This window comes from Nelumbo lutea, chromosome 4 (assembly GCF_056320005.1).
Source record: "Nelumbo lutea isolate HS-2025 chromosome 4, American lotus-T2T, whole genome shotgun sequence".
Lineage (NCBI taxonomy): Eukaryota > Viridiplantae > Streptophyta > Magnoliopsida > Proteales > Nelumbonaceae > Nelumbo > Nelumbo lutea.
Genome location: NC_142687.1, coordinates 31902269 through 31974357, shown reverse-complemented (window position 1 = coordinate 31974357; position 72089 = coordinate 31902269). Strand labels below are relative to the sequence as shown.

The following is a 72089-nucleotide window of genomic DNA, read 5'->3' as shown; positions in this document are numbered from 1 at the left end:
CCCAAATGCATAAACAATTTGAACAATTTGTGTGTTGTCAACATATGGAGAAAGCTCATGTTATTTTATGATGTTAATTAGCGGCTTTATTTCAAGTCCGAATATATTTTTCTTTGTGTTTGGTTCGAAGGAAAAGGTAAAACCAAACACAGCCTTAGGTTTCACAGTTGCTAGGAAAATGAAGTAAAAATCGTTTCCTAAAAATCACTATTATCTTACAGTCCTTGATTAACCTTAAGATGGATATGGAAAACAAACATTTTCCCAAAGGGAAAGGCAACACCAGAAAATTAGAAATATGTATTTATCTCGTATATAAATTTTCAATTAAATCATTAATACCCCTTTATCGTGTCTTATATGTAACCACTACAATCATATAGAGAGTTCAATCCTGTGAAAAAAAGTCAAAGAAAGGATGAATAAATGGAAATGCCAACCTTGTCCCTTTGGTTTGGGTAGGTGGAGGAGGCTGCAGAGTATTTTCATTATATGTTCTCTTTGTATTTTTCTTCTCTTTTCTATATTCCATCAATGACACTATGACAGTAAGGTCATATTTGATTTGAATGGAAAAAATAAGTGAAGGAAGGGAATGATAGAGAAACCTATTCGAACCAAACACGACATTAAAGGAACTGGATGATCCGGGTGTGGCAATGGGCCAATGGCCCAACAGATCGGGAGGGCTGCACCTGGAATTAATCTTATGTCCATCTGGGCCCAGCCAACTACTGTAGTAGATCCCAGTTGTAGGCCTAACCTAGGACTTCATTGCACCCCTTGGCTGGGCGTGGGCCCCGAGTGGACACTAATGGTTACTAATTACTATACAAGGTTTGTATAGTAAGGAAGTTTCATTGGAAAGTCATTTTCTTGATTAAAAAGATACTCTAAAGTTGATCCCCTCGAAGTTGTTGTGACCGGTTGTTGGCCGGCCGGTCCCCATATAAACCCAGCTTCAGCTGGTTCTTCTCGGAGTCTATTCATTAATATTCAAGCAGCTGTAACTGTAAGGTTTTGACCGATCGATTTGATCACAATAGCAAGTGATCCTTTCGATGCTTGTATTAAAGTAATGCCTTTGAAGCTTGTATTATTTTCTTGGACTTTCAATTGTGATCGAGGCGGAGTTCTGGGGTGATAACTGATAAGCAGAAAGCGATCTGTTGCGTTCAAATGATGCCAAAATATGGAGTAAATAGTAAAAGCAAATGACATATCATCCAATATTGGAGAGGCCAGATCGTACGTAGAATCAAGACGTACACCTGCGAAATCTTCAAATCTTAGGATGTCTTGGGGGGTGGAGGCGGAGTAGTTTCCTTTCTTCCACGATTTCGTGGGTTTTCTTGATGCACTGGTGGACGTGGTCTGGGCGGTGGTGGCGGAGACAAGCTCTGCCTTAGGATTTGGAACCGGTCTTCTTTGATGCCAGAGACATTATCATGACTTTTACATGCAACTTCACCTTTGTTGCCTGGAACCGGCAATAACTTTCTGGGATTATCTACACAGCGAGAAGACCACCATGTTACCCCTTCATCACCTTTCAAGGAAATAGCAAATTAACCAAACTCAAGAAAAAGTTAATTGATATAAATATGATCGAGTGATTTGTTAACTGAGAATTTAAATGTTTAGAAGCTTAATAGCATTTATTTATGTATCAATTAATGGTCAATCAACGCCATGAGCCTTCTATACATATAAATGGAGAAGAATTTAGAAGCATAACATATGGAATTGAAGTGAAGGTCGCCAAAGAGTTGCTTAGAAGGAGGAGAGTCATTGCTGCTAGTACGGTGAATAATGACCTTGGCCGGAGACTGCCCATGCTGAAACCTGATGCATTCCTTAAAAAATTCTACAATATTGGACTAATATATTGTGGTGAGAACTTATATATAATATGCCCTAGGCCGAGAAACCAAACCAATTAAGCAATCATGTTGACTTTGACTTTGAAATTTTAAGAATTAATGTTAAAATATTTAGTCTTGGTTGGCATGGCAGATTTTGAGAGACATCTCATATATATATATATATAAATTTAGACACATGACATTTTTTCAGAAGCTATTGTTAAATCCCATAGCCCATTATCACCATTTAGACAAGTGGCCTTCTCATTTTTTAGAAAGATAGGTGGTAATTTCTACTAAAATCCATAACGTACAACTAGACTACAACTCCCCACTATTTATACACATAGCCTTTTATTTTTTTCTAGAAAACTAGACAAGTGGCATTTTCTGAGAAGCTGTTAAAACCCACAACCAACTACCACCATCTTCAACATTCTTAAATAAATGCAGAAAATGCAAAAATGGTTATCCACAACCACTTCTGCCTAGGTTCTATCAATCTCACTTAATCATTAACCCTCTACCTATCATAACAAAAGAAGATTATACACATTCTAATAATTATTGAAAAGCTATTTTTTGAAATAAATATTTCTTAAAATATTAATAATTATTTAAGATATTAATAAATATAAATTTAACAGTATCGATTCCCCATACTTAGTATGGGGTCATTCACTAATATATATATTAAAGGAAAGTTTTTAAGCTACAACCCGCACCATTTAGACACGTGGCCTTTTTATTTTTTTGGAAATCTAAACACGACATATTTTGAGAAGTTGCTGTTAAAACTCACAACCCACTACCACCATTTAGATAAGTGGCATTCTCATTTTTTTGGAAAGCTAGACACATGGCAATTTCTGAGAAATTTCTGCTAAAGCTCACAACCCACTACCAGGCTACAACCCCTTACCATTCAAACATGTGGCCTTCTCATATTTTTAGAAAGCTAGACACATGGCATTTTCTGAGAAGCTAGGGATTTTCTATCTTTATTATGATGTCAAATTCACTTTATTTTTTATTTCATTGCATTAATTTCAAAGAATTAAAATAAAATAGTTATAATTTACAATCTTATTGAAATATATGCATATATATATTTAAATATAATCAAATATGTTTGACCATATTTTAAAAATATTAACACAAATTCATTAACTAATTCATAATAAAATCACAAATACTCAATATAAATATCAAGTTTTGGGCCTCAAGTCCTTAAACTTGTTTATAAAAAGCCTAAGTATCTATGGTTTGAACTTATATATATTCTCACTCCATTTAGGGCATATTTTTGTGGGGATTAGGAAAATGAGGAAAATTGCTATCCCTAAATGTGAATCACAAAATCCAAATAACAACTTTTAATAATCTATACTATATATAAAAGTGGGAATGCAATATGAAACTTTTTTTTGAACTAAAATTACCCTCTATTTCTTTGTTTAAGAAAGTGTATAAAAGTCATTTTATTACAACTTTAGCGTCAGCTTTTATGGCTACTAAAATGCCCATAATTGTGTATTTATTCCATTTTTAATGGTAAGGGTTGAAAATATAGTTTCAATTATTACTTTCCACCTCATTTAATCCCCTCTCATCAAGTCTTATACTTAAATTATTAACTCTCATTTTCTCTTATTAAATCCTATATTTAAGTTATTTTTTACTAATATATGCTACTAATTAGATCTGTGCCAATATTTTTAACAACATAAACCCATATATTTTAAAACTAACTCAAAAACAAAACCATTCTTTATCCAAGTGGTGGTTATGAAATTCAACCATTTGAATCAAATTGATCTAACCTATGAAATCATAGTCAGATAATAAAATTTTTAAAATAGGAATAAATATTGGAAATTACAAAAATGTAGAAAAAGCCAGACACATTTATGATATTTTTATTAACAAAATTAAAACAATAAGTGTAATAAACAAATATTATAATGAAAATGGAATACATAATTTAGAATTGACCAAAAAATGAAATTATTTTACTATTTGAAAAAATCAATAATTCAACTTTTGAGTAAAATTTGTTAACATTTAATGTTACAAATAAATAATAAAATATAAAAATACAAAAATGAAAAAAAAATACATAAACTTTGCAAAAGGAAAAAACATTTAGGCACATGTATAATATCATATAATTATTATGTTAAACAAAAAGTAAGTGTGACATGTCAAAATTATTTCTACACATAGAAATGCAATATTATATATATATATATATATATATATATATATATATATATATATAAAATATAAAATTAACACATCTATAATTATATATCTACACTACAATTAAAAATATGAAAATACTCATTTTTGGATTCAGTCTCTATTTAATTGTGATATTTAAATTGTAAATTGAACTATTACTATTCACATCATTCCCTTCTATTTCAATCTTATTTTTTTTTGATAAATGAACAAAAAAAAAAAAACAAGATACACCAAAAAGATAAAACATTACAAAAAGAAGAATCTAGCAAAACAGGTAAGTCTATCAATGATACTTAAAACTTCACAACTCGATTCAATTATTACATGTTTATGTAATTAGATTTAGATTTTGTAATTTGCAAGTGACTAATAATAAAAAAACAAAATAAAAAATATATATTTATAAAAATTTGTGAATACATTATTACTATTATTATCACCATCTAGATAAATCGCCACGTACAAAACACATACACACTTATTAGTAATAAAAAGTGTGTCAAATGATACATACAGAAAAGACTATTAAAATAAATTTTGATGCATCCCTAAAAGTGAATGGTTTATGTTCCTTTGGCTGTATAGCAAGAGATCGCAGGGGTTAGGTGCTCAGGGTGTATTGGTATCTCATTCAGCAGCGCAACAAAATGTTGGGCAGCATGCACAAAAAAAAATTGGTGATCGACAACACGCTTCTCGTAACGTATTCCCACATCTGGCGAAAAGGAAATCTGTTGTTTGTGATAAAAATTGTTGGAAATTAATTTGTGAGCTCAAGAGCGCTTCTTCTCATCCAAGGTCGGAGGTTAGTGGATACCCGTGTCCACTGAAACGCCAAATCTTATCATTGCTCGTTTATAAGTTGTGAGCTTCTGAATATTAAACCCTCCGCAGACTTATATTTAACCGATGCGGGATTCTGCCAAGTGAGAAGCCGCAATGTATCTCATATAAAAATACTGCAGAAATTGGGATCAAGTGCGCTTATTATCGTCTAGAAATCAGGATTAGATGTGCTCAATTCTCTCAACTGGGGCTTTTCAACGGACGACCCATTTAGGGTTTACTTTGGCTGTTGGGGCCTAGCAGCATAGGGTGTTGAGACAGTTTCTGTGCTGAGCATGTTCTGGGCAGTTTACCTATTGGCGCCTATGTTTTGGGTTTTAGTCAAAATAAATTAAGATGTAATTACTAATTTATCCATTCTTATGATAACATGGCATTCCCATAAATTCTCTTAACAGTATAGTAAAGTTTTTCCACCCATTTATTATCTCTATTTGAGAATTTTATTACTTCCAGCTTGTAAAAGATAGGGATTTTTAGACTGTAATTCCCTCAGAAATCTTTTATGCAGCCCCCTCCTAGTCTACTAGTAGACACCCCCCCCCCCTTATAAACCACATGCTGCCTGTGAATTTGACATCAATCCATGGGTAAGATTCAGTCCACCCCTAGGAAATCCTAGCTCCACCTAGGGGTGGACTGAATCATAAAAGCCCCTACAAAATAATGCCACCGTAAAACTTGCACAGATGAGAATTTCTAATCTCCATCTGGGGGAAATTGTGTAACTTGCGCATAGGGGTGCAAGTTGGGCGGGTTGGGACAGGTTTATGGTCAACTTAGGCCCGACCCTAAAATTTGGGCTTAAGGCCCGAGCTCAGTCTGAGCCTGAGGTCAAGCCCGATTTTCCCAATCCAAGCTCAGCTTTGCCTTGTAATTTGATGCACTCGGGTTGGGCTTGGGCCCATGGGCTCGGGTTGGTCAATGAATCCACTCCAAAATTATACATATATAAATTTATTTATGCAAATATATATTTATATATATGTATGTAAATATGTATGCAAAATATTATACAAATGTTATATATACAAATATGTATATATGTATATAATTGAGCCGGGCTTGGATTGGGTTTGGGCTCTAAGGATTAGGCTTAAGCCCAGCCCGAAAAATAAAACACTCAACTTCTTAGGCCCGAGGACCAAAAATTTAAGTCCAATCCAAATAAAATTCCAGATTGGACCAGTTCGGACTAGAGCAGGGCCTACCCAAATTGCACCCCTACTTGCGCAACAGTATTCGAGGCCTTTTTCGTGTTTTGGGGCTGCCCAATCTAGGAGAATATGTTATTACTTTTTCTTGGTCACAAAACATCTGATTTTTCACATGCTAATTACATCACGTTAGTATTTTATGATAAATAGGGTGCCAATGGATTCAATCATAATTTGATCTGATTATTTTAATTTGTTAGATTCAGATAGTCTTATTTTGGATTTTTGGCATACTGGATCCATTCGGAATGAAAATAGTTGAAAAAGTATTTATAATTTTTATTTTTTTATTTAAATTCTTATATTTTCTTTTCATTTTAAAAATTTATTAAAAATTTTAAAATTAAATCGGATTGCATTGGATATATATCCAACATCCTCATCAAATTTATATTCAAATCAATATTTATAAAATTCGATTGAATCTTCATCACAAGAGAGAACCAAGAAAAACGTTTATTTCATTTATATTTTAAGATCCCTTGAAAAACCTAACAATCATGTTTTAATTTACAAGAAAGGTTGCTATCCAATGCATAAAAGAAAAAATCAACATATGAACAAAGCTTATATTACTTTATGTTGCTAGCTAGGGCTTTCCAGTACTCCTAAGGACGTACGTATAGAATTAACGCATTTTCTTTGCAATTGCCTTTGGATTAGGTTTCACAGCTCCTTACAAAAATGAAGTACGACGGAACCATCTTCTGAAAATTACTATTTTAACAATGTTTGGTTGCAAGGAACATGCATGCATGGCTGTGGAAAACAAACCTTTTTCAGAACTCGAAGGGAAAGGAAATGAAACACCAGAAAATTGAGGAATATGATTTTTTTTTCTCGAATACAATTTAATTTCTAATTAAAATCATTAATATCTCGAATACAATTCAACCCTGTAAAAAAGTCAAAAAAAAAAAAAAGAAATGAATATCTGGAAATAGCAACCTAGCTTATCCCTTTTAGTTGGGTAGGTGGAGGAAGCTGCAGAGTATATTTCAATTATGTATTCTCTTTAATCTTCTCTTTTTCTTTATTTTGTCAATCTATCAATTACAGTACTGAAGGCACTGGATCCACGACGACGACGATGATCCGGGTGTGGCAATGGCAGAATGGCAGAATGGCTGGATGATATATCAATTCCAGTGAAGTCATCAGATAGTGAGCAATGTTTAAAAACACGATCTAAAATTGGAATAGTTCTGACCATCAGTTTTTGGGTCAATATTTCAACTATTTAGTCTGAACAGATTATTCATTCTGATAAAAATTAAATATAAAATAGTAAAAAACTGTTAAACGAGTCATCAATTTGATCACACGGGTCAACAGTTCATTAACCAATTTAATGGTTTTTGATTAAAGGCTGGATTTGAAATAAAACAGAACTAATTGCCTGAATAATTTTTGGGTTGAATGGTACGATCATCCGAATCAACAACGATTCAAAAACCATGACTGGGAGGATTGGAACTGCAACTTTATGTCTATACCAGCGAGCCCGGCCAACCATGAACCAACTACTACTCACTATTGTTGCGCAGCACAACAGCCTCCCAGGTCTGATCTAACTTCTAAGGCTAGCTACCCTAAGACATTCAACTTGACTCAGTTTATATGGCCCGTTTTATAGAAGTTTCGTAGGAAAGTCGTCATTTTTTAACCGAACGTTGCCGGGGGCTGCCTGGATGGAGTTTACACCTTCAATTTTAAGGTCAATAGCTGCATGCGGCGTCAAAGCCCTGTATTATAAACCAGCTTCAGCTTTACGTGGATTATGGGCGGTTCAATTCTCATTTTTCTTTTTCATTCTTTTCAATAATAAAATTTTAGAATTGGCAAAAATATTAAAATTGAGAAGAATGAGAAAATGTTGCTATGAACAATATATATATATATATATATATATATATATATATATATATATATATATTTAAATAAATTGTTTTTATAACAAGAATTAGAATAAATTTTGAGCTCATTTGACTACAATTTCATTTTCATTTATTTTTTATGAAAGCAAGTAACACCTATTTAAAACTAATTAAAAAAGATATTAATTTATTGGAAATTTGTGCAAATGAATAAAAGAGATTGAAACTTCAAAATAGAAATGAAATCTAAAATTTGTAAAATAAAAATAAAAATTAATAACATGAAAAAGTAAATATAACTAAAAAGTTCATCAAATTGATAATAAAAATCATAAAAATATAAAAAATCATCATAAAATTGTGCCTCATACGGTTTATTTTCATTTTTCAAAAAAGCTTTCTGCCGACGGTCATAAACTATCAACCTATGTTTCAAAAGCCACCATTATAGACTTTTACTAGCGGATGGTTAGAGCCTAGAGGTCAATATCTGTCAACATATGTTTTTACAACAGATTGCTGGCCATCCATCAATAAGAACTATGGAGAAGTATGGACAGACCCAATCAGATTTCTGATTTTCACAGCAAAGTTATAAATATTCAAAATGTCAAAAACTCCTATTTTATACATCATTGTTTACCCATGAATTGGCATTAATTCCGAGCTGATATCTACTCCAACTGTACTTTGGGCCTAAAAATTCTGACCCTGGGCTGAACTGTGAATTGCCAGCGGGTTTTTCATTCATAAATTGGTTGTTTATGACTGCTAACATAGTGTTCTTTTAAAGAATGAAAATGACCAATATGAGGCACTATTATAATTCATGATACTATGAGTTAGTTCAATGTTATACCATAAGCCTATTTTTCATTCTAAAATGAATGAAGCCCATGGAAAAAATTTTGCAATCTAACTCTCTCATGTGATTCATTATGCAAAATAAATAAGAATCCAAAGAATGAGGTTTGCAACAACAAATTAAACATGACCCTATTATCTCTAATAGGAATGCTCCTAGGAGCATTTAAATTGAGGATGCAAACATATCATATCAGATTCAAATCAGGATATATCTGAATTTGATCCAAAGATCAGATCGAATTAGATTTTACAAATATTGATTTGAATTCAAATCCGATAAAAATGATGTACATTTAAATTTGATATGATCCAATTTAATTTAAAATGGTATAAAATTATTAAAATGTTGAAAAGCAAAAAAGGTGGGCCAGCCGGTGGCTCACCAAAATTGCAATCGGTGGCCCACCGAGATGAGCCCACCATTTTGTTCGGTGGCACACCATTTGCAAACCACCGATTATGATTTGCTTAACCATGAAAAATAATTTCTTAAATCCCCATTATAACCCTCAGCTCAAGTATAAATAGGGGTCCCGCATATGTTATTTCATCACATACTCTATTTCATTTTAGTGTATAGTGTATACAGTGTGTTGAGAGGAGTATTGAGTGTCGGGTATAAGTGTGATTCTGGTAAGACCATTTTGTATTTTCTCCTATTTATAGTAAGAAGAAAGGTTCAAGTTGCTGCCCATGGACATAGGCAATTTGGCCGAACCACGTAAATCTGGTGTTTTCTTTCTTTTTTTTATTGTTATCTGCTTTTATTTTGTTTCTGTGCACGTACAGATTACATTAATTTTGCTGTACAATTTCAACATAAAATAAAATGAAAATATAATAATTTAAATAAAGAAAAAAACAACCAGCACTTTGATTGAACCGGTATCGAAGCGGTGGTTTGGTATGAGATATAGCGATGTCTTGTGTTAAAATGATGTCAAGCGAGAGGGAGAGAGCAAATTGTAGAAACAATGAATGATGCAGAGCAGATACCATTCATCCAGGACAAAGCTCCGCCTTAGGATTTGGAACCGGTCTTCTTTGATGCCGGAGACATTAGCATGACTTTTACATGCAACTTCACCTTTCTTGTCTCGAACCAACAATAACTTTCTGGGGTTACTACCATAACAGCCGAAGACCACCATGTCACCCCTTCTTCACCTTTCAAGGAAATAGCAAATTAACCAAACTGATCAAGAAAAAGTTAATTGATATAAATAGGATCGAGTGATTTGTTAACTGAGAATTCAAATGTTTAGAAATCAACGCCATGAGCCATTTATACATATAAACGGAGAAGAATACCATATGGATTTGAAGTGAAAGTCGCCAGAGAGTTGCTTAGAAGGAGAATCAGAATAATTCTACAATATTGGATTAATATATATATATATATATATATATATATATATATATTTATATATTTGTGGTGAGAACTTAATTATATATACTATGCCCTAGGGCCGAGAGACCAAATCAATTAAGCAATCATGTTGACTTTGACTTTGAAATTTTAAGAATTAAAGTTAAAATATTTATTCTTGTTTGGCACGGCAGATTGTGTGGCTTTTACTTCGAGGGGTGGTATGATACGTTAGCTGGTTTGTTCCAGCAAAGACGTGGATTCCCACAACCACCGAATTTGGGGAGGGGTTATTAGTGTGGTGTGATTTGGGCGTACACCAAAATACCAAAACAAAAAATGAAAATGAAAAAGAAATTGGTGATATTTAGGCTGCGTTAGGTGGGGCTTTTTTTGCTTAAATGGGCTTTTTTTAGAAGCGCTTTTTTGATAAGTGCTTTTAGAAAAGCACTTAAAATCTGTTTAATAAGGTATTTTTATTGGGGTGCTTTTTCTAATGAAAAAAGCACTTATTTGACAACTTGCTTGGTTCAAAATGGGGTTTTTCAATATAAAGACAATATTACCCTCTATTGTGTATAAACATAAAAAACATGTATAAACACCATTTTCTTTGCTGCTAATAAATGTCATTTTCAATCTAAAGAATACTATTGGAGGCATTTAATTCAAAACAAACAACAATAAAAGAAAAAAATATAAAATAAAGAAGGGGTGAGGCGGAGTGGTGGGAATCAATATTTTTAGGAAAAAACAAGAAAAATGATTGAAAACCAAATTTGATTAAAAGTGAGGAAGATGAAGGCCAAGGGTTTTAGAGATGATGGGGGCATTTGGGTATTAAGAAAAGTTTACATGGGCAAATCTGAGATGAGAAATAAGAAGCACTTCTTAGAAACGCACGTAGCCAGAAGCCACCCATTAACTACTTTCTTTCTAATGTTTTTTTTTTTCGATGGGAAAAGCCCTTTATTGCTTTTTACCAAATACTTTTTGGGGGCGCTTTTGGCTTCTAAAATGCAATAAACACCACCAGCGCTTATTTTAAGCCCTATCAAACATGGCCTTAATCTCGTTATTCTTGGCTTGGGAAAATATATCTGTTATTGGATCATGAGGTTCTCTAAAACAGTTTCTTATTCTAAAGAAAATAATATGAATAAGTGTAAATTATAAATAGATACCCTGTATAGGGAATAGTGATAGATAGGTACTTTGAACTTTAAAATGCAATACTTTAGTATTTCCAGAAATTGATGCCCCAATCCATGTAAAGTCACACATGACTTCAAACATTTGTTAGACTTTTGAAAAATGACACTTGAGTACCTTCTACTCTAGGGGTAGTGATAGATAGGTACCTTAAACTTTCAAATTGACACTTAGTATCCTAAACTTTCAAATGTGGCATTTGAATACCTTGAACTCCCAACCAATTAATTACTATGTGTAGGTAGGGTGGTGGCTAGGTTAGGGAGGCGGTTTCTTTGAAAGACAGAGAAAGACTATGGGTAAGAGGACCAAGTCATAGGCTAGGGCACGAATAATGGATGATGGGGTAAGGGATCAATGGTGAGGATACTTGATAACTGAGTGAATTTCATTATGAGGAGGATCTCTATTTATGAGAGAGATCCCGATGTCCTCAAAGGAAGGAGTTAAAGGTATTTGTTTTCTATTAGGAGAGAATATTAGATTTGCCACTAATCGTTAAGGGCGTCGTTGGGATTTTGCCACGTGTCCTCATGGGAATCTCTCTGAGGATCTGCTTTCCTTTTACTCGAAGATCCCCACGGCTCATGTGTGCTACTATCCTTTGGGCGCCTTACCTTATGGACGTGGCACTAATGACGTCATTGTCTTGTGGACGACACTTTATTAGTCCTACGTGGTGCCTTGTCGTGTTCGTCCCTTCGAAATTACACGTGTAAGTGATGTCTAGGCTCAGTCTTTAATGAACCGGGATGTCGTAGCACTTGAAGGTTCATTGTGGGTGTGCGATGAATTGTGGGTTCACCACAGACCTGCAATGTACTGTGGGTTTATTGTAGACCTATGATAAGCTGCAGGTCCATTGCAGAAGGAAGATTAACTGTAGGCTAATTGCAAGCGTGCATGCTATATCAATCTGGTGTTCATTGTGCTATGAGGGACTAAGTGAGTACCATGCACCTACACTAGGTATATCACAAAAATAGTTGTCTTTAAGATAGAAATAGAGTTTTCATATAGAGCTTCTTTTTAGCCATTATTCCAAAGTGGCTCAATCAAAACCTAAACCCTCCTAAATGGGTCTTAGAGCTTGTTTGGTATTGAGCCACACTAGATGAGCACCTATCTTTTGGATAAGCTACATTTAAACTACCTAGAGTAGCTTCATAGTACAATTGCATTTCTAATGTCGACCCAATCACTGAGCCTCTTCTTGAGCTCAAGTCCTGCCCATATATAAAAGCCAGAAGCCCTTTCTGAATAGGGAGTAGAACTGCTTCGTTTAGTGTATCTATTTGTGCGGGCTGTCGGCTGTTTAGAGCCAAGCCCGCATTTTGATCTTTTTCCCTTTTGGTTGGAAAAAGACTTAATGGTCAAAATATGCCTCCTTGGAAAGATAGTAAAAGCTCATTTTAGGCTATTTTCGGAAATCTTCAAATGGAGTTTTTCAACTTTTTTTATTGCATTTTTACGTTGAAAGACGTGTCTTAATCAGACGGTCATTAGGCTGTTAAGATCTTAACGCAAAAGTTTTCATCATCTTTTGGCCGTCAGATCTACCAGAAGATCTTTCAAAAAGGACTTGCCAAACGATACCATAAATTTAAGACCCAATCAAAATTTTTTACATATTACTAATAATAGTAATATATTAGTAAATGCTAATATATATATTTTTGGTTATATATTAGTATTTACTAATATATATTTTTATTCTATATAATATTATCTAGGTGTATTTACAAATGCCCTAGCTCGGCCTGAAAAATGATCAGGCGGCCAGAGTCTGCAAAAGATTCATGAACAGGCTCGCGACTTCAATATTCTTCTATTTTTTTTTGGCAAAGAAGACTTTAACATTGAAGCTCTAAGATTTTGTCTAGTCGATTTGATGACAAACACACAATTGAAAATTCAAAATTGTATAAAGATGATTACAATCTTCATATTCACAAACATCTACATTAGAAAAAAGTATGGTGGTTGCTATAAGGTCCAACCCTAAGCTCCCCGAACCCGAAGTACTTAAACTAGCTAGTGATCTTTTCAATGCTTGAATAATCAATGACCGCTGCCTAGCTGGAGAACGATGTATGCATGGAGGAAGTGGTAGAGGCATATCACAAATACACTTTCAGTCGTACTGAATAGTGATGTTGGCGGTGCACTGGTATAAGATAGCAGCGATCTCTGCTGCGTTAAAATTAAATGATGCCAAAAGGGGGAGTAAATGATGCATTACTTACCAATTAATTGAAGTCTTCAAATTTCAGCTGGTTGTGGTGGGGGATGGAGGCGGATGGGTTTCCTTCTTTCTTGGATTCACTGGTGAATTTCTTTTGGGCGGTGGTGGCGGAGACAACCTCCCCAGCGGAGACAACCTCCCCCTTAGGATTTGAAACCGGTCGGCTTTGAATTTGATGCCGGAGACATTCTGACTTTTACATGCAATATTGCCATGGTTGCCTGCTGGAACCAACTTTCTTGGATTTTCTTTACAGCGAGAAGACCACCATGTCGCTCCTTCATCACCTTTCAAGGAAATAGCAATTCAACTCAAGAGAAGATGGAATAAAAGAAGAGGAAGAAGGAAAAGAAGATATATACCATATGAAATTGAAGTAAAGGTCGCCAGAGAAGTAGTTAGAAGGATAAACAGCACTACCGCCAGTGCGGGGAAGAATGACCTTGGCCGGAGACTGCCCATGCTGGAATCCTGATTCAATCGCTAAACTATGCAGTATTGGACTAATAAGTTGTGCTGAGAATTTATCAACTATATACCCGAGAGACCAGGACTATTCAAGCAATTATCTTGACTTTGGTTTTGATTTTGAATTTTTAAGAATTATTTATTTGTCTTGTGTGGCACGACAGACTTTTTACACATTTATAAAATGGTAATATTCCCTAGTACAAGAATTGAAATCGGTGCCTTTTCATTTTCTTATAGAGGATTATTAATTTTTTTACTTCTGGTGGAGGATTATCAAAATATTTTACCCGTCGAGTTTTCTAATGAACAACTGAATTTATATAGGTCAAAGACTTAGACCTCATTTGATGATACGCGATTTGGAAGTTCCTACCTAGAAGATGACTTGAATCTTAGTTGTGTAGCGAACTGGATCAAGTTGCAAAACAGAGGATTAGAGAATTCGGGGTGCCTAACTTGATAAGATCGTTCCGATGCTTAAGTCAGTAGTAGGTTGTACGAGCTAAAATTTGTATGCTACTAAGCTAGTGAGCAAATAATAGCTCGTACACTATGTCATTGGGGTTGGTGCCTTTATATAGACATTGTTTGGCATAGGCTTCACTAGACCTGTTCATGGGCCGGGTGGCCTGATGGTTCGGCACGGCCTGGCCCAGCTCTCGGACGGGCTTGAACAGGCTTTTTGGTCCGCGGGCTTAACCTCAGGCCAAAAAGCCTGGCCCGCATAAAATTTGAGCCGGGCTCGGGCTTTGCAAAAATAGCCCGGCCCGAGCCTGGCCCAGCCCGACCTAATATAAAACTTAAAATGAGTTATGTGATTATGTCCATTTGAATAAATTTTTTGATTTAATAATGTAAAATTGTGTTTTAAAATATAAAAGAAAGGGAAAAAATACCATCTTGTAGGCCCATTGTTCATTTAAATAGAAAAAAATACTATCTGAATTTTTAATTCTAATTTGAATAAGAAAAAATATATATATTTTTTCAATTAGGTCGGGCTTTGGGCTCGGGCTCAGGCTTCGGGCTTTTTATCAAGGCCGGGCTCAGGCCCAAGTTATGGGCTCGGGCTTGGGCCTAGTATATTTTCATTAGTGACAAGTGAAAGTTCGGTTTGAGCCCGGCCCGGCCCGGCCCATGAACAGGTCTAGGCTTCACACACTGCATCTGAGATTTCCGAGAGGTCGTGCCTTATTGGTCTAAAATCCTCGGAGGTAACTGCTATGCACGTTGACCATCCTCCGGAACATTCGGTACGCGGGCCAACTTTAGAGAAACTTGGGAGTGTCGGGGTATGCATGCCAAATTTGTCGGTGAGCACATCTCGCAGGTCACCACTTGGTCCTCAGTTAGGTCGGCAAGCCCTCGAGAGAGGTCACGCATTACGTCAAGGTCACTTCGGTTAGTGACGAGGTGCTATAAGTTGGCCCTAGACGAGGTGCTGCAAGCTAACCTAAGTTGTGGTCGAAGTCGTCAAGCCAGCGATAAAGGCAGGTTGCCAGGTCGGGGCAAAGACAAACTACGATTTGAGACTCCAAATCATCCCTTAGGTGGCACATGGGTGTTGTTCAACTGTTTCGTGATGCCATCTGTCATGAGATTTTTGGAGGGCCAAATCCGCTCTCATCATCCTAGAGGTTTCTGCTACTATATATTGAAACTTACTCCTAATTTCAAATTGGATTAAGACCTCCCTTGGACAAATAATTCGTCAAAGGTCTATTTGCACATGTTGAAATATTTTAAAACCTCAAATTTGCCCTTTTATGATCCTTTGGTTTTAAATCAGAAAACGATCCAAACCTCGGAGTACTTATTAATAAATTTGGGCTTGAGAGAAAATTTGAGATGTGTTAGATATATGTCCAAGAACTCCAACATTTTGTGATAATTTCCAGCAAGTTTGCCTATTTCAAACATTTAATTCTTAAATGCTCACTTGTCAATGGATTCCTACTGATGAAACAAGTTTGGGGTCGAATTTGAAGCAGTCAGTAGATGTATGCATCTCAGCACTCCCTTGCAACCCCTCTATATGGACAAAGTCAGCAATAGAAATAAATTGAATACACCAAGTGAACTGCTTTTTTGTTTCCATTGCCATACGTTCCTTTCGTTGGGGTGGCTGTTGCCAAGAAAGTATTATAACTAGATGTGAACTCTCATACCAGTGCATTTGATATTGGACCAACCCAAGTGACCTTTAGGAACCAACCACGCGTTTTATGGATTTATTATCGTCATGCATCGGTTATCCATCTAATTACCCCCAAACTAAGTCAATTAGTCGAAATTTTGGATCCACTAAGTGCCCATTCGGGAGGATTTTTGTCCTCTCAAATTTACTCCCCATACAGTCCTCACAACCCTTTTGGTGTATTGAGCTCAGTTTGAGAAGAATATAAATACAAATATAAGGTTTATAAATACAATATATAATATTTTTGCAGTGTATAGGGATGCAAAATGATGGATCGGGTTTAGATTAGGGTATATTCAAATCCAATCCGATGAACAGTAAGTCCAGTTCAATCTGCTTGAATCTCATAAATATTGATTTGGATTCGAATTCGATAAGAATGTTGGATATCCGAATCTGATCTAATCCAATTTAATTTTATAAAAATTAATAAATTATTAAAAAAGGAAATATAATTGTTTAAATAAAGAAAAACAAAAAATAAAAGTATTTTTATCATATATACATGTTTTTCATAAAATAAATAATACAAAAAATTTATAAAAATGCAACATAAATAACATATATAAATATATATCATATCGTACTGCATCCTTTCGGAATGGATGGGAGGGTGATTTGATTCCGATCCATTTTTTAATCAGATCCAATTTTCCAATCCGATCTGAGAATCCAAAATAAGGATATCCAAATTTGACAAAATAGGATTGGAACTTGGGATCATGATCCGGTCCATTTGCACCCCCATTAGTGTACATATTTGTATTTGTATTCTTCCTAAATTTGGAAGGAGTACAAATCCAAATATGTAGAGTACAAAACCTATTATTTTGTATGCATTTGCATTTATACTCTTTCCAAACTGAGCCTTGGGAACATCTTCCCATGAATGAAATTATGAAGTTGTTCCTAATGCGCAACTGCAAATGTTGTTATGACATTGTGGGGACCAATTTTGTGAGGACAAAATTCAATTTCGGTTTTTACATAATGCCTTCTGATTTTGTAAGGTGATCTCCACGTGCAAAACTTATAACCGTGTTGTGATGAAAAGCTTGAAAAGTTTAGAATACATTTCAGCTAGACTAATAAATCAATTCTCCAATAAAGCTAATTTAAGTAGCTTCCTCAATATAGCTCAATTCATGGACCTTAATCAAAGTTGAAGCCCTCCCAAATAACCTCTAATAATATTTTTCACTATTATATTAAAATATCTTTCTGCTACTCTCCCCATTAGGTAAGAATTAGGTTGTATAACCTCGTTGTTTACTAGAATAGTAAAATTCCATAACAAGTTAGATGCTATAAATTTGGGCTGGCCTCAAAACACTTATGGCCCAACCTAGTGAAAACTTTGAACAATCTTATAATTGGCCCACCTAGCTATTATTTTTTTATTAAAAGAGGAAATTTTTGTGACACCCGCTTGTAAATTTTCATTTTTTGTGAGTTAAGTAGTGTCACATAAGCATTCTTATTATTTTATTTATTATTTAAATGATTGTGAACAGTGTCATTAATACAGTGCGTTTTTGGACTAACGGTGGCTTTTTCAGCTTAATTTGAGGATCCCTCAAATTATAAAAGGACAAAATTGTTTTTTCCGCAAAGTTCAGAGAATTGTCAGAGCCAAAAATCTAAAAATTTTTATACACAAAAATACAAAATGTTGTAGTATAATTTTGATGTTATCATCATCATCATCCAAGCACATGCACGTTTTTCAAAAAGTAATTCTTTAAAATTTCATAAGTAATTCTTTTAATTTTCCAAAAAGTAAGTTCAGCCTTAACATTGTGCTCTTATTATTTAGCTATGCGTTCCAATCTTGTGAAATAAAAAAAAAAAATCTCTAAATGGGGGGCGGGGGGGTGTTAGTCCTCTCTCTCTCTCCCTTCATATCTTGAAAATCTCATATATTTCTTTGGGTTTGTGGATCCTGATTGGTGCAGTTGTTTAGTATTCAAATAATCTCTCCAATTGATTTTGGCAAGAATTTTTATATTATGCCATAGCCCATAGGCTAAGCTTTAGCAGTAATATATATTGACTTTGACTTTATATAGTTTATGTCGTCATTTAGACTTCCACTTAAATGGCTTTCGATTGGTTGTTAAAATAGTGTAGTATGATAGGCAGGTTTTGAGATCATTGTTGGTAAAAGGACGACATTGGTACGTACAAAGAGTGATTTCGTCGGTGATATATATTTTTCACAGCTGATATGTAAGAGCTTATATTCTCTACATCTCCTACTATTAGTCTCTGATAAAGAAAAACCATTGACAATGCATGCAAGATACGAAGAGTTAAGCATGAATCATAAGTCATAACCCAAGCCAAATGTAAGCTTCATTTCAGCTGTGATTCAAAATGATCACCAAATGAAAATGGATTATTTATTAGTTTAGGCTTGATAAAATATCAAATGTATATCCAAAATTTTGTGAGAATATATGCTGGAGATGGGTGATCACATGTTTATAGGATGTTTTTTATTTTTATTTTTTTATCTAAATTAAACTAAGAATTAATCCATACAAAACTTAATTAATAACATACAAACTCGACATAAATTTGGATTAACTGACCGGGATGGCTGTTTATCTGACAATGAAACCAATGATAACGTGATCCGACATCAGCTATAAATTTTAAGTAAGAGATTGAGTAGTTGTGAACCATATTTAATTTAATTATGACTATGTAGGGTTACCATTGGTAACGCAGCAAGGTCGTCTCATACGTATATACCATTTTATTGGGTCAATATTTCTTATAAGTATATAATATATCGGATATCATATTGGATAAGTCGGATACAAATATGAATATAGATATGTTTTGAAAATGCATGGATATTAACGAAAGATATAGAAACGCTTGGATACATTAGTGAAATGCATACATATCACATAGATACATTAATCATACTAAACCAAAAGCTAAATTATCTATGAATAAGATATAAATACACGAGAAATGCATACTTCAATAGGTTATATGAAGAGAAATATTATAATAAACAATACCGGGACTCTAGAATATTCAAACATTGTACAATAACTATCACTCTTTCAATTTTATAATTATAAATTTCAATATTTATTAAAAATTTTGAAATATTTATTAATTTAATATTTTATTTAAATAACAGCCATTTTTTAAATAATAAATATGTTTCCATTTGTAACATATAATGTTTTTATTTTACACATAATTGTAAAATAAAACAAATAAATCATTTAAGGTAGACAAAATAAATTAGATTTAATTTTTAGTTTTTATTAATTTTTTTTGGGAAAATTAAATCTTAAATTATTCATTTCAGTTTTTATAATTATAAATTTCTGTTTTGCATTAATTTTATTGGAATTTTTTATATAATAACTCTATTTTTTCAAATAATAACCATGATTTCATTTTTTAACATATAATTATGTGTAAAATAAAATATATAAATCATCTAATATAGATGAAATATATTATTTTTATAATTTTTAGTTTTTATTAGTTTTTTGGGAAAATTAAATCTTAAATTATTTATTTTAATGTTCATAATACTATTTTTAACTTGTATTAAAGAAGAAAAACAATCCAAAAGTACTCAATGTACAATTTTGTCAAATGAGACAAATACACGTCCATATTGATGTGTATCGAACTGTATCCACCGATACGGTGTGATACGACTCGATACAGAGGTGTATTGTACTGATACGCACGAACCGTAGGATATGTATCCAGTCATAGTGTATCTTGTATCCATAATCATGAATACGAATGTGATGCCCCGTATCAGGAGTACCGTATCGATACCTTAATCATTGGCCCTATGAAGTGACAAAAAAAAAATAAAAAAAGAAAAAAAAATCTTTATATGTGCTTTAACTGTTTAGTGGGTGGTGGGCCAATGATAATATTCTATATGAGTATTTAAATACATGTGGTCCATGTCTTTCACATTGGGGCCTATGAATTTACTATTGGTGTATGACCTTACCATTAGTTCCACAGCCCGCTGAACAAGTAATCTGAATTGAGTAATTCATCACCTCTTCTTTGAGATGAGGATCTTGTGTAAAAAACTAAAAATGATATGCCGAGAGAGTGAGAAGAAGGGAGAGAACAAATTAAATGGCCTAAAGATGATGAATGATAAAAAGCATTTATTTATAGTTATAGACCAATAATACACCACCCAATATATAGAGAAATTGTACAACGGAGACCAGTTCGAATTTAGAATATGTTTACTAAGGTTGGGGTAGAGGTGTAGGAGCAGGGGCCTTTTCTCCGCGCTGATGCACTGGTATTCTTCCCTGGGGCGAAGGTGGCAGAGACAACCCTCTCCGCCTTAGGATTTGTAACGACGAGCCTGCGGCTTTGATTCCGGAGACATTCTCGCTTTCACATGCAACAATGCCTTTGTCGCCTCGATTATTCAACCTTCTTGGATTTCCTTCACACCGAGAAGACGACCACCTTCTCACTCCTTCATCACCTTAATTAATTTCAAGCAAACAGTAGTAATTAGCAAAACACAAAACAGAATTTAACTACTATCAGTTTGAATGCTTACATTACAAATGTAGGTAAATAATAAACGCCATGCCCATATATGCCATATTACAGACAGAGAAGAGAGAAGAAGAGATCAATATATAATACCATTCGGAATCGCGGTGAAGCTCGCCAGAGAAGTCCTTAGTAGGAGAAACAGTACTGCCAGTATACCGGTGACGAATTACTTTGGCCGCAGGCTTCCCATTGTGAGATCTTAATTAGCCTAAAGAAACAATTAAAGTTGAAGAAGAAGAAAGAAGAAATGAAAAGAGCGCTGTGTTGTGAGGAAAAACATAGCGAGGTGTGAGGTATATATAATCATGCTTCCAGTATCTGTAAAAAGATACCAGTTTTGAAAATCTCAGTTTTCCCCTTTTTTACCTTTTTGCTTAGTTTGTTATGTCTAGATAAAAATCTTCCCTCACCCAGAAAAGATAAGCTTAAAAAGATACCAGTTGCCAGAGTCCAGTGTATAGCAAAGTGGATAATGTAGGTTCCATTCTGATGTTTTGTCTTGGACTTTATGTAGTTTGAGAGTTTGGATAGGTTCTTCGGTATCAAAGACTGCTCAAAACCACAAATATGGTAGAAAAAGTATGGACCAATAGAAAAACAATTAACATCCTAAGTTATATACAACTGAACAAGAGATGGATATATAAAAGAAAAAGACTCGCTATGCCAACAAAAAAAGGTCGGTTTAATTTGTTATGACCATGAAATCAGCCATTGATAAGAATAATCCTTGATGATGATGCTCAGATCACCCACGATCCTACTGGATACTGGATGAGAGTTCGGATAGAGAGATGTTGAGGTTGGCAGACCGATCTATAAGACAAACACAGTCAGAGTGCTTTAGTTAGCCGAGCTAACTACAAGAAAATAGGAAAATTGAGAGCAAAAGAGTAATATAATTTGCACTTAATCACACACACCTTGTAAAGGAATGAAGGAACCTTTATATAGGTTTCGGGGTCTAAGAGTCGTGTCCAAGATATCTAGGAATGATAAGCCTTATTGGCCCGTTATCTTTCGGGTCATGTTGCATAGGCGCTGGTGATGATCCTCATCCAGTCTCTCCAAAGCGTGCGGGGACCAGGGTCACCTCTGTTAGATGGACAGCGTGTCCTTGTTGGTTTCGGAACCGATAAGTATGCTAACTAGACAAGGACAACTCGCCATGTAAGTCGGTACCCCAGAGGTCGGCTGACAACTCAATTCGTTGGCTGCCTAGGTCAGGGAGGCCAAGTCGGCATTCAAAGTCATTGACTTGTTCCCTCAAGGTGATGTACTCTGCTCAATTGAGGGATGCCTTGCTATTCTTCCTTAGGTCGAGATGTAGGTTGAGTTACTCAATTTGGGCCGACCTAGCTCCGTCCAACCTGTTCCATGTGGCACCAAAGTGTTAATAAACAATCCATATTAACCACATGTCCTTTCATAATTGATTGGTCAAATCACCCTTCATCAATCTTCAAAACCAAAATAAGAGAATCATTGGTGATAATTGTCTAACAAAATTAATTCAATTATATAATTGAGCTAATAATGAAATGTTTATCTAGAGGCTTATGAGCTAAATATCGAGGGACACCAACAAAAGCATTTGTCCCATAGGTTTCTATCGGTGTTTTTAACCTGTTTTGAAAATTTAAAGAATTTTTAAGGGCAAATGAGTTCTTTTATTGATTCTATTAGATATGACATTTTGTCTCTCTAAGAGGGAAGATATAAGTCCTTGTAAAAAAAAATAAAGGGAAAATTTTAGTATTTATTATAAGAAACTTTAGGGGAGGTTTACGTTCTTTACCCTTATTTTATTGATATTTATGGTAGTTTATTATATATTTAATTATTTTATTGACATTTAAATGCATATGGGAATATATGGTTGTTTGTAGAATTAGAAGGGGGGATGAAACAATAAAACATTTACTCTAAGGAGTACAAATGCAAATATCTACTATGCAAATACGTGCAAAATATAAAGTTTTACACTCTACATATTTGCATTTGTACTGAGCCTTATGAGGGCTCGGATATGCTGTTTCAAAATCACTACCAACGAGACATTACATGCAGCTATGCATTGTAAATATTCCCTTTGTCATTCATGGGAGATGTTTCCAATACATTACTTGGGTGTATTACTCTTGCCCTCGTGGATAGGGATGTGAAAACAATTTGTGAATAACATATTGTGAATATTTATTATGTGATGCCTTAAATTCATTGCCAATATTGGCATGTTCTCATATAACCGAAGGGTCATTAAATTGTCCTGGGGCCAGGAAATGCGAGCTAACACTATCTAGTAAGGCTATGCATGGCTGCCGTGCCATTAATGAAGATCACATTTCTTACAACCACAATTGGAAGAATCCTCAGACCCCTCAAAAAAAAAAAATAAATACGCCAGTGTTTAAAAGAAAAAACAAACATCAAGTGGTGTTTGTTTTAACATCTGCATGTTCACATTTCATTGGTGGTCGCCTGTGACAACAGTCATAGGAAAACTTTTCCCTGAAAATGTGCCAATTCTTGACAACATTTTCAGCCATCATCACCTAGAGGGGTGGATTCGAGTCCAAAATGTACCAATTTGGGCATTTTCAGTTTAGGTATTTTTTTGTTTTTTTTTTCTTTTATTTTTTATCTTCTTTCTTTGTTGGGTATCATTTTGCTTCTATGGGTTCTAGAGAAGAGCCTATTTTTGTCATTGTCAAATTGAATCTGCCTCACATTTGAGCATTCTTGTTGTAACAGTTCTTGAAGAACGTGTTATCTACATCGCCACTTGAACTGTTCTTTCCAACCTATTGTTGATTGGAGGAGCTAGCTAGAGCCGCCCACACCTGCTTGGTATGTTTTTTGTTTTTCTTTTTTCTTTTTCAGTATAAATATTATTTGTACTACCTACAAAAAAATATTATTTTGCACTTGCTTCTGATAAGAAATTTCAGTATAAATAATATTTGCATGAGCTCTCGTTGCATAATCTCCCAAACACAAGCTTCTATTTTTCTTTTTGGTTTTTGTTTTTGTTTTTTTTTTTTTTTTCAGGAGCCACCCACTTGCTCCTAAAAAGAAATTTCAGTATAAATATTATTTGTACTGCTAAGTAGTGCAAAATGGTGATCTGATAAAACAACTAAAGAAACCCTAGAGCTTATGATGTCCGGAAAAAATAAAAGTATTTCTTTGGTTTTTTATTTTAGATAAATAGCCCACAAAATTGAACTAAATTAACAGGGTGTTCAAATTAATCTCTCCCAATTGCCCATTCTATGTATAGATATGATTTCAAGCCCCCATCGGGGATTTTTTTTCTTAACGAAAAATGATGTCGGAAGATAAGGCTAGACCACTTCATATGGGAAAAAGTTAGCTGCATACGAATGATAAATCAAGAACCGTTCCTTTATGGCAAGCATCAAGAGGCCTTCCTACCACATTATCTGAGTTCTAACTACGACTTGCTTATATGATTTATATACATATTAATTTCTCTCAATTATGCCACATCAGCCCACTAACAATTTTATAATTTTGTTTCTTGGTAATCGAGAGGATCCAGGTTTCTCATCCTTTTATTTACCCCCAAAATGAGCTTTTGCACATTGTTAGTTTGTAACTAAAATACAGAAGATAAAACAGTCAAACAAGTAGAACCATTGTTAGCAATGGAGCTTGTAGAGTGGAAAAGAAATACAAACATTAACACTGTAACTCTTAAGTGGAAATTATACTTGATACGCAAGGGATTAGAATATCTGAACTTCTGATTTCTGAACAGCAGAAAAGTAAAGTTTCCATCAGTACACGTGTATAGAAACCACAAGGAGGTAATATGGTCGTAACACAAGATAATCTCCTTTTCAGAATATTCTTCATCAAAATAATTCCAGTACACACTATTTTTTTTTATCAAAATATCCAAAGGATAAAAACCCTCCGAATTTGTTTATTGTAATATTGCAAGAAAATGTCATAAATAGAAATTGGGACACCACAGATTTGATTTATTTACTGCATTATATTCATTTGAATATAATGTTAATGTTGTGCAATTTATGTGAATTCTTATTTTAGTAGTTTTGATTTGCAACTTTGCAAGTGATATATTGATGGCTGATGATACTTATATAAGAAAGTATAACGATACTTTATGCAGTGATGTGATGGTTTTATTATTAGAATTTGCAAATATGAAACTTTCTAATTTTTTATAAAATTTCCTATTTTTTTGGATATTTACTTTTTTTATTTATTTTATCTTATTTTTAGTTATCTATTAATTAAAAATTCCATGCCGGGGAGGCTTATCCCTCATGCCTTAGGAAGGTAGAACATCTTACATCTTACCTCCATGTTTTAAAATAATTGATCTAAAGGACTTGTTTGAGTTTGCATCCAGTTATTGGGAAGGATTGTACTAGGTTTTACCTGAATCACTTGTATGTATGCAAAGCCTATTCAGTGTGACCAAGAACCTCTTCCAGCTTGAACCAGAGTCCATCTGATTTTGCAATTCTCAAGAACTTCTTAACTAGGTTCAAGTGTGATTTGTTATCAAGATGCATCCAAAATTAAGGTCTAGATGGTAACTACCATTTATTATCTTTCAATGATCAACATTAAAATGATATTTCCTTTAAATGATATTTCACGCATTGTCTGATATTGGCACCCATCAGTATTTTGCAATGCAGCCATCTATGGACTGCCTACATGGGTCTGCAGCTAAGCCGGCCTTAGGATGGGCCTGAGGTTGGGTCAACTGATAGGCCCAACATTTAAGCTTCTGTAAGCCCACTTCTAGCTAGCCCAGTCAATAGGACTAATGTTGCTCAAGATGTTATGTGCCCCATGAAGATCATAAAGGTTTTAATATCTTTACGAATTTGTTTGGATTTAAATATATTTTTTCAGGATCTTTACCAAATCTAGGATGTCATGTTAGCCCTAGTTTGAAAGATTTTTAGTTTTTATTGTGATTGATGATAAATTTGTTTTATATGAAAATGGTTTAATTGGTTAAATTTCATAATTATTTGATTTTTTTAATTAAATATATAATATGCATTTGATTTAAAGGGCATGATGAAATTAATATTTATTGATACAGGTCCATTTACCATTATATAATAAGCAACATCATTTTTGTTGCTTCATTTTAATATTTTTTAGCATGCATGTATGAATTTGTTTAGACATTTAGTGGCACTCGTAAATGCCACTAAATCCTAAATGAATAGAATGATTAAGACTTTTTACTGGCAATTATAAATGCCACTATACAGATAAATATTTTATGACATTTAAAAATGCCGCTATATAAAAAAATAAATGCTATTATATTGTTAGTGCCAGCTTCTATGGTAACCTTATAATTGCCACTAGCAGTTGCTCTTTAGTGGCACTACGAATTGCCGCTAAATGTGCCAATAAATGCCACTATTAAATTTAAAAATGAAATTTGAAATTGTCATTAAAGGATGAATAAAATGCCACTAAAAATAGTTTTTATGGGCATTTATATAAGTGCCACTAAAGTTTGGATAAATGCCACTGAAAGTAAGTTTTATTGACATTTATTTAAGTGCCACTAAAAATATGATAAACGCCATTAAAACTTTTACTGACTTGGATATCGTGGCATAATTTGAAAACGCCACAATAGCCTTTACTGGCATTTTTACCTATCTTTAGCTGTTGTAGTGAATCAAACCTTAATATGTAACTGGGCCTGGGCCTGGCCCCAAACTGATATCAAAGCCCAAATTTGTCAATCCAAGGTCTATAGATTCATTCTTTCACGGAGTCAAGTAGAAGTCATAATTCTCTCCCAAAATGTGCTCCAACATGCTTGTTTCAGTGACATCAACTTCATTCTTGGAATGGATAGAGGCTTCAATAGGCATACTTGTTGCTCCAACATGTCAGATTTCGTAATGCTTTATAAATAAAAAATTCAAAGCAACTTTACTGATAAGTATCATACTCTACATTCTTTTTGTCAAAACAAAATTTCATTTATTTTTATGTGTATCTATATTAAAAAGAGAAAAGAGGGAAGGTGAGGGATCCTCACACCACATAGCTCACATTCATCTTCTACCTCTCATTTTTCACACGTGATTATTTCTTTTCAAATTAAATTATAAAAATATAAGAAGTTGCAATAAAAAACCTCACAAGTATTAATTTTCTATAATAAAATCCATCATTGCCTCTAATAAAATCATTCTTAAAACTCCCCCCAAATTGTTAATGTGTGTAACATCTCCCCTCACCTATTATACCTCTTTTCCTCTTAAATGGCCCCTTTTGATTCTCTTAATAAACAGGGGTATACATTGGATGGGTTTGGGTCAGGTTAAGAGCCAACCCAACCTTAATTATGGAACCTAGCTTGGACCCAACCTTAAGGTTTCACCACAAAGTTCACATAGACAACCTTCTCTCATTTCTTACACTTGTAGTTATCTATTTTTAAATTAAATTGTTAAAAAATATAAGAAGTCACAAAAGACCCTTTTATGTCTAATTAAATTGTTAAAAAATATAAGAAGTCACAAAAGACCCTTTTACACAAAAATTCATTCTTAAAATTCCCTCTTCTCATCCTCAATAATTAATCTTTGTTACATTTCCTCTCCCCATTAAATCTATTCTTTCTGCTTAAGAGCCAATCCAAAGCAAACCCTAGACATAATCCTGATCTGGACCCAAAATGATGTCAAAACCCAAAATTCTATTCAACCCCATGCATTACATGGGTTTACTTGCTAGTTCCAATAGAAATTATGAAACACAAAAGAGAAAACACCAATATTATTCCTCAAAAGTCAAAACTCCACCACCACCACCACTACTAACACCTGGATTTCTGCAACAAGCTGCATCAAAATTTATGACTGAATCCATATGTGTTCTATTGTATTGCAAACGTAGATTAGAAAAAGCATGAATAATAAGGGATTAATTGTTCATATGCTTTTGAAGCTTGAAGCCATGACCACACAGAGTGATAGCTGGATGAAGTTGCACGGTTTTTGACAAAATACGCACTGTGGGTGGGGGAGGGGAGTATTTGGTTGATTTCACAAAAGGGGTTGTTCATATGCTCCTTCTCCTCCAAGGTTTCATGGTTCAGTTTTCCAATTTTCATATAACAAAGAGTTTGGCAAGTTCACTAGGCCTGAATTTTTTGGCCCAAACCAATCTTGAGGACTAAAAATCCAAGTCCAACCATTGTAAAATTGCTGGTTGGGTCGATTCAGGCTCAAGTTGTGATTATTATTTGTTGGACATGAAACTGGGAGATTAATTTAGGTTTTCTGATACATCCAAATCAATGCAAAGAATTAGGAGTTTCAAAGTATAAAATCAATTGTTTGTTGGACATTTTTTTTCTGTCTATTATTATTCATGGTTCTCAAATTGTTTTTGATGATGTTGAAAGTTGAATCATGGAATTGAAGAAAAATGGTGGGGATCTAACGGGTGATTGTGTTGTTGCATGAACTTGAGGTGCTGAGCAAGGCTCTTTATCTCAACAAAGACCCTTCAAAGGGTATGATTTCAGGCCCCGATGGTAGATCCACATCGGAGCCGAAACCAAGGTTCCTCAAGCAAGACTTGTCTCACAAGAACAAGACTCGTAGAAGGACAAGAGCAAGTCTCTGTGGGCCAGATTGAAAGCCCTTGAAAGCTTTATCACACACTTGGAGCCATAGATTCAACTACAGTTTCTCACTGCACAAGTACACTGAATTGAAGTATCGCCGCTAAATTTCAATTGCACATTTTTTGCTTTATGCAGCAGTTATTCTGTGGTTGGTGATCCTGACCAAGATCTAGGGAAGCATTTCTTCTCAGGCACTCGGTTCTTCATCGATGATGATACATAGTACTCAGGAAGAAGCACAAGAAAATCTTTCTTATAAACCTTTATCCCCTATTTTTATTTGATTTAAAATTAATTAAGTATAGGTTTTATGTGCAGAAAGTTGTGCAGGAAATCCGAACTCAGTATAAAATATGCCAAACGAGAGAGCAAACAATAACAACAAAGAAGTATATAAAAAATTTATTTATTAATAGTGTAGCTGTTGGGCCACCGGCCACCATGGAGGCCAGTTGGAATTGAAAATGCGCTTACAATATCTTTCAAATTAAATTTGATCAGGTTGGGGTGGAGCTGTTTTTTGAGGGCAATGGCGGAGATATCGTATCCGGCCGGTGGTGTATTTGGCTTGGGCGGTGGTGGTGGAGACAACGTCCTCCTTAGGATTTGGAACCAGTCTGCTTTGATGCCGGGGACATTCTGACTTTTATGCGCAACATCTCCTTTGTTCCCTGCAACCAGCTTTCTTGATAGCGAGGAAACCACAATGTCACCCCTTCACCATCTTTCATGCAAATAGCTTGCAAAACACACACACACACACAAAAGTTTCTTACGATTGAGTGTTTGCTTAACTGTGAAATATTCCAATGCTTAGAAAGCTAAGAGAATTACAAATATTGGTAAATAATCAACGCCATTTCCATATTACAAACAGAGGAGAGAAGAAGAAGAATACCAGAGGGAATTTGTGGTAAGGCTCGCCAGAGAAGTGCTTAGAAGGAGAGACAATATTGCCAGTATAGTGGTGACAAATAACTTTGGCCGGAGACTGCCCACGTTGAGACATCGATGCTGCTGATCAGTATTCCGAGCTCTCAGATATTGTGGTGAGAATCATATCTATATATACAGTTATACACTGCTTGCAATATTGTGCATGCTTGAAAATGCACAATATTGCAGTATCTAAACTTTTAAAAAGTGTTAAGTTGGTCCCTGCTTGCAACTTGGTTAACCGTCAGTTATCTCTTGAAAATGCCAAAACTATCATTCAAAAGAAGACTGTTCATTGTCTTCTACCTTGAGACTGAACTGGTGGAAGTGTTTTAGATTAATCTAGACTAATGAAGTCATTATCTTCTACCTTTATATCTGAAATACATTATTATCTAGTTATTTCTTTGTTTTTAGTGATTGTTTTCCTCAATCATATTTCATGTTTTTTTCTCTCTTTTTCTTTGAACATAATCGGTTCAGTCTCAAGGTAGAAGACAATGAACAATGTCTTCCTTTCTTTTGAAGAGTAGTTTTGACATCTTCAACAGATAACCGGCGGTTGGTTAACGGCAGAACCAACTTGACACTTTTTAAAAGTTTAGGTACTACAATGACATGTTTAAAAGTTTGGGTACTAAATTGGCACTATCTCCAAAGTTCAAGATACTAAATTGGAAATTTCCCTTTTTATCCTTTTTACTTTAAAAATGAATAAATTAGTTAACCAATCAGCTTGAAGAGAGAGAGATTAAAACCGTATTCACTCCTCTTCCATCATTAATGCATTGAGAGAGAATAAAATAAAAGGGTTACCCCGTTATTAGACCTATTCATGGGCCGGGCCGAGCCGGGCTTTCACTTGTCACTAATGAAAATATACTAGGCCCGAGCCCGAGCCCGGCCCGACCAGCGGGCCTATAACTTGGACCCGAGCCCAGCCCTGGTAAAAGGCTCGAAACTCGAGCCTGAGCCCGAAGCCTGACCTAATTGAAAAAAAAAACAATTTTCCCTATTCAAATTAGAATTACAAATTCAGATAGTATTTTTTTTTATTTAAATGAACAATGGGCCTATAAGATGGTATTTTTCCCTTTCTTTTATATTTTAAAACACAATTTTACATTCTTAAATTAAAAAAATATTCAAATGGACATAATCATATAACTAATTTTAAGTTTAATATTAGGTCAGGTCGGGCCGGGCTATTTTGACAAAACCCGAGCCCAACTCGAATTTATTGCGGGCCGTGCTTTTTTGCTCGAATTTAAGCCCGCGGGCCTATAAGCATGTTCAAGCCCGTCTGAGGGTTGGGCCAGGTCAACCCGTTATTACAGTTTAATATTCTTGGGCTTAGTCTTACTTTAGTATCCAAATTTTAAAACGTGCCAATCCAATATGAACTCCCAAAACATTCCAATTTTGTCCAAAATTGTTAATCGCTATTAAGTGGCATGTGAATCAAATGCTCAAATCCAAATGTCCTTCGGGTTGTTCATCATTGATTTAGTTTAATATAATCTTGATTATTAAGGAAGAAGACGATGAACAGTTATCTTATTTTGAGGGTAATTTTGATATTTTTAAAGTTTTAAGTCGCACATGTCATCATGTGATATAGATAACTAGCAGATTGTTAACAGTAAAGACTAAACTTGGACATTTTGGGAGTTTAGGTATTGGATTGACATGTTTTGAAATCCAGGTACGAAAGTGAGACTAAGCCTAATAAATTACATTTATTATGTATTGTTAACATATATATATATATATATATATATTATATTATATTTCTATTATATATTTAATATTATTGGGCCAGGCTCGGGCTTGGGCGGGCTTATTTGAAAAAGCCCGAGCTTAGCCCAAAATATAATCAAGCTAGATTTTTAGAGCCTGAACCTAATGTGGACAGAAAGACAAATTACATGCAATACCTCAAGTATACAACAATAAGCACAAGAAATACCAAGTTGAAAATAGCAAAATAAGTTGGATCTTTTGGGATTTCAGACCCGAACCTGAAACAAAACTCCTCCTGGAATAGTTCTGCTACAGTAACAATGGCAACAAGCTAGCCTCCCACTCGGACACGTAGCAATGGAGGGATTAGAAGGTCCAAAATTGGTCGACTCCTCAAAACCGAAGCTCCCAATGCTTGAAAACCCTAGCTGTGGCTGAACTACAACTCAAACAAGAGAAAAAGAACCAAAAAACCCATACAAAAATGACCCCCCTTCTCTTTTATAAGACTCATTGGCTTGCTGGACAAGCTAGTTAAAATATTTACACATAAGCCCCTAGAATGTTTCCCTCTCACCAACAACTCCTTAAGAACAAAACTAACTTCAAATGAACTCCTAAAAGATAAATTTGGTTACAAAAAGACTCAAAATACCAAAACCCGACAGAATTACACCCAATTGCCCCTGATGAAAATTTTGACTTATAAAATGATGAAAATACCCCTGGTCCCAAACTGTCAACAAAGCTACCCAAAAACATCAATTTGGGATCCCACTACAGAAAACATGCAAAACATAATACATTCACACTTTTTTTTTTGGCCTCATCATTCCTGTTGGATTAAAAAGCGCTCGACCCCATGCGAGCAACAATTTTAGTAGCCTTGCACATGTTTCCATCTAGCTTCATAAACTCCTCATCGCTAATTCAAGAGTTCTCAATTAATGATTTCCCTTTCCACTTGACCAAGAACCTAAAATAGGCCCCATTTCGAGTGTTGGTAACTCGAACATCTTCTACACCCTTTACTTGTTCCAACTCATTAGAATTACTGAACCTTTGTGCTAGTCATCGCCCATCCTTTGTTATTGGTTCTAGATCCTCATGGCAATCAAAGAGGTATGCTACATTAAAAATGGGTGAAATGGACAAATTAGCTGGTAGCTCAATTTCATATGCATTGTCACCAAACCATCTCAACACTTGACATGGACCAATCTTTTTCTGCTTAAGTTTATGGTAGGTGCCAATAGGAAACCTCTCATGCCATAAATAAACCATGACTAGATCACCCTCATGAAACTCTTTCATCCGACGATGCTTATCCTTAGCTTCTGTATACCTTTGGTTGCTTTCTTTTAGCTTCTGTCATACATTCTCTTGAATCTCTCAAACTGATTCAGCTAAAGCTTCAACATCATCACTCACTCATCGCAACCCTATTATAGGAGCTAGGTTAAACTTTTAGGTGACGGACCGTACACAACCTTAAAAGGAGTCTTCCTTGTAGATCTATTAACTAAATCGTTGAATGAAAGTTCAGCTTGTGGTAGGATAAGATCATATTCCTTTAAGTAGTCTCCAACTAAGCTCCTCAACAAGTTGCCTAAGCTTCGGTTTACCACTTAAGTTTGTCCATCTATTTATGGGTGAAATGTACTACTATATTGTAGGGTAGTATCCATACGCTTCCATAAAGTTTTCCAAAAGTGGCTAAGAAATCTTGTGTCACGACCTGATGTGATAGATCATGGCAATCTATGCAATCGAACAACTTTGAAAAACAAGTCAGCTACATGAGAAGCATCAAAAGTCTTTTGGTAACCAATAAAGTGGGTCATTTTAGAGAAATGCTCAATCACAACAAAAATAGTCATTACCCCTAGCTATTCTTAGCAACTCCAACACAAAATCCATAATAATATTAGTCTATGGTGCTTCTAGTATGGGTAAGGGAAGATACAAACTTGTATTTTGATGTTGCCCCTTAAATGTTTGGCACTTGTGACATCTATCAACATAATAGAACATATCCCTTTGTACCATTGGCCAAAAGGACATTTTGAAGACCATTTCAAGTGTCTTCTTGTGACCAAAATGTCATTTGCAATGTAAATCAGCAATGAATAATGCCCTCAATGATCCTAATGGAATGCATAACCTATTGCCCATGAATAAATAACCATCATTCCACACAAACTTGGCTCGAATATCCTTGTCAATGTTGTATAGTTTCTACAAATAGGGCCATACCGATTCTTCAAATGCATTACTAATAGAAAAATAACTAACCATTTAGAAGAAACTCTTAACCTCATTTCCTTTGTTGAAGAAAGGTACAAAGTAATTCAGTTTTTTCTTTCTTATTTTTTTCCTCTTCTTTTCCAACAATGACAATGAATGACGATAATGGTCCGAGTTAAGAATTAAGATTTCAATATAATACACCATGTATCAAGTATATCGTATTGCATCAACAAGCCCCTAACACAAGAAATAAAGGGGTTTTGGGGTTTTGAATCTTTTCGAAGGGTAGGTAGGCCTGAAACTAATTCCCTAACCAATCTAGAACAAAAAAAAAAAAAAGTTAAAGGTTATTGAAATTAGGAATAACAACAGGACAGGACTGGGTTTTACATAAGCCATGTCTTTACCAAAATGGGATTTATCACACCACTTATGGAATCACTTCATGTGAAAATTTTATAAATTAAGATGAACATCAATTCATTCAATCTAACATCTTTATTTGCCAGATGCCTCATTTTATCTATATGATACAGAACTAAATCGGTCTTAACAAATAGAATTCTTCCCAGAATTTGCAAAAGTGGTTAGGTGATGTGACAATTTTATAAATTGAAATTGAAGCCAAGAAATCAATTCCTCCAACCACTCATTCCCTAAAATAATGTTTGTCCAATGTTTTGATTTTTTTACTAGGGTGGTTCTAAATGCTTTATACCCTGTCCCACATCCCAACAGGGCTAGAAATACCAGCCCCATCTCTGTCCTGGAGGGGATCAAGCATCCCCAAATTTACCCCGCCCCGCTCCAACCATTGCTAGCCAGCATGGTTTCATTCACATTTTAGGTTGGACTTGAAACTCTCCTGTCCAATTTGATTATTTTTGGTAAGTTCTTCTAAAAATCCCAATATCTTTATATTTTAATTTTTAAAGAGTATGTCAATTGTTTCATTAATAATTGGGCCAGTTCTGATTTTGCATGTCCCAAACTGATCCAAACCCAGAACCTATTATTTTATTAAATGTTTTATATTTTCTTAATTTTTTATAATTTTTATCATAGTTTATGTTTTACATGGTAAATTTGATAAATAATAAATAAAGATGGTATTAATTAAAAATATTTAATTTATTAACATATAAATAATTTATTAAATTTCTATGATTTTTATTAATGTTATATTATCAAAATTTAAAACTTAAGTTATTGTTTAAATAAATAAGTATAGTTTTCAGCATGGTTTTTAAAACCGAACTAGTCAGGGATCCGGTTATCAGTTCGAACAGTCCGACCGTTTGACTTGAATAGCCGGCCCGTTCTGACAAAAAAATTAAAAAAACTAGAAAACGGTCAAAATTGTTCGAACAGTTAATCATCCGGTTCAACGGTTTGCTTACTAAAATCAACTGTTCTGAGGAAAAAAGTGATTTTAGGGAATAACAGAACCGGTGACCGATTTTTGGTTTTTCCGGTCTGACCGTCCCGTCTGATCCGGTTTGAAAACCATACAATTGGACGTACCTGATATATGTGGATATTAACCGGGACGGTTCTAGGTCTATATTTTGTTGTGATTAATAATCGGTTGAGAAAAATCGACCCATTGGCAGCCCTATTTTGGCATTTCTTTTTGGGTATTGATAATTGGGCTTTAGCGGTTTAGCCCCACAGGGTGGCCTATGAGTAATTAGTGGATTAATGGGTTAGTAACAGGGTGAGAGCCTACCTAATGTGATTTAAACCCACATGGTCACACCCCTATACGACGGATGCATTACGAAGGTACGACCCACGACCAACCGATTTGACATGGATTGGCATCGCCACTAAAGTTCAGTCAGATATCGAGCGAGAGATGCATCATGCATGAAGAAGGTGGCATGACAATAAGGACTTAGTTGGGATAGAATCGAATCGGTGGTCTGGATTCTGGTGTGAGATAGCGATGATCTCTTGCGTAAAAAATGATGCCCACCAACTTAAGTTGGAATTTATTTGTATTAATATATACACACCCAATAAATAGTTAAGTACATATAATAGTTGTTGGACCACCGGCCACCAAGCGGCCGGAGGAGGGGGCCGGTCTTTGTGGGCTTCGGGGGCATCACTGTGCTGGACTTCCGTTCATCTGCACTGGTGGTGTATTTGTCTTGGGCGATGGTGGCGCCGGAGGTAACCCCTCCCTTAGGATTTGAAATAACCAGTCCGCTTTGATGCCAGAGACATTCTGACGACTCCTACATGCAACACCGCTTTTGTAGCCTGGAACCAACTTTCTGGGATTTCCTTGACAGCGAGAAGACCACCGTGTCACCCCTTCATCACCTGTCAAGGAATTAATCAGGAAAACACAAAAACGAAAAGGTTTCTTACGATTGAGTGTCGTATTAGCAGTGAATTTGAATGCTTAGAAGCTAAGATCGTTACAAATACCGGTCAACAATCAAATCCACACTATAAACAATAAACAGAGGAGAAGAATACCAAGTGGAGTTGCAATAATGCTCGCCAGAGAAGTGGTTAGAAGGAGAGACAGTATTGCCAATGCACTGGTGATGACGAATAATTTTGGCCGGAGACTGCCCATGGCGAATTCCTGATGCACTAGATTACGCTAAACTCTGCAATATTTGACGACTTGATTGTGTTGAGTGTTGACACAATTTATTTATGTATTATGTCCGATACCAAAGCTAAAGCAATAATACTTCGATTTTATTTGATTTGCGTAGCTTCCCGTTTGATGTAAAAGGAGAATTCACACGGTCGCTGGAAATGAAACACGAGGACGCCGTCGACGGTAGTTGAAATTCAAAGGCTTCACTTGATACTTGAGAGTTGGAGGGTGCTTTGAACACGGTCGGAGCATTGGTAGGGTAGGACCATACTCCCTTCCCCCATACTGGCAAGGAAATTCTGGGCTTGGGCCTATTTTTGTATTCAGGCCCAGCCCGGGCAACATGCCTGTAAATTTCAAAGCTACGCTGGGCCTCAATGCTTCAGGCCCGCCTAACTCATATAATTATGTTTCAATTTAGGGAAATTTTTATTTTACCCCCACCTCACAAAATTCTGCTTCACCCTATAATTGGGAATTATGACAATGGGGAATTTGATGCTATAGGGATGGAATCAAGCCCAACCAGCTCAGCCCATGATCACCCTTGCAAACAGCCAGAGAACTTAGCAATTGAAACATCTCTCATTCAATATGGATAATACTCGGTTGGGTAAGGACAAAGTGAAGTCGGCATGATGTTTAACTTGAAAATATGGTTTCCAAATCTGCCACAAGTAGTAGTAGAATGTACAATGCGGCAGCCTGACCAAAACCAACCGCATTATAGCACGATATCAAAAGCATGTGGAGCATGTGAGGGTGATGGATGGAGATGGAGTCGTAATGGGGATTACCGACTTGTTTTGATAATAAAAGTAAGAAGAGAACCTTTTACATGTTACATACATACATGCATATATATATATATATATATATATATATATATATATATATATATATATATATATAATATATATATATATATATATATATAATGAGAGAGAGAGAATGGTCCTATATCCAATAAAATAGTTATCAAATTCAGCTAATTTTTCTTGCTTTTTCATGGGTGTTACTATATATATATATATATATATAAATGAGAGAGAGAGAGAGAGAGAATGGTCCTATATCCAATAAAATAGTTATCAAATTCAGCTAATTTTTCTTGCTTTTTCATGGGTGTTACTTTATTTGGGGAAAATGTGATGCAACCATTGTTACAGTAGATGTGATCTATATCACTGCAACATTTCCCAGTCACCTACAAAATGAAAATGTTCATACATATCTTCTTATCTTTCATGGGTTGGTGATGAGGTCAATAAGCTTGTTGGCAGACAAAGGGGCCAGAAAATATGGATCCTATTTGACAAATATGAAAGTAGCTATTTTGTTTGAATTTTGAAAGAACTTTTGGACTTAAAAGTTAGGTCCATATAGCAACTAGAACAGTTCAACCCTCCATTCATGACATTCATTTGCTGGAAGCAGAAGAAAAATTTGCATTGCAATCATGATTTTTCATTAATGGGCTTACTGTAGTAAGTACCTAAGTGGGCTGCCAAAAAAATAATAAAATATTGGATTGATGAGCCAAAAGGTCTCCACAACAATAAGCAGCCTAACTGTTGGACGGTTTGAATTGATCATTAGCCCCAAGCTCATGGAATCCCTGAATGTGCAAAGAAGAATCATGGATGACTTTACAGGCAATGTTCTATTTTTAGTTTAAGTTTTATGGTTTAAGGCATAGATACTTATGTTCTACTGGTCCCATCCAGCTTCTAGTGATTGTAGGTAAAGAGATACACAAAATCATTTGGTTAGATCTAAATCAAATCATCTATTAATTAATTATCGATGGCGTGAAAATATATTTCTCTTTGAGATGGCTTTTCTTTTCTTTTATAATTTCCATATGAAATATGTTAGGGAAATTGGAGTCTAAATACACATACAATATTGACACTGTCCTCAAGCAATATGTATATAGAAAATGTTGAGATGGTGTGAATGATCAAGACCCATCCAACTATTATTTCAATGGGTCCATGTAAGATGACATTTTCTAGCTAGAGAACCAAAGAGAACTAGCCAGATGTGTGATTTATTTGATGGATTACATAATAGCAGTGGTCACCACTCACCAGTAGATTGGTTCGGTAGTTGTGGTCACTTTCCTTAGGGAGAACATAATAGTTGTTGTCACTTTCTTCCTTCCCAGTCCAGAGACGAAGGCTGCATTTCCTTAAAAACAAGGATTTATCTCCTTTTTTGCATTTAAAAACTCAATGTTCATAGAGGTATCTTAACTTTAAAAAGGAGATAAATCATTAAAATAAGGAATGCCAAATGCAGCCTAAGTCAATGAAGGAACGTAGCAATATATGTTTCTCATAGTTTTACTACCAACTCATAATGTTAATATATGGAGTCTTCGAAGCCAATGAGGAAATCAATGCATTTCATTTGATCATACTGATGTTGTTCTGACTTCTGAAGGAGTGGGGAAATGGAAGTTAGGACGCCAAGGAAGGTTATGGTCGCCCTTGAATGCAATGAAGAGAACATCCATGTCTTGGAGTGGGCTTTGGATTATATCATTCTTCCTTCTTCATCCTCTTCACTTGTCTCAGGTCATCTTGTGATTTTATTCATTGCGCAAAAAACTCCCTGCACTGTTGCACTCAAAGGTTCTTCTTCTTCTTCTTCTTCTTCTTCTTCTTCTTCTTTTTCTTCTTCTTCTTCTTCTTCTTCTTCTTCTTTTTCTTCTTCTTCTTCTTCTTTGGATGTCTGTTATATTGAAATTGTTACACCTGCACCCTGCAGAATCCATGATCACAAGCAATTCATTTATTGATGTTGAGAAGAACGAAAATCAGACAGTCTATGGTATGGCTGAACAAGTGAGAAATATGTGTGAGAGAAATAACGTAAGTAATTGACTATACTGGTATGGATTTGTTAAAAACATAGAAAAGAAATAGTTGGAACTCTGTAATGTTAAAAAACTATGACCAGTAGTATTTTTTTTTTTTTTTTATTGTGTTCTAAACTCATGAGTTCAATCGGCATATATTCTCAGATAACGTATGAAATGAAGATCATGGTGGGAGATGCAAAGCTATTGATATGTGAGGCAGCTAACAAACTAAGGGTGAACCTCTTGATTGTAGGGAACCATGACTATGGAGGGGCTAAAAGGTATATGGCTCTTTCCTTTTCATTACTTCATTTTCACATCCTCTCTCTTTAATAGATGCCACATTTAAACAAGAAATTATAACTGATTCAAGGTAGACATGAACTCATCAACGCCCACACATCTTAGAAAAATCATCTCTCTCTCTCTCTCTCTCTCTCTCTCTCTCTCTCTCTCTCCATACTATGCATCTGAGACCTCTAAAAAGGGCTTATAATTCAAGTGTCCACTGTCCACCATGAACGCTTAGTTTGTGAAGTGTTTGCAGTATTTGGGTTACAGCTGAAACAAGATTCCCAAATCTGCAAGTTTTGAAATTTTTACAATGTGGGTCTGAAAAGAACCACTGGGAATCCGAAAACTTTCAGATATGGAAGCGTGTTTCCCATCATTTTGAAGGAAATATTCCAGAACTGGTGGGGACCAGGGGTAGAATTTGATTTCCTTTCTGAATCCAACGACAGTCTTAAGGATCTGTTGAGATGAAACTTTATTGCTTTGTAGCAGGTAATTAGTGCTCAGAACAACAGGATTAAACATGATGTAACATCACAAAGTAGAACTATGTAGAGATACTTTGTATTTTATCGATAGATACAAAGGATTAAACAAATAGTTGATGGTATACTTTTCCTACTTACAGACTGTTCTCATCAAGCAGCAGTGTAAGCGATTATTGCGTTCAACATGCTAAGTGCCCGGTCATCATGGTTGTGAAGAGACACCAACGTGGTACCAAGGAGGAGTGTTGACCCCCTCTATTGATGAAATTTCATCTCCATCGGTAATGGAAGGGAATGCTAGGTGCCCCTTAGAGGTTCTGAAGGGACGGCTTAAGTCTGTACTCTTGGCTGTGTTCTATTATTACTTAATTTCACAATTTATGAACTGTGAAATGATATATTAGCAAGCTATGGACTTCTTGTAAATTCTTTTTGGAATTTGGGTGTGGCTGTAACATGACATCTTTGATCTTTCTGTTAAGTTAAGGGAGAGGAAGAAGAAGCAGAAGAGGGAATAACCCTGATTCTAGGAGATGAAATTTGAATTTTTTCTAGTTTTCTTGTTTATGCTTAATTACTATTTGCCTCTATTTATTCTGCCTTCTTAAACTTACTGAGAAAGATGAACTAATAGGCACCAGTATATTTTGTATTTCTTGCTACTCACCACAGACATTTTACACATTAAGCAATTGGACCATGTGGGCTTGATTCATGGGCTCTCATGGGCTGATATTGTGGACCACATTTGCGGTGGTGCTGCACTAGCAAATCACACAGAATTTTGGTCCTGATATACATTGTTTCCCATCAAACCTTGCTATAAGCCCATGAACAGGGAGATGGGGCGCTTCATGCTCGGTTATATTGTCCAAAAAGTTGGGGTACAGCTTGGGCGGACCCAACCTGAGCCGAATCAACCTAGCCCATATATATATAGGCCGGGCTTGGATTTTTAGCCTCTGGACTAAGCCTGAGTCCAAAAGTTCAGCCTTTTTTAATTTTTGGGCTAGGCTCAGGCCTAGTGCTGAGATAACCCAAACCCAGGCCTAGACACACACACACACACTCTCTGATTAACTTGAGCTTGATCTGGGCCCAAGCCTAATCTGAAGGCATCAAATTTCTATGTGGGTTAGGTTCAAATTGGATAGTTCGGGCTTGACCTCATACTCGAGACTTGGGCCTAATTCTTAGAGTTGGGCCTGGGTTGAACTTAAACCCAACCCAGCCCACCTGACTTACACCCCCTATCAAAAAACCAAAAAACAAAACCATTGCTTTCTCTTGCCTTTTTTTTTTTTTTTGACCTGGTTGTAACCTGATTTAATATAGATTTCAGAGAGTTCCAAATGGATCAGAAACATTGGAACAAGAAGTGGAAAATTAATACGAGAAAGTTTGAACTAGTTATTTATTCTCTTCTCTACTTGATTTTATTTTTATTATTGATCAGAAAATGATGAAAATATAATTGTCCTTCTGAGCTACCAAAATAAAATGAATACGAGAAAGTTTGAACTAGTTATTTATTCTCTTCTCACCTTTTTCTTTTTTCTTTTTTTTTTCTTTTTAGTTTTTGGGTCCTATGGAATGGAACCTGGGCTTTTATTTTTTTCTTTAATTAATTTTTAACCACAAATATTAGCTTTTGGTTTGTTGTTAAAATTGAAACAATTATTAAAAAAAAAAGAAATGAAGAAACAAAGGCTGAATTTGGATGGAGTACAAATACAAATATGTACTGTGCAAATACATACAAAATAATATAAAATACAAGGTTTTGCACTCTATATATTTGTATTTGTACTCTTTTCAAACTCAGCCAAATAAGAAATCTAGTTTATTCCCATTGGAATTTTAAATAGTTTTGAGGTCCGATGCACTGAGCAAGAAATGGGCTGTGCGGTGTTGAACTTCTCCCCTGTTTGGCCCGTACAAAATTTGAATCATGCGTTGCATTGAAAAATCAGTGCATATAAGAGTAATTTTGACATTTTAAAATCTTTTTTGTTGTTTTTTTAGGTTTAAAGCATATTTCATTCAATCAAGAAATTGATATAAGTACAGAGAGTTGACAGCAATGCCAATCAAGAAAACCCAGATATAATTTCTCAAAAAGAACAAAATATAAAAGTGGATGAAAGAGAATATAAAGCTCAATTTAGAAAAAATACAAATACAAGTTTGTAGAGTACAAAACTTTATATTTTATATTATTTTATGTCTTTACAAAGCCCCAAAAACTGCTATAAGAGAATATAACCGCCGTCAATGACTGCATCAGCTGGAGAACTATGAACAGAATTAATCATAGATGACAAACACAAAGCAGCACCGACTAATATTGATCATCCGGCACAGGATCAAAGAGAAAGCAACCCCCTTGTCAAAGCCCCTCCAAAAAGAAAATAAAAGCACAAAAAAGAGACGAAGAAAAAGAAAAAAAAAAAAGAACAGTGAGAAATGGTTGAACAAAAGAACGGTGGGAAAGGCGAGGAAAAAAAAGAGAATTAGTTGGGAGGAAGAAAGAAGAGTGAAAGCATGGGAGGAGGGAAGAAAAGAAAGAAAAATGAACGAAAAAAACGGAAAAAGAGAGTAATGAAAAGGGGTCTCCCCAAAAGAAATCTCTGAGCAGAAAAGAGATGACGGATGGCAGAAACAGAGAAAAAGCTCAAGAAAAAGGCAGAATATTTTTTCGACATTTTAAAATCTTGAGAGCATGATTTCATTGTTTTCGGTTATCTTTCTACTGTCAACATAACGGAAAGGGTGTAGATTTCAGTGTTAGAAACCATCTGCCACATGTAAGACTAAGGGGAGGCTTGAGGTTTCATCTGTTATCAGAAACTTCAAGGAGATTTCAGTAATTTAGCCCATGTGGACAACCCATCCTTTTAGACCGTGAAAAATGTTTACATGTACTTGTTTAAATGTCTGAAACTCGGACTTGAGTAATTAGATTTGGGGCAAAATCAATGGACATGCATTTCAATGTGTAAAGATAAGATTGGTTGAACATGTTCATAAATACATTTTATTAAATAGGAAAGTACAATTTTGGGAAATGTGAATCAATGAAAGGAGGGGATAGACTATCCCGTTGTATAGTCCGAAGAAAAATAATATATTAAAAAATTAAAATATTATGGGTTGGGGCATACCCAGACCTGCACACAAAATCTAGACTCAGAAGTCTGGAAATTTCTGGGCCAGGCTACATAATCACTCCAACTTAATACACTCCAAATTGGAGTGATCTGATCCTAAAATATCTGTTCAGCTCAAATCCATCAAACCAACCAATTTGACGTTGAAGAAAAATGATTTTTACAAAGAAATCAGGGTAGTGAATTCGGCACATCCCACTGTTGATAAAGGTGGAAAAGATGTATTTAATTAATGGTTAAAAGAAAAAAAAAGCACCTCCTATATTGATTTTTATGGTTAAAAATAATGGTTTTTAGTAAAAAAAAAAAACACTAGGGTCCTGTTTATAAAAATGGGTTGTGCCCGGATCACTTCTCTTAAATTATCAACATTGTATTCACCTAGTCTATTGAACAAAAGGTTAGAGCAAAATGAACTCATCCAGACCAGGCTAATATGACTACGGTTTTATCACTTAGACTGATTGTTTTTAAAGAAAAATATAGCTCACAACAGTAGCCCATTCCCCAACTTAGATGCAGGTGGGATGGCATTCGAATTCAAGTCTCCCTTACTACCAGTAGGTGACCATACCAACTAGCTGGTATAAAGGTCTTTCTAGATTTTCTTTTAAACCAAACACAGCTCATGGGCATCTTGTCCAATGGACAATAACTATGAAAAAACAGTCTCTGTATTCAATCTATCTTCTAATAGGGTATAGCCGTGTCAATTAGACTGGATTTAGTCCAATCCGATCCAGGCCAACGTAAGTCAATTACAAATGGATTAGGTCCAATCCAATCCAATGAATATTTTAGACTATTTTAGGATGGCCTAATTCAATGTCTTAATTGTCCGATCTGTTCAAGTTCATTTTAATTTAGATTGGTTTCAACCCAAACCTGGTCTATTAATACCTATATTCTTATCTTATATCAATAGACTGGATATTAGCTTTAGCTAACTGAATCTAGTATAAATTTATTACGAAGAGACCAAGTCCAATCTAATCTAATAAATATTTTGGATCAAATTAATCTAATTAAATGTCTTGTTGGTCAATCCAAATTGATTTTGGACTGAATGGACCAATCTGTCCTTAGAAACCAAAACTGACAGGGGAATTCACTTAAAACCCAAGACAATACCCAAATTTAGTTCAGATACACGCTATTGACTACTGAATTCGAATTCTGTTCATTAAAAAATAAGGAGTTTTTCTTTTTTCTTTATAAAAATAAGGATAATATTAAATGATCCAAACACGGTCCACGCCTCTACGGGAATTTGATGAATCAACCACAACTCATTTTAAAGCAATTTTTTTTATATATCATCATCATCATCGTCATCATAATTATTATTATTTAAGTTTCACTTCAGAGTCTTATGCCCCCAGACCCTGAGCCGTTCCGCAATGACGAAGTAACGAGGGGGGTCGCCCTCATCTTATCCATCTTAACTCGTTTTGAGCATCGCTACAATGCATCATCAAAGGCATGATCCGATGACCAATCAACTGGGTATCCATCAAAATTCGTGGAGGGATTTTGATTGATCAAATTCTTCCAGTAGCAGCATAAATATTACCAGTAAACAATAGCCAACCGTGATCCGTCTTCCTCGCGTAAGAACAAAGACTCCCCACGCGTTGACACCTGGTAAATCAGTTTAATTTTATTGTGCTCTGGGAAAACCCAGGCGTTGGCGCGACATCCCAACTCGGCGTTGGCTGCCCCTGCCCCACACGGCTGTACTGGGCCATTATTTTCGGTTCCTTCACATGGGCCAATGGCCCATCCCAACAAGCTTTATTATTAATGGTGAATCCAACCAACATTCCGCATTCCATTCCTCATAGTTCACACTTCACATAATTCAACTCTATTTGCTTCTCTTCGCGGAAGGGTTTTTTCGATTAATCTCAACTCTCAAGTAGCAATGCAATCAGCTTCTCTTTGTTCTCCACAAGCATTCGCATTAAGACCACAGCATCGGAAAGTTGGACTCCGGCAAGGAAAGGGGTCTGCCGGTAAGATCATGGCCGCTGGAAAAGACGACCATGACTGGGATAGTAGTGGGAGACTTGTGGACGAGAGCATGATCGTGCTGCGAAAACGCATTCAGGAAATGAAGATGATGGAGAGAAATTATGAACCCCCTTCGGATTGGACGGAGTGGGAGAAGAAGTATTACGCAAGCTACGATTCATGCATCTGCAGAGCAGTTGGGCTATTGCAAACCCAATTGATGAAAACTAGGCCTAGTTTGGCTCTTGGGATGGTGGCACTCGTTCTATTGAGCGTTCCAACTTCGATGGTTATGATCGTGTTACGCTTCATGGAGACAGCTAATGGGGTTTTGTCTGAAATTCATCTCTGATATGTTACTTAGAATTTAGACAAAAAAGATATGGACTTATAACATCTTTAATTAAATGTGAAATTATACCTTGTTAAACATAAAATTACATTTGTAAAATGTAAATTAATGAAAGGTAAAGAACCTTTATTTATATTGGTTGAGATTAATGTCGTGAATATCAATGAATGCACAAACACATAATATCCGAATAAAACTTGTAACCAATCAACGGTTATCATAACAGTGGTAACCAATTGAATTGTTTTTTTATCAAATTCACAGGTATTTTGATTGGTCAAAGTCGATCGGACCGGTTGAACCAACATGATTCAAGACATTGGCTGCTTCAGTCCTATCTTAAAAACCAGTCTTGATTAAAAAAAAAAAACCAATCAAAACTAACGGATCAGTTAATTTAACCAAAGAACCATTCTGGTTTCATAAAACCACAAATGTCACTTTGTAGGTGTTTGGCATCAGTGCTGAGCATGTGTGAGTTGTAAGCCTTATTTTTTGTTTGGAAGTGGTGCTGCCACATAAGCTATTTTTTCTTTTTACGAAAACAGCACTGGTTTTGTTTGGTACCAGTGCTGTAGAACCGTTTTCAGCATTGATCATATTATCCAATGTCCAAGATGATGCCATATCATTGCACCACTGACAACAACGAGCTGTTTTCTGAGAAAACGTCAAATTTGGCATTGGTTCAGACCATACCTTTTGAATTTCGAAGGTATGGTCTAAAGCAATGTTTTTTATGGAAAATGGTACGTACCAAATAAGATATCATTTTCTGAAATACCGCTTTTTCTGATGTTGCGCCTACATGGCACCATTTTCTCAGAAAACGACATCCATGCCAAATACCCACTTAGTGAATTGAAAATTCAAAATAACAATAATAAAACTTGAAATCATGACCTTTTATTCATGTATTACCATTATTCCATTTATTTATTTGTCTTCATTTTTGCCTCTTTAATGTATATATTGTTTTAATTCACGTGTATTCCAAAGAAAATATGAGTGAAGAGGCTTGAACCTTAGCATTAAAAATTAAAGAATTAGCCATCTATCCATCACATTTAAGTCTAATATTATTTGTAAAAATATATTATACATATATATATATATATATATATATATATATATATTTTCTACATCATCACTAGTTGACATTTGATTTGACGCAACTGAACATCCAACCATTGAACCTCTCCCTTTTCTAGTTCTCTTGGGATGTGGTCCTTAGAACGTTGGATTTTTTCCTTTATTTGTTTATGTTTTTAGGCTTATACAATCTATACTATATCTATATTATATATATAAAGCAAGGTTGTCCATATCATATCAACAACCTTCTCCTTTCTCCTTTACCCCTTTTTTTGCTTCCTCCTTAACTCTTAGGCGGCATTCGTTTTTAGGATTTTGAGAAGGGGGAAAGTCGCTCGATGGGATTGTGAATTCAATTGACCAAGAAACCCATGTTCTTTTTTCATATTGACGTGGGATCAGGGAAAGTTTATTTTCCTATGTATCACTTGATATTTATCTCCTTGGTGGGTAAATAACTTTCCCATCTATGAGGAAAAGTTGCCAACAATTGGATAAGACAAAAATATCCCTTTTAAAATTGGATTTTTATGGCTAAAATGGTCAGTCTTATTTACTTGGGAAATAAAAGAACATGGGTAAGTAACTTACCAAAAAATAAACAGGGCCTTTCTCTCCTTCCTCCCTCACCCCTTCCCAGCCCTTTTCTTAAGGCCACATCAACACCCCTCTTTCCTCCATCTACCCCCTTTGAATATATCCGCAATGCCTTACAATTCTATCAAAGGAAATTCTATGCTTTCCCATTTTTTCTTCTTTTCACCTAAGGCTCAATTTGGTTTGTGGGAAGATTTGGGTGGGATGGGATGGAATGGAATGGGAAGGTGTAAAAATTTAACTTTCCATTGTTTAGTTTATATGAGAAAATAGTAGGAAAAGTACCGCCATTGTTTGCCTGTTTCTTCGTCGGAATGAGAGAGAGATGGGAGTGCTGAGAAAGTAGATCGCCATTGCTAAGAGTTGCAGCGCGATCAAAGAAGGAAGGAAATTCAAAGGGGAGGAAGACGGGAAGAATAGGAAGAAGAAGGTGAGGGAGAAGAGAGAAGAGGAAGATGGAGGGAGAGACAAAGAGACGGATAATAGATCGGGAGAGGAGATTGTCATTCCTCTACCACCCTTGTTCAAAAAGAGGGAGACAATGAATAGTGGAGAAAACAATGAAGAAAACGGTATCTGGTTCCTCTCTCATGGAGAAAATAGTGGTTCCTTGCCAGTATCGGGTTCCTCCGTTGCCCCTATTCGAAGAGAGGGAGATAATGAACAATGAACAAACGTATTTGGTTCCTCTATTGTTTCTCTACCATGGAGAAATCAGTGGTTCCTTGCCAATATCTGGTGAAGAAAACAATAGAGAATAGATCAAGAGAGATCGTCGTTCCTCTGCCGTTCGTCGCCACTATCGAAAGGAAGGGAGACTATTTTAGTGCGATCGTGGTAACTTAATCACTGGTTAGTCATCGTTGTTTCGTCGCCTTACTCCAATTGAAGAAGAAGGCCCATCCCGTGAATAAAGAAAACTCGAGTTTTCTCAAGTTTTTCCACTGGGGTCGCATTGTTCTGGTGCGACCTCAATTACACGATTTTGAGATCCTGCATCCCACGTTTTTCTCATCCCATCCCCCTATTTCCCTCAAAACAAATAAAAGGAAAAGGAATATTTTTTGAATATTCCCTTTTTCTCATCCCATCCCACAAACCAAACAAAGCCTAAAAGTCATCTTAAAATATCTCCCACTCCTAAAACCTTTCTTAAACTATTGCCTAAAATTAACTCTCACGTTTCCTTTTAATCTCTCTCTCTCTCTCTCTCTCTCTCTCTCTCTCCAATCAGAAAAAAAAAAAAAAAAACTTTAGCTGTTGGGGGCCAACAGCCTATGCTATTGAGAGAATTTTTGGAAATGCCACGTTACCATAAGAATGGGTAAATTAATAATTACATATTAATCTATTTTTACTAAAAATCAAAAGATGGGCGTAAATAGATGAACTGCCCAACCAGTTTAAAAACTTTATCAACAGCCTATGCAGTTGGACTCCAACAGCCAAAGTTAACCCCTCCAATCATATTTTCACTAATTGCTCTTACTCCACTTTGAAGAAAGAGAAGATGTTAAATGATCTGTCACATTGATTCACTGTGAAATGAAATTGGTTGGGGTCAGTCTCAAATTATTGGAGTCCGAGTATGATACCCGAAATGGATTGGTATAGAACTTGATACCAATTGATCGGTATCATATAATTAATTATAAAAAAAATCAATTGATATCATACAAATCGTATTTTGATTGATCAAAAAGCTCTTTTCATGCAAGTCATTCCTTTCCAACATCAAGATGGCCAGGTGGGAGTGGGGAAAGGGACAAGAGCCATATTTATATAATATCTAGGATTCATTAACTTGCCAAGTACCATAAAAAAGTAAGTTTTATTTCTCAAATAAGAATCAAAGTCTACTAATAGATAGGTATGTAAATTTTCTCAATCCCCATCACGTACCCAGCTTCCCTAACCCAAATGGGGTCAGTGTTGGAGATTACCTTAGTGGAGATGGGAGGGTTGAGGATTGATAGTGATACTCAACCGGGAACAAGGACAAGGATGGGTATGAGGAATGAATTCCCCACCCCAAATTGGCACTGATTAAAATATATATCCCTTATTTTAAATAAATCTATTTTCTAAAAATAATTTAAATTTTAAATTTTAAAATTTTGGGGATTCAGGTCCTCAACAGAGAACCCATTCCCACCAGGGATCGAGGTCAGCAATGGAGATTTGTTTCAAAGTTAGAGTCAAGGGCAAGGAATATGGTCCTCACCCCTGAATCCACCTTGTTGCCATTCCTATTGATAGACATCTATGAGTCAAGTCAGATTCGAAATAGGGTATACCAGTTCTATTCACATTATTAATGAGGATAATAAGAATGACCCAGAATCAAATTAATTATTAAATTATGACATTCTGGTCTAGCCTAACCCAATTATACTTGACACCTATAATTACCAATGATAATAACAATTTAGAAACTTCATTTTGATAATATAACCTTAATAAAACTAAAATTAAGATGCTAAAATGTTTATATGTTGATAAAATATGTGTTTTTAATGATAATTAACTTATTTACTATTTCTAAAATTATTCTTTAGACATTAAAATAAAACAATAATTACAAAAAAAAGATGTCTTTATTTTATTAACTATATGATTGGTTTGGGTCTTAATCGATTCAAAATATCAAAAACCAGACACAACCCAATATTAATTGGGACAAAACCACCTAACCAAACCAACATAATTGATTTGATTGGTTCAATTTTATCCAGTAAACTCAACCCACCAACAGCCCTATCTACTAAACAATATTATTTTGCAATGCATGGGTTTCAATATAATGCTAGAAACATCAAAGACAATGCGTATGTAGTCATTATATGGGCTCTACATAATCTATTCTACCAATCAGAGGAAGAAATCAACCAAAACTGGGTCAAGATTGGCCCATTTCAACCCACCCACACTGAACACAATCACTGTGCTCTACATAGATGTGAGTAATTCGACTTGATATATGGTCTGTCTCTTGGGTGGTTGTGCCTTACCTGTCCATTTAGACCAGTTCACTGGCCAAATCAAATGACCAACAAACATGTTAGAACTAGTTGTGAAGTCGATTTAGCTTGGTTTTGACATGCTTATTTTATTAATTATCCACTATATTATTATTTATAACAGTGGATTATAAATTAATAAAAATATAACACAAAACTTATAATTTTAAATTTCATTTGTGATTAATTATTAATAATACTATAATCATTAAAAAATATCACTAAAAATATGAAAATAGATTTAGTTATGGATTAAAATAGACAATTAATAAAATAAACTGGAATTTTAAAATTTACAATAAATAAAATTACAATGTTTGTTAATTTAAAATCCATTTAAAAATAATCACATTAATAAGCCTATAAAATCAATCAAGAAATTTTAAAGTTAATTAATTACTAAATAATATTAATTTTAAATTTAATTCATTCGACTGGAATCGTGATCGGATTGCTTTAGTCTAATTGGGAATATCATAGGGATCCTTTTGCTTCAATTTCTCCTTACAAGGTTTGTACATTGCATTGGTCCAGATTAAAAGTTAATATCCATTGATTTTAAATAATAAAAATTAGTATAGACTCTTATTAGCTTGACCCAACTGGAATTGTTTTCAATTTCATGCATCGCACGGGTTCGGTGTATTTATCCTTTGTACGTGAAGCACATCGATTACAAAACAAAACCCATAAAAAAGAATGAAACGCATAAAGCAAGAATAGACAGAAAAGATAAGATCGAAGTGATTGCGAAATTTCAATATAGTTTCATCTGGAATTATAATGAACAGAGTTTCTCAACTTCTAGCACTAAACCCGAATGGCCCATTTTTGTGGAGCCCACATTGTTGATGCATATGAACGTTGTGTATGGCCCATGTGGGTGGGCCGTAAAACTGTCGGCCCTAAGCCCTAGTAAGTAGTAATAGAGAAACGCGTGGGACCAACGCGTACGCAAAAGCTCCTTCGTTATCCATCACCATCCTCCTCGCGCAACGCGCATGCATCTCCATCAATCAACGCTGAATGCGCTGCGCCGCTGCATCAGTTGCAATCAGTAAGATATCAGCTTATAGCTACTTGTCCCTGTCACTCTCACACCAAGGTTTGAAACAGTAAACCAACAAAGCCATAGTGTTTGTTTTCCTTCTTTTCACACCATGGCAGTTCATTTTCTTTCTTTTTTTTTTTTGATTAATTCTCTTGAAAATCAGCCTTGGATTTAATATTAGGGCTAGCTGATAACTGGTGGAATTGGAAGCACCAAAAAGCAACATGGGCTTCAATATTAGGGATATATGATATTTCCCATGAAAAATACCTTCTGGGCATGTTGAGCCTTAGCATGAGGAACCCCAACTGAGTCCGGTCAGGTGGGACCCTACAAGCACAAACCCGGATCATCTGATATAGTACATCTCATATATGATATGATGGATCCCACTTTTATGATGAGCTCCAATTTCACAGTGAGATGTGCGGTGTGAGACTAAGTTGGCATGTTTGTTGAGAGGAGATTCAAACTCCACAATGGCCTCATCATTCTCGCTGTTTATGTAATTCATCCTTCTGCTTCTATAGTTCTATTCTATTGCCTTTCTTTTTCTCATATATTATATGCCCTTTCTGTTTAAAGATGGTTATAGGATGGCAACAAGCAGGGGTATCTGTGTCTCTTTGGAGACATCCGATAAAGTTAGAATTGATAAGGTATCCAAGAAAATCGTTCTTTCCATTTTTTAACCCCGTTTAGGTACTCTTGATCATATACCCCTTTCCAATCCTATTTAACCTTTTCTCCAAATTCCCCAAACCTATTCATCACAAACCTGTTAAACCTATTATGATCCATCTCACCCGCTTATCATTTGGCATATCCTATTATTACTATCAATTTTCAATGAACTTAATGCGTTAAAATCATAATAATTGATTTTGTCTAACATTCAATTTACTATAACTGAATCCATAATTAACCTTATTTAAAATCATGGTTTTTAAACTGTCATTGACCCGGATGATCAGACCATTCGGCCCAATAATCATCTAAGCAATCAGTTTTGTTTTGTTCTAAATTCAATCTTTGGCTAAAAGCCATTGAAACAGTCAATAGATCATTGACTCAAGTATGAAAACCTTGATCCATTCGACCCATTCAACGGTTTTTGGTCTTTTATTTTAATTTTTTTTATCAAAATAAGTTGACCATTCGAACCGGATGATAGAACCATCGACCCAAAAACTGTTAGCCCAAATCGATTAGTTCCAATAATTGTCTCTACCTCATAATTAATTCATTTAATTCTATTTTAAATCAATCATATATAAAATTTAGTTGTTAAAAATATTTGAGCCCAAATTGTTCACTTTAAACCAATTTTTCGATTAATTTTGTTCATAAAAGCCCTAATTACCAGTGAGTTTAGCTTTGCACTCCTTCATTCGTTTGGGGTGATTTTTTTTTTTTTTAATTAGATACCTTTCTCTGCTATTTTTCCCCGTAACCCCGTGACGTAAAGGGGAAAACTGATGAGTTGGTTTTCAAAATTAAAATACTAGCAGCTTCTGTTAATTAAGGCGGTACCGATCTCTTGTGGGAATTATTTGTTCCATACATTTATGTTAAATTCATTGAAGAGATATTCCCGATTGCATTCCCATATATACTTTCACAGCATGTTCGGAGTTTTTGCATGCAGGGAATCACGTCGCCTTTTTACGGGTAAATTAAAGAGAAGTTTCCGACTTTCCGTGCAACCGCGGGCTTCAATAGCCACGATCTCACCCACCTTTCCTTCCTTCTGTTATCATAGTGAAGTCCCTGAAGAATAATAAGCCTAATACCCTATAAAATACACTCTAACCTCTCAATTTCCCACATTCTCACTTGTCTCTCGGTTTTCGATTCCTCCAAATCTTAAGCACGAAGCAATGGAAACTGTTTCTTCCCTTCTTTCCTCCGTTCTCCCACCGCAACCATTTCCGGCCAAGCATCCTCACCGGAAAATCCGCATCAACCAACCTCAGAGCAGACCACGCAGTCGAGTCTCTGCCGGACAAATGGACGCATACAATCGAGACTATGACGGCGAGCTCGTCGACGAGAACATGATCGTTCTGCGAAGGCGAATTCACGCGATGAAGATGTCTGAAAGAAAGTACGAGCCCCCCTCCAACTGGACGGAGTGGGAGAAGAAGTACTACGAAAATTACAACTCGGATATCTGCGAGGCGATGGGGTTGCTGCAAACCCTGCTGATGAATACCAGACCAAGCTTGGCTTTGGGGATGATGGCTCTTGTTGCATTCAATGTTTCCCTATCCACTGCCGCGACCTTGTCTCATCTGATTCAGATCGCTAAGTGGGTCCTATCTCTGGTTCATCTTAATTGACAGTCACACTCAAAAACAATACATAGAAGCTGAGATTGATAATTAGAATGTTCACACAGTCATAAATTTGTTCTTCTGTAAATGTTTATAAAATTAATGAACTTTGCAGTTCGCGTTGAGAAATAAAAATTCTCCTTTCCTCTTCAATTTATCATTGTGATTTGTGAAGAAGCTTAATTAACTCCCCAGTTTGGGCTTTTCTTCTTTAATTTATTCATTAAATATTCGTTCACTAAATTTGTCTTCTATTCTTTCAAGGTTTTACTTTTCGAACAAAGAGAAGAAAAAAACAAAACCCTTAATGTATGAGCTAGCTGATGACTTTGTTTAAAAGACAAAATAGTCTCCATGTGAAGAGCTGCGTTTCATTTACGTAAGTTTGTGAGCTGAACTGGATTGGATTGTCTTTATCACAGCATCTTCTCTGCAATTCAATTAATGGGTTTGAAAAATGTTCAATTTGAAGGCGACACATGCAGCATAATCCTTTTACACGTACACTATTGTTTGTTGGTGACCTCTGATGAGCCATTCTGGTGTATTAAACACCGTTATTATTATTGAATGCAGTGAGTCTCATTTGCCGCTTTGATCACCATTTGGGTGGTACGGTGAAATGTTCTGTTTATCAAATTGGAACCATACGGATGTCAAATCATAAAGTTTACTGGTTAATTAATTATTGATTTAACTGGAGCTAAAATTAATTAAATTGTCTAGCATGTAAAAATCATTCAAAACACCAAGATCCAGAAGAAAGTTCACTGCCGACTGCGGTGGAGTTTATTTGCACTGAATAGACGTTCGAGAGAACATACTTTAATTGTAATTTTGATTTTTTTTTTTTTTGAGTTGGAATTGTAATAAATTTTTGAAGTGGGTGTTGGTTTTTGAAGTTGCACTGAATTGACATTCGAGAAGACATTCCTTTCTCTTTTTTTTTTTCTTTTTAATTGCTTTTTCCTTGATCTTAAAAGAGAGAGAGAGAAAAAAAAAAAAAAACATACTTCATTTGTAAAATCGTCTAATGGCGGTTTGGATGGAAACCCAACTGATTGAGCACATATTCTCTGGCTCCTAACATAGTCGGACAATCGGATCCTCACGATTTTTTCTTATTTTTATGTAAAAATCCTCAATTTTGAAGGGGTTTTTTATTGATAGTTCCTCTCAGAAATCTTAATGCCTTAGTACAGTTCAAAACAGTGTTAAGGTGGAAATCTATCACAATTCAAGGGGAGTGGTGTACCATAAGGGCTCTACGATAGACTAAGGCCAATTTTAAACTCTAAACCTTAAATACTGAAATCTAAACCCCTAAATCTGTAAATTAATCCTAACTGTAAACCCTAAATTTTAACTAAAAATGCATTCGATCGATTGGACCTCATCAAAGACCAATTGATGATGGCTCAATTGGTAGGTCATTTGACTTATGGGAGTAGAGAACTGGGACTAAATCCCGCTGCCACCAGGGTTGTGTATGTTAGGGTTTTTTGTCTCATAAATTCATTTTCTGAAACTTAAAAGCTGAAAAGAAAAAGAAAATTTGATTTTCCAGTTCAGTGAATGGGAGAGACTAAATAAAACAAATTGGAAACTCAAACCAAGGTCATGCTTGTTTGCCCAACCCTAGGTGAGCAGTGGCTATTAACAAGTGATTATTTGTAGGAATAGATTTTTCTCCCATCAAGGCGGAATTCAATTAAACTTTTATTCAGGAAATTTTTTGGCATTCAAATACGTTGAGACATTTTTCTCATAACCATTATTACAGAGAATAAAGGCGCTGAAATTTTATAAACCAAACTTCTTTAAGGAATCATTACGGAATCTATCTAATTTACAAAAGCACATATGGGCGGTTTAGATTTCCATCATACCTGTTCTGGTCTTTTGCTTAACTCAGTGCAAACTGTGGGTGGTCTAGATTTCCATCATACCTGTTCTGGTCTGTTGCTTAATTCAGTGCAAGGTGTAGGTTGATGTTGCAGAGTATTTTTGTTGTAGTTTCACTTAGAAAAAAGTAGGATCCTCAAGTGATAAGAAGAAGAAGAAGAAGCAGCAGCAGGTAACAGCAGTAGAAAATGCTAATAGAATCAAAAGATTTCTTGAAAATGGCATCTGCCCTTGGTTGAAATTTGAAGAGGAAAGAGAAGTCTGCAAATCTCTTGTTCATGGCGCTCAAAGAAGAATATGAAACAATAAATCAAAAAAAAAAAAACATTTCTTGTAAGTAAGCCCTTGGCTTGAATTTCCCCATTTATTTTGTTTAGCCTCTCTCATTCGTTAAACTATATAGTCAAATTTTCTTTTTTTTTTCACTTTTTTTCTTGATTTTTTTTAATTTCAAAAAAATGAATTTTGGAGAGATAGCGCACATGTAAGATGAGGAGCCATGCCAAGTAAGACATGGTTGAATCTAATTAGAAGTGAACCATGCCAAGTGAGTGCAGGAAATCCAAGTTCTTCAAGATGCAGCTTATGGAAATATAATTTCTGAATTGAACCCAAACGGAAACCCCTAAAAAAGAAAACAAAAAAAAAATAACAACATGAACAATATAAATACTAGAATCGTGATTATATTAGAGCAAGGCTCAAAGTATCAGAAATGTTAGTGATGTATCAAGATACACCTTTGATAGGCATGTGTATGATAGAAAAAAAAAAGTATGCACGAAAACATTATAAATACTTTAAAAAATCATAAAATACATGTAATAATACTAAATACAAGGTCTCCATAAGATATACATACATTAAATCAATATATTTTAATAATGTTTATGATGAATACATCATAGTAGATTATAATTTTCATCAATAACCCTATTATTAACTATTATTTATAACTTATAATTCTTAATTTATAACCATAAAGCATGCATCGACACAACTTCTAAGTGGAAATATAATTAATAATTATTTTTCATTTAAATAGTTACTATCTATTTTTTAATTTTAAAAATCACAAAAAAATCAAAAATAAATACATTATACAATATATTCTAAAAACTTTATTGAAGAAGAAGTTTCAATTGCTTTGTGGATATGATAGATCATCCATAGATCTACAATATATTCAATCCTTATGGTTAGATCATAAAAATATAATTATTTATTTTTTAATTTTTATTTTTAAAAAATAAAAGTAATTAATGGAGAAAAAAATTTAATTGCTCTATGAATATAATAGATCATTCATAGATCTACAATATACATAGTCTTTATAAAAATTACAAAAAAAAAGAAAATAAAAAAATGTACAAGAAATTTAAATTGCTCTATGGATGATAGAGCATTCATAGATCTAACATATTAAGTCTTTATAGGCCAATAAAAATATATTTTTCAATTTTTTATTTTTTTAATTTTTCCCAAATTTCTTTGTAAATTTTTCATAGATCTACTCATAACAAAGAAAAAAAAAAACTTTGATTTTCAATACAATAAATGCAGATCAATATAGATTTAAATATTTTCAAACATTAAACTAAAAAAACAAGAAATCACAAGATATTGTGAGAAAATTGAAAAAGCTTACCTATTTTTGTATTTTTTTTCAAAACTTGAAAATATTAATTATTAAACTTATTTCTTGTGCATTTTTGTAGATCTAGCACTCTAATAACGAAGTTTAAAGTTTTAGAGTTGTTTGAGGGTGAAAAAATGTTTATTTTGGGGGCAACAAGCTTCTTTCCTTTTTTTTTTATTTTTTGCCTTTATCTTTTTTGCAGCATCTCAATCAATACATCCAACACGATGTCCAAGACTCAAGCTTCTTAACTCATATTTTTTAAAATACATGCATAATAAAATAATAAATACAATAAATAATCATTAATTATAATAAAAAATAGATTAATGGTAACTGAGAAATACAATTGGTTTCTGGGGTAGACCAAACCGATTAAACGGCTGGTCAGCCAATTTTCTATCAAGTCTGGTTTCTGGGGTAGACCAAACCGACCAATATCCCGGGTCTCAATTCAATTGGTTCAATTGGCGGCTATTCCAGTCTGGTTTAACATTGATTGTAACACAAAACTACTGTTGGTTCCCGTTTGGGAGTGCTTTCACGCAGCGGCTGTCTTTATTAAAAAAAGAAAATCCAGAATCATTCATTGCCATTAAATAAATATATAGATAGATGATAGATCATCATCCATGGAGTAGCTATCTATCATCCATGGAGTAATTAGTGATTGAATTCTCGCACGCAAAATTTCCACCCAATTACCAAACAATTCCACAGCTTTAGATTCTCGACCTAGGGGACAGCCATTGAAGGTGGCGTCGTGTTCGTGTCTATCGAGTTAACTCTAGCTGTTCGATCTTAAACAAAACTTTCCTCAAGGCCTCAAAGGGGATGTGACACCGAGTGTGTTCCACAATTGGCACCACATTTCCTTATTAAATAAATCAATATATGCTTACGTCGATTTCCCAAATTCGAATCCTTCACCTTCAGGATAATTGAAGAAAACGCGCCTCAATTAAAAAACACGGTTTCACACTTTTCTTTCTAATTTATTATAAATAGCTTATGCTTATCACGTCCATCGCAGCGCCATATATCTCTCAGATTCCTTCTTAAGTCTTAAACAAATGGAAACGGCTTCTCTTCGTTATACGGTGCTTCCCTCACGGTCGTTTCCGGTCAAGCCCCAGCGCCGGCGGAGAACAGCCATCAATGAAGATCTGAAGAAGAAGTCAGTCAGAGTCTTTGCTGGAAAAAGAGACTACGGTGGCCGCCTGGTCGACGAGAACATGATTGTTCTAAGAAAGCTTATACGTGAGATGAAGATGGCGGAGAGCAACTACGAACCGCCTTCAGACTGGATGGGTTGGGAGAAGAGGTATTACACCAAGTACGACTCGGCCATCTGTGAAGCAGTGGGGTTTTTGCAAACTGAACTGATGAACACCAGGCCAAGCTTGGCTCTGGGGGTGCTGACTCTTCTTGCACTGAGTGTCCCTGTATCGACGGCCGTGACCTTGTCTCATTTGATCGAGATAACCAAGTGGGTTCTATCTGGGGTTCACGTAAACTGATGTATATTTGACATGATTTGGCTAGTTGGGTTTAGTGTATTAATTATCGTATAGAAGTAATTTAAATTCAGTAAAAGGAATGAAGCCCACTTGCTTTCTTTCTCTCCTTTTGTAGTTGCATCTGTTCATGTTCTTCACTCAACCAGGAAGGAATTCAGTTTCCACTACTGAGGACTGTATCAGACTTCTGTACTACTCACTAATCGCCAGAAAATCATCAAACACAAGCTGTCTTCTCTTTGCATATATACTATATAGTGATGATGAGTCTACCAGATTCCACGCTGCCCAATCAAGTCCTGGGTATCTCTCACGATTGTTCTAATGCTTTATGGACCCCAACTTCTCCAAGTGAATGTTGCGGAATGCGGAGCAATGTATAACTATTCTAAATTCAATCCATAACCTGTTGACCTATAGATCATATCATATTGTGATTTCTTGATCCCTTCCCTTAGTATAGTGGGGCTTTAACAATCTTTGAGTCTAAAGAGTCAAGAGTTTGTTGATTAATCGAATTTATTAATTCAGTCTAAACATTACGCTACACTCCAAAAAAGAAGAAATTAACTGAACAAGCAATAGATATAATAGAAATTTGAAATTTATCCATGAATAATGCCAAAAATTTAACAGCATGATCAGATAATGAATACCCATATCACCTATAGTATAGACTGTTTATAGGTGTGAAAGAAAAATTGGAAAGAAAAGGTTGATATAAATTAAAACGGGTTCATTTTTATAATTTCATTTCATCATCTAAGCCTTAAGCCTTCCTACATGTTTCACCATTTCATTGGAGGGAAAAGACTCAGAGTGCAAGAGAAGAAGGGAGGTGGCCCATATTTTATCTCCTGCTTTTCTAAAAGATTCCATGTTCTATCCACATTTTGTCTTTTCCTTCTTTTCCCACTTCTGTTCACATCCAAAATCCAATAAGTAAGTGTGACTAGTGGTGTAGCTTTAGCTCAGACTAGAGTAGTTTGCCATGACGCCCATTTCACGACCTCTCCGCTCAACTAATTAGGCATATGATTAGCCTATGTATCTCCTGTGGTGCCCACACGTAGAGTTACTTTCATTTATATAATTGCTCAATGCATTACACGGGTCACTTAAACCTATCTTAAATTAGGTCGGCCACTTTTGAGTAAAAACACTGGAAGCATATATTTTTCCCCATCTCTTATCTCTTGAAGGAACTTCTATTAAAAGCTATTTCTTTTTTTATTTTTCTATCAAACCAAACACTGCTTAATTACATATCAAGTTAATTATCTACTCCTTGATTTTGCGCTGGAAAAGCTTCCCTTCTCTCTCTTTCTACAAAACCAACTTACTCAACAAGAGTATTTGTCACCAGCCGAAAGGGTTGCTGGAAACAAGCCGCCTGCAGATTGGATGATTGGAAGAAACCGTATTATATTTTGGAATTACCGCTCAGACATGTTTCAAGCAATTAATAGGGTTGCTGCAATTAAACCCGTTTCATGTACATGTTTGACTTTGGTGATGATGGCTCTCGAAACATTGATTATACATCTAAGATGCATATAAATGGATCCCATCATACGCGGTTTATTATAATTGACTTTGGGGGTGTTTTATAGTGTAGATGAGAAATTGGTGGATATGAAGTGGTCCATACCATACCTTATGGTAGCGATCAATCCATACTATACGACAGTCCACAGCTGAATCAATTGTTCCATAACGTGATGTGGTCCACACCACACCCTCTGGCATGGACCAATCCACACTACACGACAGTCCGCAACTATTCTGAACTATGAATCAATTGTGTAGGCTGGACCCGTCCACACCCACAGTGGTGTTTTATAGCGTGGTGTAGTGTGAATCAGTCCACACCACACTTTTTTTATTCCATGTATCTCATACATTTTATGAATGATATACACAATTAATCATAAATATCTAATTTTCACATTTTATATGATAAATATTTTAAAAAATGCATCAATGACTTAATATTAATCAATAAATACTATTGTTTTTATAAAACAATAGTAAAATAATTAAAAAATTAAAAATATATTTTAATTTTTAAAATATTATTTTATTGATAAAATATTAAAATTTTATAAAAATTAAAAAATTAAGTAAAATAATTAATATTTTAGATCATACAGTTGAAATGCAACTACAAGAATTTCAGAGATAAAACTAAAGGTGTATTTCTATGTATCTACAGTCTGTCTTAGATCACACAACCTCTAACCCCTACTCCCTGAAGCATGGTATCAAAAATAAACTGTAGAAGGGACGTATCCAAAAGTTTTTGCTGTTGACGATATATTGGGGTGTGGATGAGACCAGTCCACACTATATTAAGGTGTAGACAGGACCGGTCCCGTCCACACCCAATCGAACAGGTCTTTATCCCGAACACCATCTTCATTTTAAGGTTTGTTTGGTTCGTAGTCAAAATTGGAATCGGAATGGTCCATATATGTTTGGTTCAGATAGGAATGGGAATAAAAATGGGAATACATAGGAATGAGATCTCATTTTCAAGGGAGGGGCAAGGAATGACCATTCCTCAAATGAGGGAATGCCATTCCAACAGGAATGGAAATGGGATTTTGAGTCCACCCAACCAAATAGTTGGAATAATAGCCCATTCCGATTTCAGAACCCTATTCCAGCGAATCAAATGGAGCCTTAGTTTATTAGGTGCTTCTTGATTAATTTCTCAAGAACAGTTTTGTCCGGCAAAATTAAAAATATAATTACTCATTCTTCTTCAAGATTTTTTTTTTTAGAAAAATGCTACCATTTCATACCACCTTATTTATTAGCATGTTAGTTTATCCATCCTCAAAATTTTGTATCACAAAATTGATTTCACAATGTAAATCACATTGCTACTCCATATGTTTTCTCTTCAATTCTAAGCCTCTCTTCTCTACACCCTTTATAGTGGATGACTATGTCAATTATAGAAACAATAATAAAGACTGTAGATAAGGAGAACCCCCATATGCCTTTCTCGTTATATCACATCAAGGGGTGTTCTTTTTTTGGATTTGGAGAGGGGGGGGGGAGTTGGTCAATGGGATTTTGGTTCCCATTAACCAAGAATCCCATGTTCATTTTTCAGATTAATGTGGGGATCATGGAAAGTTTAGTTTCCTGGGTAAATACCCAGGAAAATGATACTCATCTCCTAGGTGGGTAAATAACTTTCCCACATAGGGGGAAAGTTGCCAATACTTAAATGGGACAAAAATGCCCCTTTTAATAATGGATTTATATGGATAAAATGGTCATTGCCTTATTTACCTGAGAAATAAAAGAACATGGATAAATTCACTTACCCGGATAAGTGTTTCCCAGGAAATACTTACTCAGGTAATTGCATTTGCCCGAGTAAGTAACTTACTGAAAAGCGAAGGAGGCCCAAGAGTAAACCCAATTAGACTAGCTTTTTCCTTAATTATAGCATTGCATTAGAATAACTGTAAAGAAAATCAGGCTGGCCAATTGGACTGGTTGAATTGTGACCATGCCAGTTGATTTGGCCATACCCTTAAAACCAATCATAGAAAAACCAACCAAAACCATTGATCCAACCAGTCTAACTGAAAATAGGTGATGAACTGGTCCTGGTTTTAGAAAACCAGTCAGTATTTTTTTTTTAATGGAAAGACAAACTTTCAGAAGTTATAACTTTGTGTTTTGATGTCAGATTACGGTGATCTTTTATTTATATTGAATAACTTTTGAAGATATCAGAGAAAAGGGAAGCAGACAAATGAGAGAGAAAAGGGATTAAAATTTTGCATTATACTTTTAAGAATACAAGTTTTATATAAGACTTTGTTTGTTGTGCAAATATAAATCATATACAAATTTTGCATCCACTTCGGTAGTTTAACTTTTAGTTCTTTTATTTGTATCTGTGATTTCCATTCCGGATGCAAATTTTGCACTTCTTATACATCGTTTTACTTCATACCTTATTCCTCATCCTAGGCAAACAACCTTTTTCCTACCCACATTCTTCGCATAAAAGTGAGAATCACATCAGTCTACTTTCTGTGTTACCTTGTGGAAACAAAAGAAACAAAATAAAGTCAAATCAAATGCAAATGTAAATTGGAATTTATATGCAATTTGTTTGCATTATCATGCATCCACACCAATGCAAATGAAATTAACACTGCAAATAAATGAAGTTGGCTCATTTTGGAAGGAGTATAAATGCAAAAGCATAAATATAAACAAAATAATATAAAATACAAGCTTTTGCATTCTACATATTTACATTTATACTCTTTTTAAACTGGGCCTTAATGAGATAGAATTGATGGTGGTGCACAAGACCAAACAAAGGCTATCACCCTGTTATTCTTAAATTACTTTTGCTCTTTGTATCACGCTTGGGCTCATAGTTTTGTTTGGAGGGTTGAGTCTCATGCCCCACTTAATTTTAATTATTAATTGATGAGGGCGGATTTGGCCCTCCAGTGAAATTTTGACACATGGCACCTCATGCAAATCAAGTGCAGCCTCTTGACGACTGGGCAGTTTGGGCAGCTCGGCATAGGCAGCTCGGTATAGATAGGGCAGCTCAACATAAGCAGCTGGCCACTCCGCAGTCAGCCTGGCATCTTATGAAGAGCTTGCCACTTAGGGGCAGCTTGGCACTTACAGGTAGCTCGGCATAGGCAGTTGGCCACTCCGCAGGCAGCCTGGCGTCTTACTAAGAGCTCATCACCAAGCAGCTCGCCACCTCACAGGCAGCTTGCCACTAGGCAACTCACCACCATGCAGTTCATCACCAAGGCACTTCACCACCAGGTCAAATAACAAGGTACTTAGCCAAAAAAAAATTGATACATCACAAAAATTGGTACGTTACCAAAAACGGTTACATCAATTGGCGCCGTCTGTGGGAAAACACCACAAAAAGCTAAGTTCTCATCCTACAAAAGCTAAGTTCTCATCTTACAAAAATTAATTCTTCTTCTCCCAGAAAGCTAAGTCCTCACTTTTTAGAAATTAAAGCTCTCGCTCTATAGTTTACATTTTTTTTATGAACTCAAAGACTATACAGGGAGCTAACTGACTAAGTAACTTTACTTTCAATTCGGATAAAGCCTCATCAGTCATCTTCGCAAGGTCCCCCTTACAAAGATGAGCTCTTCGTGCCTTCCGTGGGAGTTGACGGCCAACGGACTACATAAGCGCCCTTACCGGTCGAGCCTTCCAAGGCTCCCGTGTGAGCTGTCGATCTAAAGTTAGTAGTGTTGCGCCCGAAGGTCAAGTTCCTAGTAGCTTCTTGTATGAGTGGGTGACCGGCATTACAAAGCTGATGCAGCGCAATCATAGCTCTAAGGCACCCACCTAGTCGGTTTGGCACCTCACTAGTAGTCCGGCACCCGGTCAGCTCGGCACTTCGCAGGTAGCTTGGCACCTCACTGGTAGCTCGGCACCTCGTAGGCAGCTCAGCACTTGGCCAGTTCGGCACCTCACAGGCAAAGCCTACGGGCGACATTACTACTTAAGACCTAGTCGCCTCTTCGGCACGGGCAAAGTCAAAGAAGAGTGGACTACGAGTCGCTCCCAAAGCCTACGAGCCACATTACTGCTTAAGACCCAGTCGCCTCTTTGGCATGGGAAAAGTCAAGAAGAGTGGTCTACGAGTCGCTCCCAAAGCCTACGAGCCACACTATTGCTAAATACCCAGTCGCTTCCTTAGCATGAGCAAAATCAGCAAAAGTGAACTATAAGTTGCCCCTAGAGCCTAAGGGCTACACTACTGAACTGGCGGAGACCTCCTCACCTTACAGGCAGCTCACCATTGGCAGGAAGCTTGCCACATACAGGCAGCTTCTAAAGCCTAAGGAATTGGATCAATACTTACTAGCTCGTCGACTTACGGGCCAAAAGAAGAAATCTACTCCCTTCACTGAGTTACTCTCAGCTCGGGAGTGGGGGGCAAATGATTAGGGTGGATTTGGCCCTCTAGTGAAATTATGACACCTGACACCTCATGCAAACCAAGTGCAGCCTCTTGACGACTAGGCAGCTCAGGCAGCTCGGCATAGGCAGCTTGGTATAGCTAGGGCAGCTCGGCATAGGCAGCTGGCCACTCCGCAGTCAGCCTGGCATCTTACGAAGAGCTCGCCACTTAAGGGCAGCTTGACACTTACAGGTAGCTCGGCATAGGCAGCTCGGCACTTACAGGCAGCTCGGTGTATCGCAGGAAGATCTCCTGCCTGACAACTATACCTCACAGATCCAAAGACCTGCGCCCACGTCTCTCGCTAGGCGGCGCCGTGCTTGCCAGTCCTGAGAGTTGTCCCTTGACTAGAAGAGCCATACTCTACAGTAGCTGCCTGCACCCCCAACCTCAGCTCTGATAGTAACGGCCGCGACAGAGAGACAGAAGTGGTTACGCCTGAGTTGACAGAGGCTGTTACACCTGATTTGACAGGACACCACTATATAAGGACTTCGACCCCCAAAGACAAGGGGGGGGGGAGAATGAAAAAACGAAGGTACTCCTTGCTCTCTAGCTCTCTCATTTCTTTCCAAGCTCCCTACAATCAGAATGCTAACTTCGGCATCGGAGAGTCCCCGTCGGGAAAATACCCCCGGGTCCTCTGATTCAGTTCTCGCAGGTCCCTCAACTCCTGCCACCAGCAAAGGAGAGGAGATCACCTCATGCAAAGGGTAGCCAAGTAGCTCCCCACCAGGGAGCTCGTCACTAGGGAGCTCATCACCAAGCAGCTCGCCACTAGGCAGCTCGCCACTAGGTTGCTCGCCACTAGGCAACTCGCCACCAGGTAGCTTGCCACTAGGCAGCTCACCACCATGCAGTTCATCACCAAGGCACTTCACCACCATGTCAAATAGCGAGTTACTTAGCCAAAAAAAAAATTTGATACATCACAAAAATTGGTACGTGACCAAAAACGGTTACATCAATTTTTAGTTCTTTTATTTGTATCTGTGATTTCTATTCCGGATGCAAATTTTGCACTTCTTATACATCGTTTTACTTCATACCTTATTCCTCATCCTAGGCAAACAACCTTTCTCCTACCCCCATTCTTCGCATAAAAATGAGAATCACATCAGTCTACTTTCTGTTTTACCTTGTGGAAACAAAAGAAACAAAATAAAGTCAAATCAAATGCAAATGTAAATTGGAATTTATATGCAATTTGTTTGCATTGTCATGCATCCACACCAATGCAAATGAAATTAACACTGCAAATAAATGAAGCTGGCTCAGTTTGGAAGGAATATAAATGCAAAAGCATAAATACAAACAAAATAATACAAAATACAAGTTTTTGCATTCTACATATTTACATTTATACTCTTTCTAAACTGTGCCTTAATGAGATAGAATTGATGGTGGTGTACAAGACCAAACAAAGGCTATCACCCTGTTATTCTTAAATTACTTTTGCTCTTTGTATCACGCTTGGGCTCATAGTTTTGTTTGGAGGGTTGAGTCTCATGCCCCACTTAATTTTATTTATTAATAAATTCTTATTTTTCTTAAAAAAGAGACAGGCTACATGTACATATGCAAGATTTTAGGAAGTCTAACATTTTGAAAACCTGGCAACCAAAAATTGTTATGGCTGCTAGTATGATCACGATAATCAAACAATTCGATCCATTCCGATTCAAACAACATTGGCTTAGGTTATTTTGGAAAATTTTTTACTTTTGAGGAATTTCAATGCATGACATGTTAATAAGGATGAGAGGTAAAAGAACATTTATGTTCAATATTCTTTTTAGTGGAAAATACAAGAAAATAACTGAGTGGGTTGCGTGTGTAATAACATGTATGCATAAGAAAGCTAAAAAAACACAAAGTTGTTATGTGATAGGGGATGATTCACTTTGATCATGGTATATTAAATTTAAATAAATATTCATCTTACTAACTTAACTATTGTTATAAGTTTTAATTCAAACAAAATTATTGTGTTACAAGCTATTTGGTAGTGACGAAGACCGTAAGATAATTCGATAATATGATTAATATAAAATCAATCTGAATATTTATCCAAAACAATTAAATGATGTAATGATTATATTAATTTTATTCATATATAATCTTTGATTTTTCAATGCATCCCATATGGGGCTGTTCTAATGAGAAGCTTAAGGCCATGTTTGATGATCTTTGATTTTTCAATGGGTTTGATGATCTTATATTAATTTTATTCATATATAATCTTTGATTTTTCAATGCCACTGCTACTAGGGTTTGAGGGTCGAATGAGTTGAGAAGGGGGTATAACCTCGCGAGGTATTTTAGTCATTATACAAATTTGTCAGGGATTGGTTTGTCTTAATAGTTTGGAGAAGTACTTCTTCAAGAAGTACTTAAAAAAACCAATTTGAAGTCACTTTTTCAAAGAAGTACTTCTTTAAAAAAGTACTTTTTCCCCACTTTTTTACCAAACACCCATAAGTACTTAAAAACCACTTAATGTGTGGTCCCATGTCTTAAAATAAGTACTTATTAAAAGTATTCTCAAATAGGGCCTAAAAACAGCCTGGGCTACTTTTCCTAAAGAATGAAGGTTTTTCTTATTTTCTCTATCTCATCAACACATGGCACTTTTACTATTGCATCAATTTCATATGGATTAACATGTCATGCAGGGAGAGACTTTGTGAGTAGTCGAAGGCTGTAAACAATCAATTTTTCCCCTATAGAGACTTTGTATGTTTTAGACACAATTTTTATAGTGAAACTTTCCCACTGACTAAACGACAGGGTGAGGATAGAGGGATCGGATCTAGTAGGCACATCAAAGTAAGCACGTTAAATGAGCACTTGATAAATATTTTGACAACTATCAAAAGTGGGCACTAATCTTTATCAAGGGTGGGTGAGGGTATTTTAAGAGATAGGTATCAAAAAAATTTTCAAATGCTCATTAAACGTGCTTTTAACTTCGTACCTACCTCATCCAAACCCATAGAGGGATTAGATCTAATAGGCACGTCAAAGTAAGCATGTTAAATGAGCACTTGATAAACATTTTGACAACTGTCAAAAGTGGGTATGAATCTTTTTCAAGGGTGGGGTGAGGGTATTTTAAGAGACAGGTGTCAAAAAAAAATTCAAGTGCTCATTAAACATGCTTACAACTTCGTACCAACCTCATCCAAACCCATAAAGGGACCGGATCTAGTGGGCACATCAAAGTAAGCACATTAAATGAGCATTTGATAAATATTTTGACAACTGTCAAAAGTGGGTATTAATCTTTTTCAAGGGTGGGGTGAGGGTATTTTAAGAGACAGGTGTCAAAAAAATTTTCAAGTGCTCCTTAAACGTGTTTACAGTTTCGTACCTACCTCATCCAAACCCATAGAAGGACCGGATCTAGTAGGCCCATCAAAGTAAGCACGTTAAATGAGCACTTGATAAATATTTTGACAACTGTCAAAAATGGATATTAATCTTTTTCAAGGGTGGGGTTGGGGCATTTTAAGAGACAAGTGTCAAAAAATTTTCAAGTGCTCATTAAACGTGCTTACAACTTCGTACCTACCTCATCAAAACCTAAGGATAATATCATGATTGGACCCATGACTAAATTTCTCCAAATAACATAAGGTACAAATTCGTCTCTAAGCACCCAGTTGAGGATGAGGAAGAAAGTAAGAGGCTAGAAGGTTTCTTAATCACATCAATTGGGCTTTTCTATAAGAGTCGATGATCCATGCTAATTTTTCCATGTGGATGGATGATGTGGCAAGTCCATATCAGACCACCCATCACATTAACTCTACATCAATTGGATTGGCCATGTCACCCTTCAGCCTTCACCACCAATTTGGATCAATATTGTACTAGAGCTTTATAATAGAATATTTAAGATTTTCAATTCAAACTACTGCCCTAATTTGAACCCATTACAAGACTTTTTTTTTTGGTCAAAAACTGTTAAGGGAAGTGAGAGGGTATAAATTGTTGGATTTTGATTTCATTAGAGATTAAATCCAATGGGATTCGATTAATCAATTACATGAAAAGCACATTTCCACACATATTATATATAGAAAATAGTTTTTTTTTCTCTTACTAAAACTAGTTATCAACTTTGTCCCACATTGAAAAATTACTAAACTTGTTTTGAGTTTTAAAATAGGAGATTATTTACGCTCCTTAGAAATATAAGAGAGGAGTATGGAAGCTTGTCACTGCGCAATGCACACAATGAGGCGCTTTAGAGGCGCACTTTTCTCACACTTTGCTTGCTCACACCCGCATGGTTCACAAAGAGCTGTTTTGACTTTTGGCATCGGGTGTGATCAAGAGATGGTTTCTTCATATACTCTTCAACTTTGCTGGTTCCAGATTCTTGCCCAAAGCTATTTTGTATCTTGGGAACAAATTTGCCTATAATCCAACAGCAAACTTAATAAAATTGAGTGGAGGCAAATAATGTTCTAAAGATAATGTCTTCAAACACGCCTCAGAGCTTCTCCTCCAATTTTCCATGACTCCATTTTCCTAGCATTATATATACACAAAACGTGTTAGTATATTTTATTAGTGTATGTATGTACATGTCTTTGGACTAGTGTAATATTGATATCACCAGCACTATTTTAAAATCCATTTCCACTATAACCAATATGCTTGGTTTGTAATCTATATATACGTATCACTGGTTTTTTACACAAAAGCTCAAACTAATTGGATGAATTAACCAACCTCACTGAATCATATATTATTGATATTTAAAACGTCATAAGGATTGAAAAAATTAATAAATTAGTAACCCATTTATTATTTGATAATTAGAGGCATCAATGATTTTAAGGGAAAATCTACGAGAAAGGCATGGTATCAAAAGAGTTTTGACCAATCAAAAACTATCCATGAATTTTGATAAATAACACCTAATTAGCTACCATGTTTATGATTCTAGTTGATTGATTTTTTTTTTTTTGGTAGAATAGTCAAACCCATGATTCAATTACAAAACATCTCAACCAGTTTCTCTCAAATAAACAAGGTTTTGCCATAATTAATATCAGTACTAGGACTGATGAATATTTCTTAAATAAAAAAATGTCTGTAAAAATCATTTATTTTAGCCACAAGATAGCGTTTAAAGTCGAAATCTGCCCCATTAGAGGAACATGTAAGGTCCTCTTGGATCAGATCAAAATGCACCTAGAGTCAAATTTGATTCATTTATATTCATAATGAAATGGAATCTTATTCATCATATTAATTTATATTGGATTGAATCAAATTCTGAATACAATCAATTAAGGATCAAAATATTAATCGGATGTATATTGCATCCAAGTACGCATGGATACATTGATACAAGCATGTTTTAAAAGGTTTAAACCATCCCTATAATCCTTATAAAATAAAAAGTAAAATAAAAAAATGAAAAAAAAAAACATAATGAATCAGTTATATGCACAGATTCCCAACTTTGGGTATCAAACCAAATGTATATAGTTTGATCCCTGATTACAATCAAATATTAGGTAGAAAAAAATAATCCAAAGCAATAATAACAGCCATCTGGGAACAAAAAATAAGAGGTTCCCCGCACTTTTGTATAGACAGTAAGCTGAAAAGTTGTAAGAAAACTCTCATTGAGTGGAACCATAACACTTTCGAAAAATTTCAAAGTCATTTGAAGAAAATCTCTGAAGAAATCTCCTTGAACCACATAAGAAATAGAGAACCTCCGCTCCTTAAATCTCTCCAGGAACAATACCGCTATTGGTTACAAAAAGAGGAAAAACTTTGGAGGTCTATTGAATTCTAGCTCAGAGAAAGTAACAAGACTACAAAATTCTTTCAGACACAAGGGAACCAAAAGTAACAGCTTATGAATGGCTCGAATTACCCACAGGAGAATGGACCATAATAAGGGGAAGATAGCGGAGCTCTTCATTCAAACAGTTCAGGAAGTAGGAGGAACGTCAGAAAGGCTAAGTACAGAGATTTTGGCTCAAATACACCTCTCTCAAATCTCAGAGCTGCAGAAACAGCAATTACTACAACCACCCACCTTCTTCGATAACCCAAGCAATTCACCATATCACCATATGCACCCTCACAAAGCGCTGGGTCCAGATGGGTTAATAGCCTTCTTCTATCAAAAACACTGGGACATACTAGGGGATGATATCTACCAAATGGTACTTCGCTTCTATCAGACAGAGTATCTCCCCAAAGAAATGAACAATTCCACTTTGGTCTTTGTCCCAATAAACCCAAACCCTATGGAGGCAACACACTACCGTCCAATAAGCCTGTGCAATGTTCTATACAAAATAGTCTCTAAGTGGATGATGATGAGGATGCAACCAATCCTTGGTGAAATCATCTCCCATAATCAATCAGGCATGGTTTTCAAAATTGAACCTGATCGAACAGTTGGACTGGAAAAATCGGGAATCGGTTAGGTGACCAGTTCCATTTTTCTCCCTAAAACCGGATTTTTCCTAAAAACCGTTGATTTTAGTCAGTAAACTGTTGATCTAGGCGATTAACCATTCAAACGGTTTTGACCGTTTTTTTTTTTTTTTTTTTTTTAAATTTTTTTATTTTTTTGTCAAAACAGGCCATTCAAATGGTCGGACCATTCAACCCGGGAACCAGACCCCTGACCGGTTCATTCTCCGGGTCAGTTTTAAAAACCTTGCAATCAAATTTCTTAAAAGATAAAAAATAGTGGATAACATCTTGATAACAAGGGAAATTCTACACTCCATGAAAAGGCAGAAAAAAGGTAAAGGCCTATAATTGCTCTTAAAGGCTTTTGATCGCGTGGGATAGTCATTCCTAAAGGAAACCTTAAAAAGAATGGATTTCCCTTCAAAATGGGTGAATCTCATTCACCAATGTATCTCTACTCCTACCTTTTCAGTCAAGGTGGGTGGACTTTGCCATGGGCACTTCAAATTAGAAAGAGGTCTTCGACAAGGAGACCCACTCTCTCCTTACCTATTTTTAACAGATATGGAGGTACTCACACAATTACTAGCTTCACCAGAATAGGAAGTAGTGATTGAGGGAGCAAAGATTTGTAGAAATGGCATCTCTATTACTCATCTTCTCTTTGTAGATGATTGTATCATATTCTGTAAAGCAGACATGAGACAAGTGAGATCATTGAAAAGCATGCTCACTCAATTTGAGAAGTTATCGGATCAAAGAGTTAATTATGAGAAATCATCAATCATGTATAGCCGTAATGTGCCCAGACACCATCAGAGGATATACTCACACATTCTCAAAGTTAGAGGACCCCTAAATGGAAACTAAATATCTAAAAGCACCAATAGGGGTTAGAGATAATAGAATCTCCACACACCAACACATACAGGACAGATTTGAGGCGAATTTATCCTCATGGAGCTCTAAACTCCTATCACAAGGAGGTCGCACCACTTTAGTCAAGTTGGTGCTACAGGCTATACCTGACTATTCTATGCAAATAGCCATCATATC

General features: G+C 35.6%; 2 protein-coding genes and 1 long non-coding RNA gene across 3 annotated transcripts; 2 read left to right on the top strand and 1 right to left on the bottom strand.

Moving 5' to 3' along the window:
• Positions 1 to 35581: 35581 nt before the first annotated feature.
• On the bottom strand, positions 35582 to 36773 carry LOC148855010 (uncharacterized). The gene is made up of 2 exons (XR_016094842.1): positions 36101 to 36773; positions 35582 to 35941 (listed from the first exon to the last, which is right to left on the bottom strand). It is a non-coding gene; the product is annotated as an uncharacterized LOC148855010 (long non-coding RNA).
• Positions 36774 to 38332: 1559 nt separating this feature from the next.
• On the top strand, positions 38333 to 40434 carry LOC148855009 (universal stress protein PHOS32-like). Its single transcript, XM_088982563.1, has 4 exons — positions 38333 to 38872; positions 39009 to 39112; positions 39265 to 39383; positions 40025 to 40434. Exons 1-4 carry the CDS (start codon positions 38692 to 38694, stop codon positions 40131 to 40133), a joined length of 513 nt encoding a protein of 170 aa, XP_088838689.1. The 5' UTR covers positions 38333 to 38691; the 3' UTR covers positions 40134 to 40434.
• Positions 40435 to 44978: 4544 nt separating this feature from the next.
• LOC148855008 (uncharacterized) lies at positions 44979 to 45419 on the top strand. Its single transcript, XM_088984872.1, has one exon. It carries the CDS (start codon positions 44979 to 44981, stop codon positions 45417 to 45419), a length of 441 nt encoding a protein of 146 aa, XP_088840998.1.
• The last annotated feature ends 26670 nt before the right edge of the window (positions 45420 to 72089 follow it).

Bases quoted from the DNA above. Each gene is read 5' to 3' on its own strand.
- LOC148855009 (XM_088982563.1), top strand. From the start codon at position 38,692: ATGGAAGTTAGGACGCCAAGGAAGGTTATGGTCGCCCTTGAATGCAAT. The intron at 38,873-39,008 runs GTTCTTCTTCTT...TGCACCCTGCAG, and splicing joins CTGCACTGTTGCACTCAAAG to AATCCATGATCACAAGCAAT. The intron at 39,384-40,024 runs GTATATGGCTCT...TCCTACTTACAG, and splicing joins GACTATGGAGGGGCTAAAAG to ACTGTTCTCATCAAGCAGCA.
- LOC148855008 (XM_088984872.1), top strand. From the start codon at position 44,979: ATGCAATCAGCTTCTCTTTGTTCTCCACAAGCATTCGCATTAAGACCA.